Here is a 72089-nt window from a genome sequence, read left to right on the forward strand (position 1 = left end):
AGCGTTCTGCATTAGTTATATCCCATCTAGGTTCTTCTGGGTCTTCTTCCCAAGCATAATCAATTGTTTTAAACAATACTCCTGCTGCAACTTTGGAAGGAGTTTTTCCTGTGTTGTCAATAAGATTATTATAGTTTTTTGTGATAACGATAAATAGTATGTAAATCTCTCCCCACCTAGAACTCATAATTAGGCAACCTACTTTGCATCTTGTTAACAAGGTGCTCTGCGGCTTTCAAATCTTCCCACTCTGGTTCTTCATGTGAATAAATCTCCTAATCATTAGTAAATTCCATAACATTTAAGAATAAACGCTTGTTAGAGCGACTAGGAGTCTGATGCATGGATGGTTTGGTAAATGAGAGACTTGATACAATGGGAGATGAGTAAGGAACAATGAGTTCTATATGATAAGAAGATTAATAGGCTTTAAGTAGCTTTTGCATACTGTTAACCAACTTTTGTGGGTTAATAAAAAATTAAATAAACTTAGATTAGTGATAAAAAAATATACACAAAGAAGTCTATCTATGAATTCTAATCTGAGAGTTCTATTTACGACTATTGATCTAAGATTTTTGTAAGTGAATACTTTTCTGAGTCATAACTCATCTATGCTAAGAACTTTGTTTTCTAACTCTAATCTAAGAGTTCTATTGATAAGTTCTAATCGGAGAATTATTTTTTAGAATGCTAATCTAAAAACTATATTTATGATTTCTAATTTAAGAATTCTGTTAACCATATTCTCATTAGGAAGAGAATAGGGTATAGAAGGGCCTCTTTATTTGGCAGTTTAAAGAAGTCCAACCTTTAGTATTAAGAATGTAATCAAAGGTCAACTTTTAATTCCAAATAGGTAAAATAGCTAGCTTATTTGAGTTCAAATTTTGTTACCATATACATGTGGTAGTGATGTGTGTGAATACACTTAGGACCGCCGGGGAATTTTCCCGTCTCTAGGAGATTTTTTCCCCCGCGCATTGTATATATGCCCATTCATTCTAGGTCTATCTATCTTTCCATTGCACACTAAGTAATATACTCTCTGTTGTGTGCCTTAGGATTCCTTCATCTTCTCCAAGCTGTGTGTGTTTTCTTGCAACCCTAATTCCAACAATTGGTATCGGAGCAGGTTGCGTCCTCTCGGGATTAGTCGCCAGCAGCTCCAGCACATGCTTGCTCACTTTCTCCATTTTCAGTGATCTTTGGAGAGCGTTCGCAGGTCCAAAAAAAATTCAGGAGTACTCGTAGAGCTTAGTGTGCTTAGATTTCTAATTTGGGCTCATTTCGGACTTTGTTTCCACTACATGCAATACTATACATGTTATTTCGTCATTTTGTGTAGAATTTTTGACAGTGTTGTTTTTTACATAAGAGGTACCTTATAGTCTTCTACAGTTTGTGCTATATAGCATGTACTGTTTCCACTTTGTTTCTCCTCTTTTTGGGTAGTTTTCACATCAGGTGCAACATTTACCATGATTAACAACAACATAGTTGTGTCATTTTGTTGTTGAGGACAGATTGGATGGGGACAATTACCCTATGTGGGCTTACATGATGCAACATGTTCTTGTGTCAAAGGGGGTCTGGAATATTGTGCAGGGTATTGATGTACGTCCTAGTTCTGAGGATGTAGACGATGTTGCAGGTCTTGCTGCAAGGATTGTATGGCAAAACAAGCTCGTTAGGATGTAAAGGATGCGGAAGCTCATGCGTTGATTGCATTGTCTGTGAAGCGCACCATTACTCCTCACATTCGTTCAGCAAGATTTGCAAAACAAGCTTGGGATACTCTGGCTGGTCTTTATGCAAGCTGCAGTGAGGCAAAAATTGCATCGCTGCGTAAAGAGCTGGAGTTGAAGATTATGCATGAGGAAGATGATATGGGCACTTTCCTTGATGGTGTTAAGGATATCAATGAGAAATTTATTTCTGCAGGTTAACTGATCATCAGCACCACAGCTGTGACAGTTTTCCGTTCTTGGCTTAATCATGGGTCTTACCTTGGGAGGTATGACACCTTGATTAGCTACATGATACATTGGTGCGAGCTCTGGTGGAGCATAAGTCACGATTTCTTCCATTGGTGGTGGATGTGAATTATACCAATCTCCTTCTACCATTACTGTAGATGGACTAGGCTCCGCATAGGGTGTAATAGGGCACTAATGCTTTTTCATCTATGACTCCTTCAGAGTGCATGTACTTTAGAGGCACTGCATTATGTCCTAGATACGGAGGTTGTTGTCCCAACACAGGTTGAGGTCTTTCCATACCCATTGGTGGTCTTTCAGCTTGGGCCATATTAGGATGATAGCTATACATGGCTTGTCCTTGTGGCCTCATGGACACGTTTTGAACATTCCCATCATACTTTGGTCTGAAATAGCACTCGTGGGTCTCATGGTTGGTCCATTTACCCTCAATTGTACACCATTTTTGTGGCCTAATTGGTTGTCCCTGTTGAGGTATCCCTTGTCCTGGTCCCCTCATAGGTGCTTTTTGCATGTTGTTCATCGTGTCGTTCATCCTTTTGAGCATATCTTCTATGGCTGAAAGTGGTGCTGCACCAGCCGTTCCCACTTGTGCTGGTTTAGTGGATTCTGTTTTCTTGCTTTGGTTATCCTTAGGGACATCTTCTTCGTTAAAAATATCACAATTCTCTCCTAAATCAATAGCATCTGACACACACTCTTCTAGGGTTGTATGCTTTTTACTATAGATTATGAAGTTCTTTGTTTAGCAGTCCCTCTAGAAACAAAGATACAAGTCATTCTTCTGCAGGCATCTCTAGCCTTGGGCATCTGGCAATGTATTGTTTCATTCGAGTTGCACAATCCCTAACAAACTCACCATGTTTCTGTTTAAAGCTATAGATTTGAGCTACCGTATTATGTTTGATCCCCGTTTTGGAACAAGAAGCTACAAATCCTTGAGCTAATATGTTCAAGTCCATGATTGACTTTGGTGGAATGTTTTGGAACCATGTCAATGCTTTTCCTTCTAATGTCATTCCAAACCCCTCGAATTGAGTATAGAAATCGAATATAAGTTTTGCTCTTAGCACTCGCTTAAAGCTTGCTAAGTGGTCGTATGGATCCCCTAATCCACTGTATTTTTTGACCCATTTTTGAAAATCATCTAGTCTGACGTGTCTCTTTGGTTCAACTCCCGGTCTCCTAGCTGGTCCTGTTCCGAGTCCTTCAAACCAGTCTGTTGGAAATAGTGACTCATGTAGCCCTGGATTGGCCTTAGTGTCACCCGGTTTTCTACGTGATGAGGTTGTTTCTGGTTTCTTTACATTACTCTCAGTTGATCTCTCACAGTGTTCATCTCTTAGAATTGTTTCTGGTCCCTGTCCCAATATCCAATCCCTTATGGAATACCCTTGGTATTTGGTTTGTTCTACCTCCTTAGGAGTCATCATAACAAAGCTGTTGTTATAACAATCCCTAAACAAGTAGGTTGGTAGGTCTGCTGATCCCTTATCTTTGATCTTGAAGATATAGATGATCTTCATGGCCGTTAGTTGTCCTCGTTTGGCATGGGAAGTCCACAGAAGATCTTTTATGTTTCTATCCTCTCAACAATAGACTCCGATCCTAGGATTATCCGTACTAATCCGTTTCAAAGGCTTCAAATCTACTTGATCGTATCCCTTGAATTCTAAAGTTGGTGGTCCTTCTTTTGCTGACATATATTGATGGTGTTTACTTCTAAGCCCCATTTGTCTACCACATTAGGGTTTTTGACTTGTACATACTGAGTTCCGTTCCTGTCCATGTACATTTTTCCTTGTTTGTTTACCCTAATCTCTTCTTCGAACTCAATACCATGGTCATCAATGCAAATAGCATACTCCTCGTTAGGGTCCAAGTAAACCTGGGCTCCATGGCGGTTAGTCTTGTAAAAAGAGATTATATGCTTATAGCGCATTGTCGTTCCAGTTTCCGAGTGAGACGAGTAAAAAGACATTTCAGATGTTGAATCTAAAAAAGTATCTGAGACTTCTTCAAGAAGTGTGCAAGGAATTGCCTTGATTCATGCTTTCTTCGGTGGATACTCTACTGGAGGTTTCTCCAAGTATGCCTTGATTTCCTAGTACACAACCAGATCTAAGGTTCATATAGACTTATGAAGCCCTGGACAGAGTACTCATCTTTGGATTGACTAATTGTCATCAATTTCCACTTGATTTGATTGCAACTTTCTGTCAAGCCACTGATTCCTCGTCTGCAACCTGATTTATGTACAAATTTGATGAAGTTAGAGATTCTTCTATAAAGACATTAGAGTTTTTGCTAACTCTCGTGATCAGTCTATGTGTATCACTTCAAATCGGGCTATGGGAGTCAAGAATTGACTTTCAAATTCGACTTTAAAAAAAAATCAAAGGTTTAATCTGCAACCTGAAAATTGAGTGAACATGTACCAATTTTGATCTGACTGAACCCAAAATTGCCCGATGGCTTTGTATTATGTTGGTCTAACACTGTATAAGTTCAAAAGTCAAAATTGATGTCCCTGGGTAGCAGTCGTGATTATTTACTTTTGCTAGTTTTTTGCACTTTTTGGATTGGTTTGGCAAGTATACAACTTGTTAAAGTCCCTGAACAAGTTTCAACAAGTTTGGACAAAATCTGATCAAGTTTATCAATTGTTTTGTGTCCGCACATTTTGAATTCAAAAATCTGGCTTAAGTCTCACTTTTATGATTCAAATTTCACCAAAATTGATTTATGAGGTCTACTTGATATGCTTGACCTTGTGGTATACTCAAATGTGCAAAATTTTCAAGTTTTGAACCAGATGTAAATAATCGCGATTATTTACTCCAACTATATTTTTGTAACTTTTTGTCCCAACTTTGACACAGATCTGTTAAGAACCTCAAGTTAAGGTTACTAGCCAAGTTTCATCAAGTTTGGACAATTTTTGATCAAATGGTCATCAATTTTCAGTCCATAGACTATCTTTGCAAATTTGGTCATAATTTTCAATCCAATGATCCAAATCTTACCAAATTTGGTTTGTGGGCTTATTGGGTGAAAGCATAGAATGGTGTCTAAATACTTGGTGTCCATGGACACCAAGCATTATGCTATGGATGGCACCATAGCTGGGATTTTAAGTCAATAATTTTTAAAAGAATATTGGTAAGATACCTAACTTCACGACTCCACTACTCGGATTGAAATACATGGAGCGGTTAGCACGCGTGGACCTCTCCCTCTCTCTCTCTCTCTCTCTCTCTCTCTCTCTCCTACTCTCTTGTTCAGAATATGGATGCTAGAGACTCCCTTCCTCTCGCTTTGGTTCCAGCTCATACCTCCTCACAAGCAGCAATGGAGCTTCTTGAATTCAACAATGCAGCACAAATGTATTTGAGTTCACTATTACAATCAGGAAGTTTTGTACGACTTCATTCATTTCAAACTACTGCAGACTGTTCCAGGATGGTGGACGAAGGATTTTATGATGAGGCACATGGAATAGATATAGGTCATATGCAGTTGCACTCCAAGAAAAAGGCTTGTCTAAATGAGGATAAAATTATTGCAGTGAGGAAGTATGAAGCACAGTCTAAACGTGAGTACAGAAAGCAATGTCATGCAAGAAAGCAAGTACAGCCAAGCATCAACATTGGAGCGGAAGATTGTCATAAGGAGGACGTTGATGTACACAAAAAGGAAGCAAGAAGCAACATACTATTCAAAATATTGTTCAGCACATTGCGAGACAGTTGCATAGCTACGGGAAATAAGATAAGAATGTAATTCTTCAAGATGTTTTCAATGATGATAGAATCTTGCCATTCTGTGAAGATTTGTATCTTCCTACAAATGGCCTTATTTCTTCACTCAAGGTCTCCTTACAGGAATTAAAGATTCCAAAATCAGCTGACGAGATGTTTTTAAAACGAAGCACATTCAGCATGTTGGTGAATGGATTACTGCATGATAATGGGAGCCAAGGTGGAGGTGTTACTCTACATAAAGTGGCAAAGCTATTAAATGTTCATCCAAGGAATTTATATTCAGCTTTGGGTAGACTTGACAGCGATCCTATGTCAAGTACGTTGAGGTTCAACTTATGCAAAAGGAAGTCTGGAAATGGTGGGTCCTGTTGAGAGAGAAGGAGAGAGCACAGAAGTAGAACCCCAAAGTGTGTAGAATACACACATGAGATGATGTATATATAGAGGGGACCTGGGTGCCATATATAGAGAAGCCATATATTGAGTAGCTTCACATATAAGCTCAACACCCCCGCTCAAATAAGGGTCCCTAACTGTGGATGAAAAAACCCTTGGGGGATCAAGGGAAAAACCCACAGCTCTATATACACCCACCGTTATATTATAAAAATCATTGAATATACAAATGTTTACGAGGAGCTACATCACTCCTTTTACAATGAATGTTTTATGAGGAGTTACATTACTCCTATCCTATCAAATACAATAATGAATACAAAGGTTCAATAAAGAGGTGTAAAAGCTATCGATTAGCTTGTAATCAAAAGTGTCTCCGTGAATCTGCTGTGTAGCTTGTCATCAATATCGCATCACCAAACATGTCTTCATGTTGTCATCAATATGGCATCACCAAACATATCTTCATAAATCTTTTATTGTCACCAAGTTTGTCTTCATAAAATCAATTCTTTGATCAATCCTACATAGATCATAGACTCAAAAAAAAAAAACATGTCATGAAAATTATTAGCATCGTTAATGAAATAATTACGTTCACAATGCCATAAGAGATGGTTCGCGACGCCACTCTTTTGACGACATATATACGCACGACAACATATGGGTACATAAAGTATAAACGTAAAAGTACAAAATGTGTGATTACGTGATACAAATGATATGTGTATATACTACATAAAACAACATTTATCAATGTAGTGATCAATGAATACCATCAAAGTATTAACAAAATATCATCATTATATCAATAAAAATGAATAAATGATCATGGTATCAACGAAAAGCATCATGATATCACCGAGAATAATCATTGTATCAACGAAACAACATCATGGCATCACCGAGAATAACCATGGTATCAACGAAACATCATCATGGCATCACCGAGAATAACCATGGTATCAACGAAACAACATCATGGTATCACCGAGAATAACCATGGTATCAACAAAACATCATCATGGTATCAACAAAAATCACCATGGAATCAACGAAATATCATCATGGAATCACCGAGAATAACCATGGTATCAACAAAATATCATCATGGCACCACCGAGAATAACCATGGTATCAATGACATATCATCATGGTATCAACGAAAATCACCATGACCAAAGTATTAACAAAACATCATCATGGTACCATCAAAATCACTATGGTATCAATGAGAAATTATCAATAAAACGACGTAAACTATATCTCTAAAAGAATAATTATACGAGAATCAATGAACGAGTATATCATATAACAAAAGATCATGTACCAACAGTAGCTCGATAGAATTTGGATGATCATCAACGGCTCGACTGAATCGGAACGATGTGTAACTGGCTTCTGCAGCAAAGTTACGTCAGTAACAAATATATGATTGATGAAGAAAAATATAATTGAGAAGTTTTCAATTATGAGAAAATTCAAAAGCAAAAAGTAAAATTTTGATTTTCAAACATATTCGCAGTCCGAGACAATAACCCAAAATCGGTGCAGAATTTAGAGAAACTTTCTTCTGCAAAGGTATAGACCACATCGATTCCAATCTCCATCGTGGGTAGTTTCTTCTGCAAAGTTGTAGAACACATCGATTCCGGTCTCTCGCGCGGATAGTTTCTGCAAAATCGTTTTCAATAAGCAGAAAAATAAAAAACAAAAAACGAAAATTGCTTTTCAGATATGTACGCAGTCCGCGAACGATAACTCAAAATCGGTGTAGAATTTGAGAACACTTTCTTCTGCAAAGTTGTAGACCACATCGATTCCAGTCTCTAGCGGGTAGTTTTTGCAAAATCGTTTTCAATAAGCAGAAAAATCAAAAACAAAAAGCGAAAATTGCTTTTCAGGTATGTACGCACTCCGCAAACGATAACTCAAAATCGGTGCAGAATTTCAAAACACTTTCTTCTGCAAAGTTGTAGACCACATCGATTTCAGTCTCTTTGGCGGGTTGTTTCTGCAAAATCGTTTTCAATTAGCAGAAAAATCAAAAACAAAAAGCAGAAGTTGCTTTTCAGTATGTACACAGTCCGCGAACGATAACTCAAAATCGGTGCAGAATTTGAAAACACTTCCTTCTGCAAAGTTGTAGACCACATCGATTCTGGTCTCTCAACCGGGTAGTTTCTGCAAAATCGGTTCTAATTAGGAGAAAAATCAAAAACAAAAAGCCAAAGTTGCTTTTCAGGTATGTACGCAGTGCGCGAACGATAACTCAAAATTGGTGCAGAATTTGACAAAACTTCCTTCTGCAAAGTTGTAGACCACATCGATTCCGGTCTGTCAGCGGGTAGTTTCAGTAAAACCGTTTCCAATTAGCAGAAAAATCAAAAACAAAACGCGGAAGCTGTTTTTCAGGTATGTACGTAGTCCGCGAACGATAACTCAAAATCGGTGCAGAATTTGAAGAAACTTCTTTCTGCAAAGTTGTAGACCACATCGATACCGGTCTCTCTTGCGGATAGTTTCTGCAAAATCTTTTTCAATAAGCAGAAAAATAAAAAACAAAAAGCAAAAATTGCTTTTCAGGTATGTACGCAGTCCGCAAACGATAACTCAAAATCGGTGCAAAATTTGAAAACACTTCCTCTTGTAAACATGTGGTCTACAACTTTGCTGAAGGAAGTTTTTTCAAATTCTGCACCGATTTTGATCAGGAGAAAAATCGAAAACAAAAACGTACTGCTCTGATACCATGTTGAGAGAGAAGGAGAGAGCACAGAAGTAGAACCCCAAAGTGTGTAGAATACACACATGAGATGATGTATATATAGAGGGGACCTGGGTGCCATATATAGAGAAGCCATATATTGAGTAGCTTCACATATAAGCTCAACAGGTCCTTATCGGAGAAATTGAAGCAGACAATTATTACATTTTGGATAGAGCACAGTAGAGTGTCTCCAAACAAGAAAGATATTTGTCGGAAACGATTGGGTAGAAAACATTATCAAGAGCATCCCATACACTTACTTGATGAATCTCAGGTAAACATGTCTCATCCTTACAATGAATAACTCTCAAGTGAAACATCTCACTCTTATGAATAGCTACCCATTGGGTGTTATGGAGTTGTGTACATGCTACTATATGTGATATGTAGCCAAGTAATGTGTCAAGATAGTCCATTGTCTCTACCTATGCTATTATGTGTGCTATATTGCACAAGTGTAGCCCAATGTCCCTGTCTATGCTATAAGTGTGCCATGTAAAAGGACTCTATTGTAGTAAGATAGAAACATGTGTGCTATATAGTAAAAGTGTATGTAAGAATAGCACAATGTTCTCGTCTATGATATGATGTGTGGTATGTGAAAGAGCTATATTACATATTGAGAGCACTATGTGTGCCATATAGCGTTAGTGTGTGTAATAAGAGGCCAATGTCCCTATCTATGCTATTAGGTCATAGTATTTCTTGTAGTATGAGTGCTATATAGCATAACTATGTGTAATAATAGCCCGATGGTCCTGTCTATGCTATTATGTGTGCCATGTAGCAGGACTCTATTAGAGTATGGCAACATCATGTCTGCTATATAGCAGACATGTGTGTATAATAGCACAATATACCTATCTATGGTATTATGTGTGCTATCAGATTATATAATATTATGAGAGCACTATGTGTGCCACATAGTAGATGTTAGCGTAATAGTAGCATAGTATCCATGTCTATGCTATTATGTGCGCTATGCAGAGTGTGATATGTGTAATAATAGCACAATATCCCTGTCTATGCTCTTTTGTGTGTTATGTAGAATAATTGTGTTATAATATGAGAGCACTATGTGTGCTATATAGTAGACGTGTGTGATGTGTGTGTAATAACAGCTAAAAATCCCTATCTATGCTATTATGTGTTATATAACAAAATTGAGCATGTAATGAAAGCTGAGTTATCTATCTATGCTATTATATGTGCTATGTAGCATAGCTATATGTATTTATACCAATGCATCTGTAGCTATGCTATTATGTGTGATATATAGCAAAATGTAATTTTACTGCATTTGTTTTTCAAGCAGACATAGTATTTCTTGAAGTTTAAAGATAGCCACCCACATGTGACAATTGGGCAAAGGTCCTTTCAGAAGTTGAAGCCTTGGTTCATGCAAAAGTTGAAAGATCAAAATACTTGCTGTTGTGTTTATCATATCAAACTGATGTATCTCAAAGATGCGTTTAATGTTATGCGCTCATCTGCTTTTGGTTTTCATGGGAGGTCATGTACATGTAAATGCAATGTTTGCAAATTAGATGGGGTGAATTCAGAATGTCTTGCTGTTGAGCACTCATTTTCAAGGATCACGAAGTTGTGGTAATCATGCGTATGTACAAAGGCTAAGGGGGATATGTTCCATAAACACACCTGCTTGATGGGCCAATGCAAAAACTGTGGTGTGGAAAAGCTCAGTCTTTGTCCATGAGAACGTGCAGAGATGACAAAGACAGTTCCACTGCAAGTCTTCGAGGACATTAAAGTTCAAACTAAGCATGGTCTAAGTAAGAGAGAGATGTTGTCACTCAAACATGTGTCTTTAAGTGAGCTAACAGGAGGATAAAAGATGACCTCAGAATCTTCATCGAGCACAATTTCACTTACAGATGGCAAGCACATCAATATAGAGAATGTTTGAAGGTGTTTCCTTCAGATACCATTATATCTGTAGTAGACTTTGCTGAAAATTACTCGTTCAAAGAGCAAAATGAAGTACAATCCATGCATTGGCATACAGATCAATGCACCATCCTTGTTCACATAATGTACATGCGTGACAATGAAGATGACAATATTATCAAGCATATGCATTTCTACATCTCCGATGATAGGCAACATGATACGCTATTTGTCCAGCATTGTTTTCTTCTTTGTGATCAGTGGATTAAAGACCAGGGACTGAATTTCAAGAAGCACTGGGTGTGGTCAGATGGTGCAGCCTCACATTCAAGGTTGCAAGGCCATTTTACTTTGTTGCTAGATATTACCAACTAACAGGTACAGACATGACATGGAATTTTTTTGGCTTTGGCCATGGCAAGGGGGAGCATGATGGCGTTGGCGCTGTGATAAAGAGATCCCTTACACATGAACAACTCAAGAGTAATGAAGTTTTTCTTAGGCAAGCTACAGACGTGGTTGCATTTTTTATGAGAACAATGTCCAATGATGCATGTAGCTCTTATGCACAATCCACTAAAGCAGGTCCTACTATAAACATGAAATTTTGGCTAGTAAGAGACAGAAGTGGACAGGTCTAATCTATGGGGTTGTGAGAGAGTACCAGGATCTCGATCACTCCACTGCATTTCAGGCTTTTGTCGTCATGATCCTACTCAATTAAGGACCATGCGGCTTTCTTGTTTTTGTGATGCTTGCATGAAGGGCCATTGGAGGACTTGTTCCAGCAAATCATATGCAGGCAAGTGGACACATAAGGCATTGAAACCACTCTCTGAGGTACCAGAAGAGTCTGAGGTACCAGAAGATGAAGCTGGAATGTTTGAGGGATCCCAGGATATGCTGAGTGAGTATCTCATTTAAGGTGATAACTTTGCAGTCAATGCAGACGCTGGCAATGCAAAAGGTGTAGATTTCTTTCTTTTGAGATGTACAAAGACAAAATGGATGACATATTGCATCTTAAGAGATAAGTGGAAAAACAAATGTGATAAAAACACTTATGTTGTCAGAGGGTGTTATTATCAACAGCAAGAGGGGGACCCAAATCACTACACTCTACTTGATGATAGGGGAGTTACTAACCTGTACTATCACCTTGTTCGGGCAATCAAGTTTGACATGCCTTTGGTAGATGCTACCTCAAAGACATATTATTTATCTCCGGAACTACATGAAACCATTTACAATGTCATGCCCTATGAAGCAGCATTATACCTATTTAACAGGCTTATATTATGTTCTATATAGCCTTCACCATTTAGTACCTCCTTACACATGTCCATTGTGCTATGTATCACATAGCACACAACCACACAGAGCACATAGCATACCATCACACACATTTCAGATAATGAGGTTATTATTCTGAACATGTTGCACCTTGAAAAAAGTTAGCCAAGATATTTGTCGGAAACGATTGGGAAGAAAACATTATCAAGAGAATCCCATTCACTTACTTGATGAATCTAAGGTAAACATGTCTCATTCTTACAATGAATAACTCTCAAGTTAAACATCTCACTCTTATGAATAGCTACCCATTGGGTGTTATGGAGTTGTGTACATGCTACTATATGTGATAAGTAGCCAAGTAATGTGTCAAGATAGTACATTGTCTCTACCTAGGCTATTATGTGTGCTATATTGCACAAGTGTGTGTAATAATAGCCCAATGTCCCTGTCTATGCTATAAAAGGACTCTATTGTAGTAAGATAGGAACATGTGTGCTATATAGTAAAAGTGCGTGTATCACATAGCACAATGTTCCTGTCTATGATATGATGTGTGGTATGTGAAAGAGCTGTGTGTGGTAGCGTAAGTGTGTGTGTTGCAGGTCAGCAATGGTGGATAGCGGCCACCACTACATCAAGTCAAATCCTCGCCTTTTTGTATGAATTTTCTGCTCTGAAGCCGAGCTTGTAATATTTTTGCTATTCAAATGTAAATGGTTTATCTTCTGGGGCCATGGGCTTCCAAGTTGTACTGATTCCAAACTCAAGCACACAATTGATTATTGAGCCATGTATCTATGGGAAACCCTCCTCCCACAAGACCTAAGTATAAAGGTCAAAATGAAGGGTTTTGTAGGATGGATTTGATGAGTTAAAAAAACTCTCTGTGCGAGCAGCTTATCTTTTTTTTTTTCGTGTGCATCTTTTTTGATTGCTATCTTGTGCTGCACGAGTCGCATTACAGAACCGAGACCACATGCGCGTTCAGCTCATCGAGCTCTTCGATTCAACGCCAACCATTTACCATGAGACACTACTTCACGAGCATCAACCTACGGACTTACAGGTGAGTTTTAGGGAGTTTAGGGTAGATTTCAGCGAAACCAACCATAGAGTACGGTAGCTCTCCCTTAGACGCAGCTGTAGAGACCATTTGGGACCGTTTTCGACAACTTCCATTTTACTGTCAGACAGTAAGCGTGTTTTTTGCCAGGGTGCAGAATTCAGGTTTGAGGGTCTAGGTAGCTTGGGGATATGTAGGAAATTGCCTACGGTGAGTTTTGTGTCAAACCGAGGTCATTAGCCCAAGGTTTAGCTTAGTTTCGTGACGTAGGAGGTTCTTCGCAGATTTGGGTATTCCCGCACACACAGGACTTAGAGATCTTAGATGACCATTCCATAGGTATTCGACAAGAGGTTGACACCCTCTTGGCGCGCCTCCATGCCCTAATCGGGTCAGTGACGTCCCTAGTTGACATCTTTATGTGTTGAGTAGGTTCTCGCTTGCTACGAGCGACACTCGAAAAACAACTGGCGCCGCTGGGGGAAGAGCTACCTAGATTAGAGTGGATACCTTAGTGTGTGGTTATGGTTGTACGGAAAGAATCTTTCATTAATTTGCCAAAGTTGAGGTATCATTGGCTTTGTTAGTCTAGGACAGGTGAGTTTCTTGCCGCTGTCATTGTTAGTTTAGAGTATCATTGTAGTTTAGTGTAAAAGTTGTGTTTTCAGCATTCAGTAGCTTAAGAGTGTTTGGCTTAGTGTTTGCCAAAAGTGCATGTTAGGTCAAGCACAAAAACATCCAAAAAAAAAACACCTAAAAACTGCTTTTTCTTAGGATTTAGATACCATTTAGTGTTTTCTTTGTTGTTTTAGGGTTCGAATAAGTAGGACACATGTGTGGAGTGTTCTGGATGTGAAAGGTTCAGTTTACTTTGGATTTGCCCAAGGTTTGTGTGTTTGGTGCTGTAAAGTGACTGAAGTGACCTAGAAAAGCCATCTTGGTGTACAGAGTTGGTATTAGTGTCCAAAAGCACTTAAAATCACCTGTAGTAACCACAGCAAGTGTCAGGTGCCAAAAAAGTTGCAATCTGCAAGTATAGACAGTAAGCGCTCTTACTGTCTCCAGACCCAGATTTAGCCAACTGACCAAGCGAAAGCATGTACACATGTTGTAGGTTCAGTAACAAGCAATTTTGTGTAGTTATAATCCAAATTTTATGTGTTTTGGTCTTGTCAAGTGCTTGGTATACACAACAAAATCTACAAAAGTGACCATAACTCAAGCCAGCAAGCCCACAACCCAAGTGAAGACTCCAGAAGGTGAGTATAAGCCCAGGTAAGAGGTTCCTATTGCTAGGAGTGTCAAAATACATCTTGTGAGCATAGAAAGTGCAATACTGTCCTCCAGACAGTAAGCGCCCTTACTGTCTCCAGTGCCCAAATTGTGATATTTGGCTTGCCACCTAATCTATACATTGAATGCATGTATATATATAGTTTCTATACTGAGAAATACTTCAAATAGATACTAAAAGTGTGTAAAATGCTTGCAAGGTGTACCAGGAGCCTGAGAGCACAGCCAACTGGAAGTAAGGTAACTTTCCAGGTTAGTGCATCCAAGGTTAAGCGCGTTTCATGTTTTTGAGGTCAGGAGCTGTAGTACCCTTAGGACATAGACCACTTAGGGACCAGGTGAGTCAAGTTTCTACTGAAGAGAGTGTCAATTAGACCACCCAGGTATCCTTAGGCCCAATCCCAGAGGATTACATCTCTGACACATCATCAGAAGATCTATACTATCAGACCATGGCAGGGGGACAACCATCGGTGAGCTTCAAAGAGGGAGTTAACTTTATGGGAGAATCCTCCAAAGACCATGAGATACCTCCAACAATCTTGATGTATGCCTATAACAATGGACAAGATGCCAGAATCTTCAAGGATTCTATGAACCATAGCTGTGTTCAGATTGGAGATAATCCTGTCGAATTATAGTATAGGGTCCTTGCCACTTATGATGGCAAAGGAGGTTATATGGATGAACAGGGTGCTTACTACATGATAGTCAAAATCCCTGATGTCGTGGACAAATGGGGATGAAATGCGTCCAAGACGAAAGCTGATGATGAGGTTGAGGAGAAACCGCCTCTAGAGGAAAACAACAATAGAACCATGTTCGATCTTTGACCACTAGAAGGCTTATGTCCGACAATCCTCAATGGGGAATTTACGAAGCCTTTCGTGAAGAAACCGTTGCGTACTATGTCAATGAGGATGTAAACGAGAAAGAGGCTACTCTGGATAATACTTTGTATGTCTACCTCTTGAATGAAAGCAAATTCTTAATCGTAGACAAGTTTGGTCAGGAGTACACACCGACCTCTGCTACAAAGATGAGTAGGTATACATACTTAAGTTTACCCATTGTGTACCCTGAAGTAGCAAAGCCCGCAGCAAGTGCACCGCCTAAAATCCAGTAAGAAACTTTGTCATAATAAACAATATCTAATTCTCCTAAATGATTTTCTCATATTAAACTTATCATTTAATGTGGGGAAGTGCCAGGGGAGAAAAAGCTATAATATTGGTTAAGCTAGCAGACCGGCCACAGTAGGGATACAAAGGAGGGAAAATAGGGATCCAAAGAGGGGGCCATCTGCAAAAGAGCCATGTGCAACAATGGGCTAAAAAGACCCTAAGGTTCAGCCCATTAAGACTTCCAAAATTCTAAGGTTCCAAAATTCAAAAGTTGTGTCCTAAGGGTTAAAGCTTAGGGGGAATTGGATACTTTGTGTGCTCTCCAAAGACAATGCATATCCCTACATGGGAGGGGGTGAGCCCTTCTTCTAGGGGATGAGAGAGAAAGTCGCACACACACACAGGCTCCCTTTACACAAAGGGAATTAGGGACACATGTCACCTCCCTAGCCCAGATGCCCACAAGGTGTGCCCAATTCCTATTGGATGACCCTTGAAGTGGACCAATGAGAATTAGGCTAGAGTAAATTTAGCCTAATTAATTTTAAAATACTTAATAAATAGAACCAATGATAATTAAGTCTCCTGGATGATTATTGGACAGCCTGAGAAGGGGTCCAATAGGAATTGAGCAGCCCAATGGGCTACTTAATTCCTATTGGTCAGAATTGGGAAAGATCCAATGGGGATTTAATTCATTTAAATCAATTAAGTTTAATTGATTAAGCTCCCACAAAAAGGGGAAAGGGGGACACATGTCAGAAGGCTATCACTTATGCTGCTTAATAGCCATTGGCTGAGCTTGGCATTGTCCAATACGGAGCCTGCAAGAGCAACTAGCAAGGGGGCTCGCCCAAGAGAGAGAGGGGGCTGATTTTTGCAAGGCATTATCACACACACACTCACACAATCTCATGTGTGAATAAAGGGAAGACTATCTCTTCCCAAGCTTTAATGGAGAGCTCATCACCTACTCCAAGCTTGTGAGATAGAAGCCTACATCGACACACTCTTGGCTTGTGGATGCAAATCCAACCAAGAGCCAAGCTTCAATGCATGATCATCTCCTCTACCAAGATAATTACTAAGCTAAAGCTATGCTAATATGCGTGATTATGCTAATATACTCCTTCTTCCTCTCAATCTACTCTCATACCCTGCTAGCTCTCACCATCTTCGAAGGTGTGTGAGGTCTTGGGTTTGAGAACGGGGATAATTAAAGTTGTGTTTGTTAAGTGTTTTGCTAAGTGCATGAAGCTTTCATCTTCATTGCACTAGCTAGTCTTGAAGGAACACAAAGAATTGTATTGTATAATGTTTCTCTTGATGGGAGAAACCATAATACAAAGCCTTTTGGAGGGGGGACCGGCTTCATGCAAATCCGGTCCTCAACTGTTGTCAATAGCTTAATTTCTCTCTCTTTTGAAGTATTGTTGATCCTATCTAACTAGGTGTTATGCTTTTTGTTGCTCTCTCCACCCAAGCACTCTTGTAATTCTCGTTAGGAATCTATTCTAATGAAATGCCCACTATGTTCATGCTAATTTCGGCTACACATAAGTTTTTAGGCCATTAAATGTTACATTGGTATCAAAGCTCAAGGTTTCTCTTTTCTTGCTCAAGAAGGGAGGTCCTCAAGCTAGCTATAAATGGTTGGTATTATTAATTGCCTGTGAGTAAGTAGAATAGGGATTTTTCAGCCTTGCAGTGCGCCTGCCTTCATGCAGTTAATGGGGCATCACCGTCGAGAGCTATGGTCTTAATAGTGGAGTCCTACGGGGCTTGCCTACGGCTTAACCACTATTGAGCTATTAGAAGCTTGACAGGAGCCGGTGCTATTTTGGTGTCGAAAGACCCTCTCTTCTATTTCTTGCAATTAATGGTATTCGAGCCGCGGGTACAGTAGCTTGAGTGCTTTTTCTAAAGGGGTAAAGAGGAGTAGCAACTAGGGCTTGAAGTGCCAAGGTACACCTAAAAGTTGTTAGAATGGCTGACAATAGTAAAGAGAGTGAAATTAATTTTGATAACTTTGATTTTGCTCATGAGCAAGCTACTAATGATGCTTCAATGCTTGTTAACTATCTTGTTTCTAGGCTTCATCAAGCCATGGGCAATCCATATCTCCAAAGAGAAGTGCAACGGCAGCTCCGTGCTCACGGGATTCTCCAAGCTCATCACCATGACGAGAGAACACCTAGGAAGCCTCCTTGTGAGACTCCCAAAAGAGGTCTCTCTCCGATTCGGGAAGAAGAAGAGAATCCGTACGAAGGGCTCAAGAATTTACTTCTTGGTGATGCATCTCCTTCCCAAAGAAGAACTCAAGAGACTCCACCGAAGGAACGAGAAAGAAGTGAGTCTCCCGCCACCTCGGCGGAGATGGCTCCACGAAGACGGCGGACTAAACGCTCTCCATCACCACCAAAGCGGAGAAGACCATCATACTCTTCTCCACGCCATAATTCAAAGAGGGATGACAAAAAGCAAGAGAAGAAAAAGGCGAGAAAGAGGACACCCTCTTCTCCATCTTCTTCATCCTCTTCCTCTTATGAAGGCTATGGTGAAGAAGACGAAGATCAAGACATGAAAAAGGCGAGTAAGAGGTCACCCTCTTCTCCACCTTCTTCAAATTCTTCATCTTCTGAAGCAAGTGATGGTGCAACTTTTGAACCATCAAAAAGAAGAGGCCATAGGAAATCCTATGCCGCATGGAAGAGGTCGTCCAAGCTGAAGAAATTCAAAGAGAGAGGGAAGAGCATCTCTTTCCTTACCTATGATGGTACCTTTGGTGTTATGGAAAAAGTCTTGGCCTTTATCCAGCAATTCGATGCGGCGTTTGGAGATGAGGGCTTCACGGAGTCCTCTAAGCTACGCCATGTAGCTATGCACTTTCAAAAGTCTGCCAGGCAATGGTGGTCTAGCCTACGAGCCAACGGTGAAGCTCCACGAACATGGAAAGCTTTAAGAGCTTCCATTATGAAGCAGTTTTTGGCCACCGATGCCAAAGAAAAAGTACTCACGGAATGGTGAAGCTGAAATCTCTCTCCCAATGAATCCATCCACAAATATGTAGACAAGTTTTGGGACCTACAACTCAAAGACACTATCTTCAAAAAGTTGGATTTTGGAGAGCAAAAGCAACAATTTTGTGCGGGCTTAACCGAAGAAATGGCGGAGTATGTGAACTCCCAAAGGCCACGTACCATATCGGCGGTAATACACCATACTATGGTGGCCTCTCGAATCAATTTCCAAATGGGGGCTAAAAGAAATAATAAGCCCCCGAAAAACAAGGGTTCCAATGAGCCTAAGGGGAAGGACAATGTCCAAAAGTCTCCTAAGGGCAACTCCAACAAAGCTAAAGAGAAGGGAGTTTACAAAGGTAAGAAAAAACTCTCTCCCGAAGAGCTTGAGCCTTATCGCAAGGATAACCGGTGTTTCAAGTGTGGCGAACAAGGGCATGCGTACCGTGCTTGTCCCCAAAAGAAAAACCGCCAAGATCCTCCTAGAGCTTCCTTGGTTGAAATCCAAGAGGAGGAGACTCACCAAACTCATCACAAAGGATCTCCTCTATGCCATGCTTGGGGAAAGGTAAGAGAACATGATGCTTTTATTCTCTTTGACCCTGGTTCTACTCACAATTTTATATCTATAGAGTTGGCTACCAAGCTAGGCATACAATCCTACGAGATGGGAGATGTCCTACCCGCAGACAGTTCCTTCAAGGGGCAAGAAGCTTCAGTCACTCCCTTAATTGGGAAATTGAGGCTTCATGTCCAAGGCTATGTGGACAAAGAGGACTTCTTTATCTCTCCTCTCAAGCATGAGGATGTAATCCTAGGGGCACCATGGTTTGACGGCCTGGTTGCCAATGTTAAATTTCCTAAAAGGAGAATCTCTTTTAAGTTCAGGGAAAAAGACATGTATATAGATGCTAAGGAAATGGGTAACACTATCCCCATTGTACATACACCAGCTTTCAACAAGTCAATAAAGAGCTCTATTTCTGTGTACATGATTTTTGTTAAAGATTCTCAAAATGAACCAAATGCTTTAACAAAAGAAAATAAAAGCAACCAAAATGAACCAAATGCTTTAACAAAAGAAAATAAAAGCAACCAAAATGTTTTTATTGACAACATCCCTTGTGAGCTACCTCCTAAACGAGGTAATGATGACCATGCAATTGAACTTCTTCCAAGAAGTTCACCGCCTAACAAACCTCCTTATAGAGTTTCTCAAGCTCAACAAGAGGAGATTATGCGGCAAGTGCATGAGTTAGTTGAGAAGGGCATGGTTAGGCCTGGCTCATCTCCATTTTTCTCACCTGTGCTATTAGTGCAAAAGAAAGACGTCACATATCGCATGTGTGTCGACTATAGAGCACTAAATAGGATCACTATCAAGAATAGGTTTCCTGTTCCATGGGTAGAAGACCTATTTGATAAGCTAAAAGGATCGACCTACTTCAACAGGATTGACCTAAAAAGTGGCTATCATCAAATAAGGATAGTTGATCAAGACATTGTAAAGACCGCATTTCGCACCACATTTGGTCTTTACGAATACATTGTCATGCCTTTTGGCTTGACCAATGCAACAGCCACATTCAACCGCTTGATGGAGAAGCTGTTCAGGCCTCATCGAACCTTCACTGGAGTGTTCTTTGATGATATTATCATCTACTCTAATTCGTTAGAGGAACACAAGCAACACCTCCAGGTAATATTTCAAGTTTTAAGAGAGAATAAACTTTATGTTAATCAAAAGAAAAGTGAATTTTTCTTGCAAGAGATTCAGTATTTAGGTCACATTATCTCTCAAGATGGCATCCAAATGGATCCATCAAAGTTAGAGGTAATAAAAGGACGGCCTAAACCAAGGAATCTTCATGAACTAAGAAGCTTTATAGGTATGTGTGCATACTACAGACGCTTCATAGAAAAGTTCTCACAAATTGCGGGACCATTACATGACCTAACAAAGAAAAGCGTTAGGTATACATGGTGTGCTAAGGAGAACAATGCTTTTGAAAAGCTTAAGGAAAAGCTTATCTCTCAACCTGTGCTTACACTACCGGATCTCTCAAAACCATTTGAGGTCCAATGTGATGCTTGTGGTGATTGCCTTGAAGCTGTTTTTCTCCAAGAAGGGCACGCCATAGGCTATGAGATTCGAAGGCTAGACCCTATTGAGCAAGCTCTAGGCATATATGAAAAGGAACTCCTTGCAGTGCTACATGCCTTAGACTCCTGGAAGCACTATTTATTGGGGACTCCTTTCATTCTGCGAACGGATCACCAAAGTACTTCATGACGCAGACCAAGCTCTCCGACAAAGAAATGAGGTGGAAAAATTTACTTTCGCAATTTCATTTTCATATTGATCACATTGCTCGCAAGCATAATCAAGTAGCTGATGCACTCTCAAGACGACCGAGAGTGAATGCGGTTTCCATAGCAACTCACAATGATCTATCTTCAATGATAGATGAGTATGATATTGATCCCAATTTTAGAGATGTGATTTCATCCCTTGCATTAGGGAAGAAATAAGAACCATTTACCTTACAAGATGGTTATCTTCTCTATGGCAATAGACTATGCATTACTAACGCACTACGTGAGAAATTAATGTATGAATCTCATGCTCCACCTTATGCGGGGCATAGAGGGATTCAGTCTACCTTAAAGGGAATTGAAACATATTTCTATTGGCCTACCATGAAAGTGAACATACAAGAGTATGTTTCTAAATGTTTTGTATGCCAAAAGGCAAAATTTGATAGAGGGAAGCAACTTGGATTGCTTCAACCCTTGCCAATTCCTAATTCACCATGGGAGAGAATATCCATGGATTTTATCTTTGGATTGCCTAAGTCTGTCCATGGGAATACGGGAATATGGACGATAGTAGACAGGTTCAGTAAACAAGCTCATTTTACACCTGTCAAAAAGACTATCAAAGCCCATCAAATGGCAACCCTCTTCATTTCACAAATTTTCAAGTACCATGGCTTGCCAATGTCCATAGTGTTGGATAGAGATCCTAGAATGACCAGTAATTTCTGGAAGGGTCTCTTTGAGAATTTATGGACAAGGTTAAACTTCTCTTCGGCCTATCATCCACAAATGGATGGCCAAAGTGAAATAGCTAACCTAACCATTCTCGATCTACTAAAATCATATGTAACGGAAGTAGATCAAAGATCCCAATGGAAGTACTTACCCATAGTGGAGTTGAGTATGCTTACAATAACACTGTACATACTTCCACGGGAAAAGCACCTTTCGAGGTAATTGAGGGAAGATCAAAAAGTCCCTTGCTACTTAAGGTACATGGGAAGATCTTCGCTGCAGATGAGTATAGCCGAGACCTACAAGAATCTTTTCAAAAGATTAAGAATGCTATCTCTATCTCACAGCAAAGGCAAAAGGTTGCTACTGACAAGCACAGAAGAGCCCAAGCCTTTAAAGAAAATGATTGGGTCTTATTAAAGTTTCCCAAGGCTCGATTAAGGCACACGACGGGCAAGAATCTTACGGGCCACCAAAAGTACTATGCTAAACTAGCAAAAAGGTACTATGGTCCCTTCCAGATTCTTAGGCCAATCAATGAGATGGCCTATCAACTCAAGTTGCCCAATCATTGGCTCATACGCAATGCTTTCCATGTGAGCCTATTAAAACCTTACAAAGGAGAGCCACCTCAAGAACCAACTATTGAAGACCCACCGGAGATCGAGGACCAAGAGGAGGTGCTGCAGCTCGAGTCCATTCTCCAACATGAAGACAAGGTATTAAGAGGCGGTAAGACTATCTGACGATATCTTATTAAGTTTTAGAATTATCCTTTTGAAGATGCTAGATGGATGCAAGGCATACAATTGAAGGATAACCTAAACCTTTTCAATGCTTACAATGCTTCCCAAGAGTAAGCAAATGTACAAAATGTTAACAATGAACAAAGTTTTTTTTGTCTTATAAGACTCTCGTTTTCTTTATTGTGCACAAAAATGAAGTAGTATGCATGCTTAGATCAAGTTTGCGGAGACGATGTCTCCCAAACACAAAGTAGAGCTTGTCACTCTACTATGGAAGACTGATTGGACTAATGTGCAGACACGCTTGCGGCAGCCTCACGCTCTCAAGCGCCAAATGGACTAGTCATCCATTGTGGAATGATGTCGTAGGGGTCGTATGATTTCAAGAGAGAGGTAATGTCATAATAAACAATATCTAATTCTCCTAAATGATTTCTCATATTAAACTGGTCATTTAATGTGGGGAACTGCCAGGGGAGAAAAAGCTAGAATATTGGTTAAGCTAGAAGACCGGCCACAGTAGGGATCCAAAGGAGGGAAAATAGGGATCCAAAGGGGGGGCCATCTGCAAAAGAGCCATGTGCAACAATGCGCTAAAAAGACCCTAAGTTTCAGCCCATTAAGACTTCCAAAATGCTAAGGTTCCAAAATTCAAAAGTTGTGTCCAAAGGGTTAAATCTTAGGGGGAATTGGATACTTTGTGTGCTCTCCAAAGACAATGCATATCCCTACATGGGAGGGGGCGAGCCCTTCTTCTAGGGGATGAGAGACAAAGTCGCACACACACACACACAGGCTCCCTTTACACAAAGGTAATTAGGGACACATGTCAGCTCCCTAGCCCAGATGCCCACAAGGTGTGCCCAATTCCTATTGGATGACCCTTGAAGTGGACCAATGAGAATTATGCTAGAGTAAACTTAGCCTAATTAATTTTAAAATACTTAATAAATAGAACCAATGATAATTAAGTCTCCTGGATGATTATTGGACAGCCTGAGAAGGGGTCCAATAGGAATTGAGCAGCCCAATGGGCTACTTAATTCCTATTGGTCAGAATTGGGAAAGATCCAATGGGGATTTAATTCATTTAAATCAATTAAGTTTAATTGATTAAGCTCTCACAAAAGGGGAAGGGGGACACATGTCAGAAGGCTATCACTTATGCTGCTTAATAGCCATTGGCTGAGCTTGGCATTGTCCAATAGGAAGCCTGCAAAAGCAAATAGCAAGGGGGATCGCCCAAGAGAGAGAGGGGGCTGATTTTTGCAAGGCATTATCACACACACACTCACACAATCTCATGTGTGAAGAAAGAGAAGACTATCTCTTCCCAAGCTTTAATGGAGAGCTCATCACCTACTCCAAGCTTGTGAGATAGAAGCCTACATCGACACACTCTTGGCTTGTGGATGCAAATCGAACCAAGAGCCAAGCTTCAATGCATGCTCATCTCCTCTACCAAGCTAATTACTAAGCTAAAGCTATTCTAATATGAGTGAATATGTGAGGAGATGTACATCTTTCTCGTAGGATACTCCTTCCTCTCAATCTACTCTCATACCCTGCTAGCTCTCACCATCTTCAAAGGTGTGTGAGGTCTTGGGTCTGAGAACGGGGATAATTAAAGTTGTGTTTGTTAAGTGTTTTTCTAAGTGCATGAAGCTTTCATCTTCATTGCACTAGCTAGTCTTGAAGGAACACAAAGAATTGTATTGTACAATGTCTCTCTTGATGGGAGAAACCATAATACAAAGCCTTTTGGAGGGGGGACCGGCTCCATGCAAATCCGGTCCTCAACTGTTGTCAATAGCTTAATTTCTCTCTCTTTTGAAGTATTGTTGATGCTATCTAACTAGGTGTTATGCTTTCTGTTGCTCTGTCCACCCAAGCACTCTTGTAATTCTCATTAGGAATATATTCTAATGAAATTCCCACTATGGTCATGCTAATTTCCGCTACACATAAGTTTTTAGGCCATTAAATGTTACAGACTTAATGGACGATGACATCCTAAGACCAATCCAAGTAAAGAGGAAACCTATGCAGAATCCTGGTCAAACTAGTTTCTTTGAACCTATTCAAAAACCATAATTCCACACGCAACAAGTTCCAAACATGAGTGGATATTCGTTCCAAGCGGGAACAAGGAATCCACCACGCAATGAAGAACTCTCCGGAGGAATTCATCGGCAAAATGAGACAAACATAAACTCAGGTAGAGCTACTCAAACAACGCAAAATGTAGCTAGGCCACATCAGATAACTACTACTGTACATACAGGGGACACTATACAAGTACTTGGGACACCAACTGGAGGATTCAGACCCTTAAGGCCATATCAAGTCGCCAAATGCGTGCCGTCTAAATATACAATATCTGCGGATCCATATGCCCATGCTTCTACCTTTAGACAAGTGCTGAGAGCAGAGCTAGTACATGACTTCCATACGCAATATGACGGCTTTGGATTGACCTTCGATGGTACTGCTATGACTTGGTTCCAGCCATTAAGTAAGAGCTCATTCTTTGACATAGAGGATCTCTTATTTGACTTTTTCCAAGAATTCACCAAACGTGGGATAAAGCATGACACAGTCTCACAAATGTACTCTTTCAAACAACAAGAGAAAGAGAAAGTAAAGGAAGCCGCCTTGAGATTGAAGCAATATGTGGAGATATGTCCTCCTCGGGAGATCCCTCAACAAGAAAGGCTAGCGTTGCTCTTCATAGAAGGGTTACTAGACGAGAATCTCAAGAAGGATTTGCATATTCAAAGATGCCAAACATTAGACGAGGTTATCAAAGAAGCGGTATACCTGGTCGACAATTGCAATATATATGGAGAATCCCGAAAGGATTCTGATACCAGGTCAAGCGACTCGAGGGTGACTACCAGTGTTGTGAACACGGGACCAACAACCCCTGTGCGAACCGCTGGAGAAACTGATGCCCTTATAGACAAACTCCTTGAGCGTTTCAACAATGCTGCGTTGGCACCTCAACATGTGAGACAGCCACAATTACGCTTATGTAGCATCTGTGGAGGGAGTCATCCCACAACCCAGTGTCATGTGATGCAACCTCAGCCACATGACCAACCTAGACTGCGGCAGCAAAAGTGGTGTGAAATAGAACAAAAGTGGACAAATCATTCGACGGAAGAATGCTACCACCAAAGGGGATATGTGAGAGAAAGGCAGTACCAGCCAAACCCTGTGTACCAGCCACAACAAGGGCAAGCCATTCCTCCATATCAGATGAATAGGGCACCACCACCACCACCTAGATATGCCACAGGACATCCAGATGTTCAGCCAGGGCTGGAAAGAGCGAAACCTGTCCTAGGACATCAACCACCACTGCCAGGGGAAGCCCAGGCAACAGTCAGGTACGTGTATACAGATCAGCCAATAGAGGAAAGAGCCTTAGTGCCTACACCGCCCTACCACACGGACGAGAACTATGGATGTGGTCAAACTGTAGAACTCAGTACAGGAGGGGGGGAGATGTATGATCCATGGATGTTGAATCCTACCACCAGTTACATTCCACAACCAGACACTTCTATGATGTCTAACGAGGGAGTGACTGTGGGTCAAGGAACTTTGATGTTCATAGCTAATCAATAGGGAGGAATGAAGTCAAGATCTTATCCTCCAAGGCAAAATTTCACCCTGCAACCTCCTCAACAACCACCAAGACCATTGGGACCATGTTACCGGTGTGGTGGAGATCATTTGATGAACAGTTTTCCAGTGGGGGAACAGAGTATCAAACCTCAATGTAATCAATGCGGAATCACCCACTTGTATATCGACTGTCCAAACGAAACCAACAATAAAGGAAAAGAGACCATAAGTAAGATTGGAGTGATACCTTCTTCGAGTGGATCGGAGACTGAAGCGACTGTACTTGTCAAGGCAGTTACACGAGCTCAAGCTAAGGGGAAAGAAGGTGAGAAAAAGGATGAATGCCAAGAGAGAGCTAGTCAAAGGGTAGAAAGACATAAAATCCGCTCTTAGAAGAGAGCTAGAAATCATCATAAATACAAGACTATATATGCTTAGCTTGCAAAAGCTCAAGAGCAATTGCAACAACATCTTTCTAGAGTAGCATCTGATTCTAGGGAAGCAGAACCAAACAAGATAGACAACACGAACAGCTAGGAAAAGAAAGATAAGGAGAGCAATAGCCTAAGTTTAGGTGGATCAGTCCTGGTTGAGAAGGTGTGTGAACCCTTAGATGCTATAATAAAGCCTATGAAGCCAGGATAGAAACATATCAAACTCAATAAAATCAATGGCTGACTTATCCAAATGTGGAGCTGGAGAAACAGAGGTTCAAAATGTGCAAACAATTGATCCAAACATCTCAGGCATTATTAAAAAGCCTCCTGCGATGCCAGTTGAGGAAAGGATAAGTCAACAACCTCCATTTGACCTAAAATGTGATATACCTGAGGAGGTGAATGTTCCAGAAGCTAGCTTCAAGGAACCAAAAGAGAAATCTAATCCACAAGTAAAGATTGAAGAATCACGGGCTGAAGAAGAGAGCAAAAGACAAGAGTTGGACCATAGAGTGGCGGAAAATAGCACAGACAAATCCATCTATAACGAACCACCCATGGCACCTGAAGTCAGAGATGATTGGCCTCATAAATTGTGGGAGCTAATCAGAAACGCCAAAGATGGAAGCATGACACTCGATTCAGCTCCTCTAGAGGAAGTTGATGTAGAACGCCAGATGCCCGATCTAGATGCTGGGTCGATGTATGGAGACATACGGTCAGAAAAATCGACAGAGAGCATAGATGAAAATCTTAAGGAACTCCCTGCTTATCAAGGCGAATATGAAGCCAAGTCTGACATTATGATCCTTCCGTCTCAAAGAAATTCGTTCAAGCCAACCTTAGACTCTAACGCGCTTCATGAGTTGCTGTCCACGCAAGTGAGATGCACTTTAACGTTGGCAAAGCTGCTCAAGAAGTGAGCACATGCTTAGAGAAATTGGGTCTAAAGGATTCGCAAGGGACTCTTGAAGCAGAGTTGGGTGATGATCAAAAGTCAAAAGCTAGTGTCAAACCTGTACCAGTAAACAAAGTTGGAGATTACTGTGAAGGTGAGGAAGGAAACACGATGCTACCACTGAAGTTCAATGACGTCAAAACCATGGCAATTTTGGATAGTGGAGCAGGTGTAGCCATAGTCACAAAAGATCTTTGGGAGAAATGGGGAAAACCAGCACTCCGAAAGACCAGAATGAAGCTACAATTAGCCGATGGTTATGTCGAAAGACCCTTGGGAATATTGGAAAAAATCATCCTAACATCATGTGGTATAGAATATGAGCATACGTTCGGAGTAGTTGATTTCGGTGACAAGAATAACTATGAAGTTATTCTTGGAAGACCCTTCATGCGCCAGCTCATGATGATACAAGACTGGGGCTACAACTACCTATATCTTCGCCACATGGACAACATCACAAGGATAAACCTCGAAGATTACTCTTATCGTGATGTGCATCGAACACGTGTGGAGGATTTTGACTCAGCCACAGCAGCTAATTCCGAAATTCAAGCATTTTTGGTCGAAAAACCTCAACTATGGACGTGCGGAGCTTCAGACAATGGAAGCTTGGATAGAAATGAGTGCAAACTGGAAAGAAGTGTAGTGGATGATGCATATATTGCAGAGCCATTTCTAGAAGAATCCTTCGAGCCTTTGGAATGGATGCATATCTTAGCTACACTTGATGTACGCACTAACGAGACCACTCCCACAAAGTTTTGTGACAGTGAAGGTTTGGACTTAGTCCCCCTACGCATGCTAAAAGCACGTCACACAATAGACAAAGGCAATGAGGAGACTACAATGGTCAATGAAGTCGATGAGATAGAGAAGCAAGTCCAATGCCTGACAATTCAAGACGAAATCTCTATCAGGGACTTAACTCCTTGCTCTTCAACTCCAGAGACGATAGACAACACTGAGTCAAAAAAACGAAGGGATCCAACGAGAGTGCCTCTTCATAGAAGATGCAGATGACGAACACTCGAGTGGGAAGCATAGTGAGTCTGAGGATGAAATGAGGATTCCTTTGACGATACCTAGACCACCCCACTATAAATTGCAGCGCTACAAGAGGAAGATCCAGAGAAGATACAAGAAAACCAACCCGATGCCGGAGCTAGAAAGCGAATTACAGTTCTTAATGCTAGTCAAGGCTGAAGACTGCATTAAAGATGGGGTAACGGGGATGTATTTCAAAGAAAAAAAACGAAGAATGAAGAATAAGCCACCTAAAAAAGAACCTGAGGCTAAAAGCAATATTTCCGCTAAAAAAGCGCGACGTGAACGACGACGAGAGAATTTAGCCAAGAAAATCTTGCACACCAATGAAGAATGGACCACAGAGCTATCAAATAGCACAGAAGGAAGCAGTTCATTGCAGGATGGAATCAGTGTTCCTTCCCACTACAAGCGATATACTATTCAGGATAGGCGTATATGTTTGGAACAGCCTGTTCGAGAGAAGAAACAAGTCGGGACATCGTATGATGGTCCTGAAGAAGCGAAGAGAATTGATTTGGCAAACCCTGGAGAAGAGCCTAAACCTGCCTACATTGCCACGGATCTTACTCCAGAGGAAGAGTTAACATTAATCGATGCCCTTAAGGAGTATAGGGATGTTTTTGCTTGGTCTTACAAGGACTTGAAGGGTGTGGATCCTGTTATCTGTCAGCACACCATTCCCCTAAAAGCCGATGCAAAACCTAGCAGACAACGTCCATATACGTACAACGAAACCTTTTCTAGAAAGAAAAAGGAAGAGATAGACAAACTTATGGAAGCAAAATTCATCTATGAGATTGAACATACGGAATGGGTGTCACCTATTGTGGTTGTCCCCAAAAAGAATGGCAAGTTACGAGTATGTGTCAATCTTAAGAAAGTGAACGCTGCTACAATCAGGGATAACTATCCTGTTCCCATAACCAAACACATGCTAGAGAGAGTAGCAGGCAAAAGAGCGTATAGTTTTTTGGATGGATTCTCTGGTTACAATCAACTGGGGATCAAGCCAGAAGATCAACACAAAACCGCTTTTGCTACAAAATGGGGCATATATGCGTATAGAGTGATGCCATTTGGGCTCACCAATGCACCAACAACCTTCCAGAGACTGATGAGTCACGCATTCAAGGAGTATCTTCAAAATTTCTTTGAAATCTATATGGATGACCTGTGTGTTCATTCCGTTGCGAGAGATGAACATGTAGTTCACCTTAAGAAAGTCTTTGAAAAGTGTAGAACATATAGAATCTGCCTGAATCCTGAAAAATGCCTATTCATGGTTAGACAAGGGAAGATATTAGGGCACATAGTGTCAGAAAATGGGATATCCAAAGATCTTGAAAACATTAAAGTCATAATGGAATTACCCAGACCTACAAATGCCAAAGGCGTGCAAGATTTTATGGGCCATTGTGGATACTATCGCAGATTTATCTACATGTATGCTGTGATTGCACGACCTTTGTATGCCCTTATCACTGAATTCAAATGGACTGAAGAATGTGAGGAATCCTTTAGAAAGCTGAAGGAAGCACTGATCATGGCTCCTATCCTCAAGGCTCCAGATTGGACGAAATAATTCCATGTTCACATAGATGTTTTACCTATAGCGATTGGGTGTATCTTAGCTCAACCTGGTGACGGTAATATGTATTTTCCAATATCTTACGCTAGTAGACAGCTGAATAGTGCTGAGAAGAATTATACCACCACTGAAAGAGAAGGTTTGGGAATGATATACGCTATAAAGAAGTTCAGACACTATTTTCTAGCCAATCATTTCACCTTCTTTGTAGATCATCAAGCACTACTCTACTTGGTGAACAAACCATGCAATACGGGAAGAATCGTCAGATGGTTCATCATATTGCTAGAGTTTGACTTCACTGTAGTAGTTAAAAAAGGTACAACCCACCAACGAGCTGATCATCTGTCTCGAATCTTAAGCAGAGAGCCACCAATGGGGATTGATGATGATCTGCCTGACGCTTACCTTTTCAATATAGAAATGATTCCTCGATGGAGTCACAAAATCGTCCAAATCCTGTCTATCGGACAAGTTTCAGTAGGGCCTGAACGTTTGATGTCACAAGATGTGGTCTTTGAAAGCAAGAACTTCAAGCTGATTAGTGGGAAGATTGTATTGTCAAAATGCTGACGATATAATCCAATTATCCATTGAGCCAAATGAGATTCCACTATATCTGGCTGAAGCTCACACAGAGGTCATTGGAATACATCACGGATTCCACCAAACTTCCAGGAAGTTGAATCAACTTGGAGTGTATTGGCCGCATATGAAGAAGGATGTGCACAAGTACATTCAAGAATGTGCACGATGCAGAGCCAAACCACTGGTGGATCATGCCACCTTATACAAAGTGACCATAGCACCTAAATGGAGTCAGTATATAGTCGATTATCTTAAGGGGACTCCATTTCCCGAGAAAATGAGCAAGACAAGGGAACCAGCGATAATAAAGGAAGCAGAAATGTATCAACTGATTGGCAATAAATTGTATAAACAAAACAAAGACAATCACTTGAGGCTATGTGCAGCGGAAAGAGAATACATGCCAATCCTACAGGAAGCACATGCAGGGTAGGTTGGTGGCCATTTCTCAGCAGAACGCACTGCGCAATTGATTATGTTTGCATGGATATGGTGGCCGACACTCCTTCAAGACACAGAGATGTATCTCAAGCGATGTGACGACTGCCAACGTGCAAAAGTTCCTATGCGAAAGGTGGCATATGCCTCTTAGACCTATGCTAGGAACTAGAGCATTTGCAAATGGGGAATTGATTTCGTGGGTCCGATCACACCGGCCTATAGGAGTCACGCTGACTACATCATTGTGGCTACAGATTACTTAACAAAATGGGTTGAAGCAAAATCCACAACTAAAAATGATGCACGCACCACCGCTCAGTTTCTATATGAAGAAATTTTCACCAGATATGGGCTACCCATAGAAATAGTCAGTGATCGAGGAACCCACTTTGTCAATGAAGTGATTGAATACTTGCTTGACGAGTTCCTTGTCATACATAAGAAGTCAGCTCCATATCACCTGCAAGCCAATGGCTTAGCGGAGAGCACAAACAAAGTCTTATGCACAGTGCTCACAAAAGTAGTGAATAACAATAGGACTGATTGGGACCAGAAATTGCACGCTGCAATTTGGGCATATAGAGTGGCCTATAAGAGTGTCCTAAATACAACACCATACAATATGGTGTATGGTCTTAATGCAATATTGCCAATGGAATTCCTAATTCCTACTTTAAGAGTGGCACAAGCTATTGATGAGCTCTAAGAAGGGTTGAAATTCTTCAAAGCTAAGGCGATAAACAGAAATCTCTAGAACTTCATTTTCTGGATCCAAAAGAGCAACCACGTCCCAAGTGATAAATTGCACTTGTTCTACAATTCCCAACGCACAAGCGGTTTGTATAAAAACTAGATCTTCATGCTCGTCGAAGGCCGTGAGAAAGTAGCAATTGACTAGGAGCTCCTTTCCTTCGAGTTCCACACAGTCGGAGTGAGGCAACCTTCTCAAAATTTCATAAAGAACATCCTCATCAAGTCCAATCAAGTTTGCAAGATTTAAAGACTCCACTTGTGCTACAAAATTCCTGGACAAAAACTCCTTAGGATTATGGTTAAATCATTCAAAAGCATAAAGAGATTTACAATGTCTCTATGAACAAAGTGTCATAGAAAGTAGAGAAGGATGAGAATTTATACAAATTTGCAATCTTCTCTATGCTCTCTTTATTAAGACAAGCTCTGAATAGCTCCCTATCTCCTTTGTTGAAAGCGAAAGGAAGACTATTAATAAGACGCAAATGAGGGAAAAATTCACCAAATGTGAGTCTATGAAGCATGAACTCTGGCCATAAGTTTCCTGAAGAGTCTTCCTCAACGGTGAAATGCACTCGCCAAACGCCAAATTTCACTCTATTTACCAATCTTAGGGCACACACTAGTTGGATGAATGTGCGGGCTTCCTTAGTGCCCAACAACAAGAGGAAAATGGAATCCACGCGTAGGACCTTCCGTCTTAACTTCACCACCCTCTTGTTATGAGGGAGACGCCTTACTACTTGCTCCTGCAACTCAATTGGTAATAGAGCTAGATCTCTAAGGATTGAACTTTCACTGTACACACATTCCCAGTTAGAACAAATGATCGTTTTTTGTTTCTTGTAACAACTTGGACAAAGAAAAAACAAACATACACACTATTTTGCCAGGCTGCACCTCATTTTGCCAGGCTGCACATCAAAAGAAGTGTGGTAGTTGATGAGAGGTAAAATGGCAGGGTTTGGTGATGCAAGAATTTCTCCTACTCTTTGGGCACCAAACATGAACACCATACGTTGTTGAAAATGGATTTTCCTACTAATTACAATGTTTATTCTAATGTGTGGAGTGAAATGGAAGGGGAAAACCTCTATTCCTGGGCCATTATCCATGGTCTATGCATGACCTAATTCTTAAAACAAAACAAAAATATAGACATCCAAACTAAGGTCGTACCTAATGAGAGGCAAAATAAAAGGATTTACTGAAGCGTTTATCTCGGCCAACCTAAGAGGACCTAAAATTCTACGAATGACACGTTGAAATTGCAACTTAGTACTAACAATTATGTGTACCTTTTGCCTTGCAATGGGAATGAAGGGATCATACAAATTTTCGTGATTCATGCAAACTACTTGACTATGCTAAAGGTTGATTCTACACAAAAATACACAAGCCGTTCCTCAGTGGGGGCACCAATTTGAGGCGGTCCGGGGCGGGCAACAAGAAGAGCAACCTCTAGACACCCTTCAAGGCTCCCGTGCTGCTCAATGGGGCTGGGGCACAACACAACACAAAACAAAACAACAAACCCACAGCCAAATCCCAACTACACAAGGGGCACCACCTAGTTTAAGAGCGAACTAGGACGCAAAAGAGGAGAATCGTTAGAGCAACCCACAAACAAGCAAGGAATTTACACTAACCCTAACACCAATGGAACACTCTCACACACTAAAACACGAGAGAGAGAGAGAGAGAGAGAGAGAGAGAGAGAGAGAGAGAGAGAGAGAGAGAGAGAGAGAGAGAGAGAGATGGTGCTCGGGCTGCTTTGAAGTGTATCGTTAATGATCAAGCAAACATAAATATATATGTGTAAGAAAGAGAGAAAAAGGGGGAGAGGGTGCTTGTTGCATTAATACCTTCTTACAAATCTGTCATGACAAATCAAAGTGAGATTAGTATTTGTTCAACATAGCTTGCGTAAATTTCACCACAACGCATCACAAGAAAAAACCACCCCAATCACTGTCTTAAGGCCAGGGGAGTCCTCTCCACCCTGTCGCCCTCTTACAGTATGTGGGATTTATGGCTAGATTGATGACAACACCAGAGACAAGCTATCAAGAACTTAACAAAAAACACCAAGACACTTACGCATCATTGTTGTCCATTACTTCACATTGGAAGGGAGACAAAGTATCCAAGCTTAGTCCAAATCCACCCTCCTTGATTCAGCAAATGTTGGGCTTACACTAGTAGGAGAAATGATAGATTTCCCACTCTCAATTGAGTGATCACTCTCTCTCTTACAATGGCATAGAGTTCCCTTGCTAATCTCCTATTACAACACATGCACATGCACAAGATAATGAGCTTCCACTCAAGAGCTCCTTCTAGAGAGGTTGAGCTTGGCTTCTCAAGCTATAGCATAGTGCTCTTTCTTCTCCCCTTTTTGTGCTAGCTACACCCTCCTTTTATAGCAATTTTGAAGGCTAGGGTTACTCCTCTAACCATGATTGGGTTAGATTTTCAGCAATTTATCTAATTTCTTTTGCTTGGAATTATCAAGAAGTTGGTGGGGAAAGAGAGAGGAGAGAAATGGAGGTGATAGGACTTTTCATAGTGGGTTAGTGTTAGTAGAGTTAGTATTAATTTACAAATGGAATTGGATATTTACAATGGGAGTATCCATGTAGGATACAAATAAGGAAGAAAAACTCTTAAGAGGTAAGAAAATGTGGATTTCTTACAAGGTTGATGCTCCAATTGTCTTGAGTAGGGCCAATTTTGACGCTTGTTGACGGTCCACTAGCTTTGACGGTACATTTTTTCTCCACTCTTGACCTTCCTTGAGAGACAAGGTAATTGAAGCTGAGTAATCAACCACCATGATGCTGTCTTTTAAGAGAAGAGGCTGAATTTTGTGGTTTTTTTGATAGATATGGGTAAATTGGAGGAGGAAAAATGAGACTAGGTGGTCAATTTTGGAATGGAATTGTGTGTGGGAGGTATGAGTTCACCATGGTTTCTCTTATTCTTCAAGGTTGAGGAGAAGGTGAGTAGGGTGCAGAGAGGAGTGGTGAGAGAGGTGGGGATGATGAGTGGAGAAGTGTGTGTGAAAGAGGAAAATGATAAAGTGGAAGAGAGAGTGTGGCTGCAGAGCATGGGAAAACTGGGGTCCACTAATAAAATCATAGCTCACAACTCGTAGCTCAAAAAAATATGAAAAAATTTGAGGCAAAAGTTCAGCCCACGAGCTACAACTTTTGTTTGTATCACCTTTTCAAATTCGGAGAGCAAAAGATATTTAAAAATTCAGCAAAACCGACCTTTTTTTTCCACTGCACAAGGTCCTTGTGGGGTCCTTCTTTGGATGATTCTTTTGAATACCTCCAAGAGTGAGCCCTCCATAGTGCATGTATGCATGCCACCTACCCTTGACCTTATTTGGTAGGTCTATAATTGAAGATATTGTTGAGATTATGATATAAGTGAATAGTACAACTAAGAAAATCAAATATTGAGGGGTCTAAAAAATATGTACATGTCAAATATAAATAATATAAGTGGAAAAAATATAAAGGGGTCAAAAGAAATCTCTCTCATTATGAGGCTACCATAAAAAGATAAATATTTTTGGTGTTCTAAAAAAAACAAAATAGATGTAGGAAGGGAAAAATCACAATAGTGAAAAAATATACACATAAATAAAACTAGTTTTTTTGGATTTTTGTTGGGATGGAGTTACACCAAAAATAAGAGAAGCTTACATGAAAATATTTCTATATGGAATAAAGAGTATGAAAAATGGTAAGAAAAATTGTGGTAATGGTGAGGCAATGTACAGAGCATAAATAACACACACCTAGGTAGAAATATTTAAATAAATACCAAAATAATTATGAAAAAAATCCTTTTATTCAGGCCCTATATAAAATGAAATATTTACACACAAATGGGCCATAATATACTTATAATTTTTATTTTTTTTATTTTTTTGGCTCAACTAGCCCAGTGACTAGCTAGCTGAGGGTTTTAAAGGAAATATGGGGAAAGTTCCCTAACTCACATACGCCTATATATAGTGAAATGGTAGGGATAGCCACAGTGTTTGGGTGATTTTGGTAGGGTGAGGTAACTCACTGTGACAATTACAAAGAGCCGAAAAACGGCTATCAATGGTAGATAAGTTGAAAGTAGATTTTTAAGGAAGGAGAGAGAGAGAGAGAGAGAGAGAGAGAGAGAGAGAGAGAGAGAGAGAGAGAGAGAGAGAGAGAGTTACTATGCACATGTCTTGAGGTGAGGTGTCTTTTATGGTTAGGTCAATGGATATTTTGTATTAGTATGTTAGTGGTTAGTGTTAGTAATCACTAGAAAGTTAATGATATATTTACAATGGGTAGAATGGGATGGATGGTTGAATGAAGTGAGGAAATCCTTGTGATGGTGAAGCTTGAAGAAGTTTTTGATTTACTTGTGTAGGTTCTCAAAATGACTATCGATCTTATTCTTCGTCTTCTCTTCTTTACACCACCGCCGCGAAGGTTGATTATCGCGATTAAAATGGCAATTCAGTTGATGACATCTCTTAATTTGCAGAGGTTAAGCATGGTTTACATGCTGAATTTTATGTATATAGAGAAGGGGTAAGATGGAATTGTACTTTGGAAGTAATAGAGAGAGGCATAGAAGTGGTGTATGTACATGGAGAGCTCATATGAGAGCTATGGGAGTAAGAGGGGAGGTTAATGGTGAAGGAAGTGAGAGAAACTATGGAAGGTGTAAGTTTGAGTGAGAAATTGAGAGGAATGAGTGTGTGTGTGTGTGTGTGTGTGTGTGTGTGTGTAGAAATGTGGGAAGGGATGAGAGAAGAATATGGGCTACTTGTGAGAAAAGTGGGCAGACTGGGTCCACTCAAAAAATCATAGCTCACTAGTGGTTGCTCCAAAAATCACCAAAATGTTTTAGATAATTATGCAACTCTTGGTCCACATTTTCTTCTTTGAGTACCGCTTCAAATTTGGAGTGGAGATGGATATATAAAATCCCACCAAGATACCTATTTTTCTTCACAAAAAAGTCTTCAGTGGCCCCCCTTTTGTTGAATTTGCATATGGCTCCAAAGGTGAGCCCCTCCTTGCATGAGAGCATGACCTAATTGATTCTTAGGGGTTTGAAAATATGCATGGTTATGGATTATGCATAAATATAATACATGGATATGATGGAAAAAAACAGGCTAGTATATATAAACTATTCATGGAATCTAGAATAGTGTCAGCTATATATAAATATAAAATGGAAAAAAGAGATATATGAAAATATAAGGAACCAAATGAGGGGACCCTCATTTATTTTTGGTATACTTCATGAGGAAAGGGCTGAAAATGAGCAAGCTAGAGGTATGGCAAAATGGTTGGTGCATACATTGCATGACAGCAAATTGGATGTACCTTTGTCTAGTCATACTCGTTCAGTCTCTCGCCATGCATCTTATGCATCGGATTGTTATGCTTTGGCCTTGTCTAGCTTACATGATGTTGAGGAACCTCTGTCTTTTGATGAAGCACATAATTCAAAAAATTGGATGGTTGCCATGCAATCAAAATATGATGCACTTATAGAAAATGACACATGGACTTTATGTGATTCGCCTCCTCGCAAAAAGGCCAATGGACAGGTCATGAGCTATACAATGCCTAGATGACCTAGAGAAACTTGATGAAACAAGAATGAAAGCTGTCATAGGCATCTACGCGCAAAAGCGCAGAATGAAGGAGTTCCATGACAAGCACCTGATAATGAAAGAATTTCAGAAAGGTGATTATGTGCTTGTCTACAAACTCAAACAAAAAACCAAGAAATTGAAGAAGCGAGGCATGGGACCCTATTTGATTACAGATATATCATCTAGCGGGGCCATCAAACTTGCCACATTAGAGGGAGAGGAGATGCCTAACTGGATTAGTGGATGCAGGTTAAAGAAATATAATCTCCCGCTAACTCCAGAAATGCTTGAAAGGGTGCATGCAGCTGGTTGTCGAAAAGCTACAGCCAAATTTATCAAAGAAGAAGCTCAAGAAGAAGCACGGCTTCGACAACTCAAACGAAATCAGCAGCAATAGGGATTCAACAAGAAAAAGTGGACTTGTATATATCAGATTACTCCTTTTGATCTGGATGATGAAGATGTTGATCCTTGCATTCCGATTGAAGTGACCCTGGATAAATTTCCAACCTATACCTTAGTGGATTCAGGAGCTCATTACAACTACATCACATACAGTTTCTTTAATCAGCTGATAGGTGTTCAGTTAGCGTCGTAATTTCGCTGCTGTGAAGCCTTCAATAATGAAATTATCATAACCAAAGGCTGGGCAGAGATACCCTTGTATATCAATGGCCTGCTGTGCACTCATCAATTTCATGTGTGCGATGTTCAAGATGATTATTCCCCCATCATATTTTGTACAACCTGGCAAAGGAGATACAACGCTTATTTGCACTAGTCAGGTAACCAAATGTACTTTCAAGCAGAGGGAAAGGTCAGCAAAGTGTTGTTTGCAAGCGAGGAGGAGGTCCCTCATCAGAAACTACGAGAAAACAATCAAAAATTCCTTCCTCCACCACCTGCACCTATTTCAGCAACTATACAACCATCACAGCCAAAGGAAACTGCTGATGCTGCATGTCAGGTCAGCATTGAAGAACCGGTGTCACAACCTGCACTTCCTCACACCAAAAAAAGGCATCAACATAAATCCGGAATTCCACAGTTACCTCGCCCAACATACAAGCAAGTTTGGCGGCCAAAACAATCAAATCCACAATCTCCACCACCAAAGCCTAGCCAACAACTTGTCTGTAGAGCGAAGCCACCACTAGTGCCCAACACATCGACAACATCCAACAAATATAGGTGGACTCCAATCAAACCTGCTAATGTCATTACTCCTATACAAAAAACCAAGCAGGTTTGGCGGCCCAAGCAACCCAAGCCAACAGTTGCTCAACCCCCGCTGCCAAAAGGCAACCACACGGCAATCACAGCTACTCGAAAATCCAAACAGTACACCCGAGCCCACCCACCGCCCAGGCAAATCAAACCCAAAAGTCCTATTCACTACAAACAAGTTTGGGTTCCTAAACAGCCCACCAAAATTGCCGTCTCATATAAATGGCAACCCAAACGAAATATTCCAAACCCGAAACCGGCTACATCAAGGTTGCAATGGCAACTTAAAAAACATCAACAGGTAATCAACACGTCAACATTGGTCAAACCACCACCAGTTATGACCATGTCCGAGAAACTTAGTCTCTTGAAAGCATTCTACCACTTGGAAACCTCACCAGCAGATGCCCTTAAGAAATCTGCTTAAGACCCTCATCTTGCACAGCATTAATTTTTCCATGCACTGACCGAGTATGCATGCATAGGGCTAATTACATGGCCTTGCATAGGCACCAATGTTTTACCCATGCACAACACCACTAGTATGACACAATGTCGTCCAGGAGGACTCCAGATAGGCGGGGGGGAGGCATTCCAAATGCGGACCCAAAATGATGATAGGGCAGTGTATTCAAATGTTTTTTGACTTATTTTGTGTTTTATTGCGAATTTTCTTGACCAACTGTGCATTTTCTGCCCTGAATAGTGGTAAAAAAGAGGAAACTGCCAGATATATACCCCTAGGTGTGTGTAAATATGTACAAAATTTAGTTTTTAGCTATCTTAAATAAATACGAGATATCGGGACATCCTATGATTTTTCGGATAGTTTTTGGAGTGATTTGCTATTTCTTTGCTATTTTTCTCTTTTTATTTTCTAATAAATAGTAATAAGCCGCCAAAAATAAAACAGAGATACAAGAAATGTTTCCTAATATTAGGAAACCAGCAAGAATTTTCAGAATGGATTTCCAATGTCAACATGTCAGGTTGCGGAAAATGACAGAAACCATATTTTTAATGCGGAAAGGCTCAAAGTGCAAAAGTGATGGAATTTGGCCATACGGTGTCCAAATCGCAAAATTTTTTATCCGTAGGTCATCTAACATGTGATTTGGGACTAACCATGGGTGTGGTTGCACTTGCACATCCTAAGCCCCAGGTATGTATACCCCAAGCCCTCATTTCTAAGCTCATTTGCTACTTGTCCTTGTGAAAGAGAGCTTGAGAGAGCATATTGCTACTTGCTTCCACCTGCCACCTGCTTCCACATTGCAGTCATGGCTACCATGAGGGGTAAGTACGAATACTATCAAGTCATTTAATGCTTGTTTGACTCATTTACAAGCACGTTACAAGCACACACAGGGCTGGGAAGGCACAATCCCGTAGAAAACACAACAGACTCTAGAGACCACCAAAGGTTACAGGACTTCACAGAGACCTCAGAGATAGGTCTAATAACAATGCCACATAGGCATATGCTAACCCGGAAGGCCGAGACGAACACGGAGTCAACAGATGGCTTTGGGAGTCTGGGAAGACACCACACCCAATGTGGGTGTCAAAAATGACAAGTGACCACACCAAAAGGGTGTATAGGGCCTAGCTACAATGTCCCAACACAAAAATCCAATTGCATGTCACTCCTGTGATCCCCCAGACAGTAAGCGCTCTTACTGTCTCTAAGGGATTTTTGGCCAATTTCTCAACTTTGAGCACATATGCACCTCAAAATACATCAATATACATGCATTTGACTCACAAAATCACAAAAGCCCCATCCTTAGACCAAAATCCAAGCTCATCAGTCTGCCAACATCAATCCTGGTGAAGAAACCATGATACTCAATTCCAAGTTGAGAGCCAAGCTCCACAATTGCTTCTTAGAGCCTCTATGAGCCATCCATAAAGCTACATTCTCAAAAAGTTCAAAAAATGCTCAAGAGACAGTAAGCGCTCTTACCAAAGTTTCTAGATAGCTGCTATACATCACCATGATTACATTGGCTAAGCCTCCTACCAAGTAAAAATGCAAAAACCATCACTTAGCCATTTCAGTCACCAGGTAGCCAACTCTGGACCTACTGTTGCCAAGGAGCATCACACTATCAAAGTCATCACATAAAAAATCATCAAATGATGCCTTCCAGCTAACCCTGGCATTACAGATCAAAAAACCAGCTCCATATCACTCTGGAGATAGTAAGCGCTCTTACTGTCTCAATGCCTAGAAGTTCACTTGCACCCCATCAAAAGCTGTATCTAGCCTCATTGCACAACGTTTGTGAAACCACAAGCACTATGCATCAAAATTTCACTAAGTTACTTATTTATACAGCTCACCTACCATCTGGGGTTTGCCATATCTCATGGTATATTGCTCCATATTACACCAAAATTGGGGAGTACACTCCACATGCATTGTATTACATTCCTATGCACTCATTGTCACCTCAAAGTGCCAAAAACACCTACTGGAGACAGTAAACACGCTCACTGTCTGGTGTTGCTAAATTGTCAGTTTTAGTGTTTTGGGCTTGCAAGCATGCTTTATACATATATTTTGAGTGTTACTTGCATTTGATGATCATCAAAGATTCAGTTGAAGCTCCTATCCAGCACTCTGACTAGACACTGACAACTTTCAAGTTGGTGGTATGCTTACAGGGAAAATGCAAGAAGGAAAGAGTCCAACCAAGAGACCCAGAAGAAAGTCCATCAAGCAAGAATTAGAAGAGATGCCCCCTTATACTATCCTGAAGAGGAAAATGAAGGAATCAACCACCTACCTAAAGAGAGAGATTTTGGAAGCACACAGTGCAACCATATATGAGGGAATATTCAGAACCCCAGACAACCAACTGGTGGATGTCCCCCTAACCCCAAGATAAGTCTACGGGCTCACCAGCCAGCACCAAGATGACTTGGAAAAAGTGGATCTGCATAGATATTTTGAAATGGAGCCGTGCAGAGTAGATTTACAGAGAGCTTATGAGCTTCTGCACACATTTCAAGCAGATGGCATTGCCCATATCACCAATATGGCCAATGAAAAAGTCCAAGTACACATAAGCCAAGAAGTTATTGTAGCTACACTGAACCTGTCAAACACGGGGATGCCAATGAGGGCTCGACATGAAAGAGAGACAAATACATTTGTAAAGTGGGATTCAGCCACTACATTTGATAGCATTATCTGCCAGAGGGCTCGGCTCCCCACCCGGATTTATCAGCACTTCTTCCATATTACAGATAAAAGACCGCCCCGCTTCACCACCCCCAACCATGCAGTGGCTACTACATTCTCATGGGCTTGCCAACAACATGGCCCTATGTATATATATGATCCATAGTACATTCATTATAATCTCCTTCACCTCCGAAGAAAGGGGTCTGTGAAATATTTAGCTGCACCCGAAGTTCTGACAAGAATTGCATATGAGGCCATTGGGGCCACAACTCAGCTACCACCTGCTCCCTCCCAACAAGATTGGTTACAAGATATTGATTCCTCTGGCGACAAGCCACCCAAGCCGAAGGCTAAGCCAGTGAGGGCACGATTAAGAAGGAGGTTAGTAATAGTGCAAGAAGAGGAGGAGGAAGAAGAGGAAACACATCATGAAGCCTCACAACCAAAAAGTGATTTCGAAGAGGAAGAACAAGCGGGAACCTCTTCTAAACCACAACCAACACAAGCATCAGAGCCGGAGACTGAGGGAGAGGAAGAAGAACACACCCCATTGATGACAAGGAAAAGGAAAATACCTCCCACAGCTCCAGTACAAGAGGATCCACTACAAAAGAAGGCTCACCTTGAACGCCTAAAAGAAGCATACAAGAAGCAACGGGTAGTAGCCGGTGACCTTGAGGAGCAGTGGAATCCACGAGAACCGCGCGTCAAAAAGCCCTCAGTCACCATGGCCGAAGAGGACCTCCTTCTCAAATCATATCTAAAGGAAGAGGAGGAAAGACTTACCAAAGAGAAGATGGAAAGAATGGAGGGCTCAGCAGCATATGAACCACTTGTAATAGAACAACAGCCTCCATATCCTCCTCCACAACCTGAAGAGCCACACATCTCAGAAGCACAACCTGCACAAGAAACACAAACAGAGCCTGAGATAGCTAAAGACGAAGCTCAGAAGCAAAAGCAAGATTCAACTCAATTGAGTGGAGAAATTGCGGCAAGAAAGGTATCTATCTCTGTAACAAGAACTCACATACTAAGTCAACAATATGCAGGACTTGAAGGAGAGGGAGAGCCCGAGGTCCAAAGTGCTGCAATTATTGTCAACCTCAAAGATGATGAAGCGGCTCCGCCTCCAAAGGAAGAAACTGTCAAGCTTGCTATGCCAGAGAAGCAAAAAAAAGCTGAAAGTCTAGATCACACACCAATAGCTGAATCATCAAAGGCACGAGAAGACACTGCTGCAGTACCACTTATATTCCACACTCCTCCAGCAGTAGTCCCACCGCTGATGCAGACCTTTGGTCAAGGCTTGGGCTTCTTTGCTTCTTAGATTACAATGATGACCGAAGGAATGAAGCATCAGGCTAGGCAGCTCAAGCAAGAAACAGCTACAAAGAGCTTGCAGCTTGAAAAGGCACTCCAAGAAGTAGCTCAACTGAAAGAACAGCTAACCATCACTAATGAGGAGCTAAGAAAACTACATACTCAGTTTACAGCAGAAAAAGAGCGGCATCAGAAAGCAAGACACGAGTATAGTGGACTCAAATTTATGTATGATCTCGGAACGGATCACATCACTTCCTTAAAGGCCCAAGTCCAGCTTCAAAGTGAACTCATCGACAAGCTCAAAGGCTATGCAACAGCCGAGGCCACCTCCTCCTCAGCTCAAATAGCTATGCAAGAAAAAGACCAGAAGATAGAAGAGCTCGAGAAGAAGCTGAGGATGGAAGCCTTCCAGAGAGAAGAGCTAGTAACTCAATCTATGGTACAAAAAGACCAAATCCTTCTAGAAAATGCAAATTTAAAGCAAAAGTTGGCACTCTTAAAAGCTTCAAGTTCACGGCCAAATATAGCGCCTACATCTACCAGGCCTGAAGCTAGGCCACTAGAGACAGAAGGGACTGTACAGCAAGAGATGCCTCCAGAGGAACCAATATCTGCACCTGTTACAGAGCCAAAGCCTACTACAGCTGAAGCAGCAGACAAAGAGCTTACATTGAATGAATTGGCACAACTGCAGTTAAGAGAGCGCATGGAGACCCTCCATGAGAGGTATCATTGGAAGAGCCTAAGCTGGGAGAAGCGTATACTACACTCTACAAATGTCGCTCACCTGACTCCCCATCAGATAAATGAAGCTTGGTATGTGCGCATGCTTCCCTTTCCACTAATGAAGTTTGAATCTCTTGATTTCAAGCAGAGTATATTAGCTGAGCTGAAAAGGACGGCAGAGGAGCAGCAGGTGCCGGAGAAAAGTCGTGAACCTACATGGCGACAGAGATGGATTAATAAGCATCCAAAATTTCTTATCCATCAAGTCCACGCACCTAGATACATTAAAGAAGATCCTACAGTCTGCCCCTATCCGCGAGTATACACATGGCAAGAGTTTGAGCACCTTCAGAAGGAGCATCCCACTTGGATGAACTATCCACTACTGTCAGCTCCTAAGCCAGGTGACTACCTTACAGAAGAATATATGATAAGATCATTGACTGAAGTTGAGGAAATGTACAGAGGTCTCCCAGACCTATCTACAGGCATGCTAAGGAAAATATGTCGGATGCTACTAACCTGTATACAGGTATACCACCAGACGGAGTTAACCGACACTCCTTGGTTGGGTTTTTTGGAGGGTACAAGAGGCCTATACTATGATCTATCCGGCCAACCAGATGAAGTCATTTTGCATGGACTTTTTGCTCGTCTAATGTTTCTGCCCAACTACTACCTCCAAACATTCGAAGAGGCTTTCTACACCGGCTTCTTCTCCTATAATTCAAAGATCTCCAACATCGAAGTCGCGGACCTTAGAGCAAGATATTTAAGTTATACAGCAATTGAGTTGAAGCATGGGATCCAGAATATCCCACTATCAGCAATTGAAAAGGAGAAGAAGGCCCAGTTCAAAGCGGCCCTTAAGCTTATGGCAGGGTGCAGATTAGAAAGATGTCCACTCAATTGGGCAGATGAAACGCCAAGCGCTTAACAGACTCCACAACAAACCCATGTGGAGGAAGACTTGGTTTAGGAGGGGGGAGTGTTGCAGGTCAGCAACGGTGGATAGCGGCCACCACTACATCAAGTCAAATCCCCGCCTTTTTGTATTATTTTCTGCTCTGAAGACGAACTTGTAATATTTTTGCTATTCAAATGTAAAGGGTTTATCTTCTGGGGCCATGGGCTTCCAAGTTGTATTGATTCCCAACTCAAGCACACAATTGATTATTGAGCCATGTATCTATGGGAAACCCTCCTCCCACAAGACCTAAGTATAAAGGTCAAAATGAAGGGTTTTGTAGGATGATTTGATGAGTTAAAAAAACTCTCTCTGCGAGCAGCTTATCTTTTTTTTTTTTTGTGAATCTTCTTTGATTGCTATCTTGTGCTGCACGAGTCGCATTGCAGAACCGAGACCACAGGCGCGTTCAGCTCATCCATCTCTTCGATTCAACGCCAACCATTGGCCACGAGACGCTACTTCACGAGAAGCGACCTACGGACTTACAGGTGAGTTTTAGGGAGTTTAGGATAGATTTCAGCGAAACCAACCATAGAGTAGGGTAGCTCTCCCTTAGACGCAACTGTAGAGACCATCTGGGACCGTTTTCGACAACTTCCATTTTGTTGTCAGACAGTAAGCGTGTTTTTTGCCAGGGTGCAAAATTCAGGTTTGAGGGTCTAGGTAGCTTGGGGATATGTAGGAAATTGCCTACGGTGAGTTTCATGTCAAACCGAGGTCATTAGCCCAAGGTTTAGCTTAGTTTCATGACATAGGAGGTTCTTGGCAGATTTGGGTATTCCCGCACACACAGGACTTAGAGATCTTAGATGACCATTCCATAGGTATTCGACAAGAGGTTGACACCCTCTTGGCGCGCCTCCATGCCCTAATCGGGTCAGTGACGTCCCTAGTTGACATATTTATGTGTTGAGTAGGTTCTCGCTTGCTACAAGCGACACTCGAAAAACAGTGTGTAATAAGAGGCCAATCTCCCTATCTATGCTATTATGTCATATTATTTCTTGCAGTATGAGTGCTATATAGCACAACTATGTGTAATAATAGCCCGATGGTCCTGTCTATGCTATTATGTGTGCCATGTAGCAGGACTCTATCAGAGTATGACACCTTCATATCACCAAAATAAAATTACATCATTCAATCATTAAGTTTAGAGAACTTTGAACATGTCAGTTTTTTGTATACTTATTGCAAGTACATTCAGTGCGCAAAATGCTGTATACATGATTCCATAATCACAATCAAACTTCCCTACATACTTCTCGTTGACTTCTATAGTGGCTGATGACACGAGCAGATAATATGTTCGAAGGATTTTCAAACTGGTTCATCTTTGCATAAGCATTAGGGTTGGGTGAGACTGTCCACTTGACTAACCAAGGGAACAATGTGCTAACCAGGTAAATTGGGTTATGACAAATCTCTGTTGGTTCAAATGAAGCAGGACAGATCCAAGTCCTGGGAGGGTTGAGTAGACACTTGTAGAGTGTGTCATCCACCACCAATGTATTATCAGAGTTGAACTTAGGATAGTGCTTCCAAAAGTCTTCCAAACACTTGAAAAATATGGGCTTTGTGTTATCTCTACATGGAGGGATCCCAGGAACTTCATTTAGCTTGAAGCTCGCCTCTCTACATCCCTCTTGACCGATATTATAGAGGAAAAAAAAAAAATTCAGCCTAGGAAAGCATGCACTCAAAGCCAGTTCTAGATTGTCCTGGGTCATGCAGCTCCATAGTGCCACTTGTGCTCTTTGCAGCAGTGCATGCAAAAATATTGATGCATTGGGCCTGACCACATATTCAAATTGCATCTTTCCTGTAGCATTTGGCCCAGTGACTACCTAATACCTTGATCTTGCCCAATTAGGAGTACTGCTTCTCATTATTCCTTTGTAGAAGGAGACCTTATACCTCCTTATGAGAAGCCCATTCACATCCAGTATCATGCATAAATTGTCCCTTCTCTTCTTGTCCTCAAAAGACGCAGGAGGCAGTGCAACAATCTATACTGGCATTACCACAAGACACTCTGGCCTCTCTTGCCTCTCATATTCATGTCCATTTTTGGCCTCTTTATCAACATTCTTTGTTCCTGTCTCATTTGTATATGTAGCAGCCGCTCGACCCATAGGGACCTCTAGACTTTTACCTTTGGTATTCCCAACAGTGGGATCTGTACAAGACTCAGTTGTATCATGTGTAGCTGCCTCTTTTGTTTCCACACCAGCCATCAAATGTTCTCCCATTGCCTCTCCCTATTGAGTTGATCTGTCAGTGGGCACATCCGTGCCTTTCCCTGCCTCATTGTTTTGCTCTATACATGCCTCAGTTTTATTATGTGTATTTGCCTCTTTCATGTCCGTAGCAACCACGACAACTTCTCTCATTGCCTCTCTCGATTGAACTGCTCTGTCACCTGCCTCAGCTGTGTCGGCAGAAGCCGCGACATCACCGTTACCCACTGCTGAGCCTATTCCAGGTACTCTCTTAGTGAGGTCCTCTTCACCCAAGCCTCCCATATCTTCAACAGTGGCATATGTACCATTTGCCTCCTATGCATCAACAATGTCATCAACTACATCACTTAGACAGACCACCTCGGCTTGGGTTGTGACATCACTTGCACCCACTGCCTCACTTGTTTCAGCTTCTCTCTCAATGAGTACCTCCTCACCCATGCCTCTGGTATCCTCAACAGTGGCATCTGTACCCATAGCCACAACTGCATCAAGAAGGGCATCTATGATAGCATGAGCATCTGTGCTAGCATAAACTTCCATAGCATCCACAATGTCATTTGTGCAGGCATAAACTACCGTAGCATCAGCAATGGCATCTGTGCAGGCATCAACTGTGGTAGCATCATCAATGGCATCTGTGCCAGATTCAACAGTGGCATCTGTACCCATAGCCACTACTGCATCAAGAAGGGCATTTATGACAGCATGAACAATACTTTATGTTCCACCATCATTAACATTTCCATCAGCAGTAGCATCTATGCTAGCATAAACTTCCATAGCATCCACAATAATGTCATTTGTGCAGGCATCAACTTCCATAGCATCAGAAATGGCATCTATGCAGGCATCAAATGTGGTAGCATCATCAATGGCATCTATACCCATAGCCACAACTGCATCAACAAGGGCATCTATGATAGCATGAACAATACTTTCTGTTCCACCATCATTAACATTTCCATCAGCAGCAAAATCGGTGCGAGCATCAACTTCCATAGCATCCACAATATCATTTGTGCAGTCATCAACTAGCGTAGCATCAGCAATGGCATCTGTGCAGGCATCAACTACCATAGCATCATCAATGGCATATGTGTCACATTCAATTGTGGTGGGCGTGGGTAATGGACCCTTTTCAAGTTTAGCACGGTCAACATCTGTATGCACATCATCATGCACAACCTGCATATCAACTGCATTAGGCACATTTGGAACAAATTCAGCAGTACTAGTAGGTGTGTAGGGATTAACTATATCAAAAGACTCTTTTTCTTTGCCTGTAAACACCCTGGAAGTTGTAGCACCCCCTCTTGGATTCTTCACAGGATAAGGCTGAGCCAGTGAACCTACAGTCCCCTCAACTGTATCAAAAGACACTTTTTTTTTCTTATAACCCCCCTGGAAGCTGTAGCACCCCTTCTTGGATTCTTCACAGTCTAAGACTGAGCCAGTGAACCTACAGACCCCTCATCTAGAAACCCTGAAGAGTGAGTGCATCTCATGCAAATTCCTCTTTTTTCAGCTTCTTGATTATCTACGACAAGAGAAAGTAGAGACGTATTACTAAACATGTATAGAAAATAAATCAAGTAGTTTGCAACTACTCGATGCAAAGAATTAAGAGACATGTCACTAACAAATTCCAACACTTGATTCTTCAATGAGCATGGATACAATAGGGGTGCAATGGATTTCACATGCCTTTTAGATACATCTTCTAATTGCATGAAGTTACAACAAAAACACACTCATTGATTTGCATTTGGTTTCTTCCTCTTCCTAAATGAATCAAGAGGTATATCCATGTTGGGACTTTCACCTAAGTTCTTGGGAGTCGATTTCTTGCGCTTTGGTGTTGGCTTCTTCCCCGTTGGAGGGGGTGTTTCTTTCACCACATCTGTAACTGCCTCATCTGATGCTTCATCTTTAGTGTCCTGTGACGTGACAGGGGAGAGGCAAATACATTGATAATAAAAAATACAGAGTACGCAGAGTAAATAGATGAAATAAAGAGTCTGTATGGATACAAGGTAATCATTACAAGAAGAGCATAGCTCGTTTCATAACCTCCCGACCACCCCCGAGCTATCTCAATCACACTCTCACTCTCAATCTCAATCACACTCTCAATCACAATCGCACTCTCAAAATCTCCGGATAGCAACAACGATCATAATCCGAGTTGTAACACAATCACAATCCCAATATCATGACACCTCGAATAGATCCTGTTTCACACATCGATTTCTGCAACTTCTACAAAATAGCCAAAAGAACTCCGACCGAGCATGGTATGCCTTCACTTTCTTCTGGCTACCCGGAACAGCTTCCCAGTCCTCCTCAGAGATGTCATTGTTTCTTGTCAAGCTACGCGGATCAACTCCCTCCAATGGCAATCCACGCTCCATATGAAATTCCTCGGCAAGACGACAAAACTTCGTATGCAGAGGTGGTTCGATGTTCCTAACTAGACTGCTGCTTGCTTGAATCGGATGCTTTGAGGAAGGTGCCATGATGCAGTCTCAAGTGATATACCTGCACATCATCCAATGAACTCATCAGACGTGGTGTGCCCTCGCTTATCATCCCTGCTAAAAAGAAACAAGAACTTCATGGGCCTGCTCTTGTAAGTAGGGCATTCAAGGTGATGTGCTATGGGATTTTCCCCAAGGTTGCATGCAGCTTGTGGACTAGAAAATTACCTCCGGAATCTATTTCTTCTCATGCAGCCAGTAGCAACATTAGATTTTTCTCGCCTCTTGTTGCAAATGAGCAAGGTGTGGCACTCATGCAGCTCCAAATGCAGCTTAATGTAGCTAAATGATCCTAGGTGGGGTGCGCGTGCTCAAGCAATAGAGAGTGTACATGTTCAATGGGAGAGACATACCTCGGAGAGAAGAGGGCGGTTACTGCAATCGTCCTTGAAGTAGCCAAGCTTGCACAATGGAAGCTCTCAGCACAGTAGACCTTGAGCACGAGAGAGAGAGAGAGGCGGGGGTTCGGGGGGGGGGGGAGGGGGGGCACGGTGTTTGAAACTGTCAACTACTCATGAAACAAAGTGGGTGTGTGAAGGCTGAATTTTTCAGTATAACATTTTTTAGAATATAAATTTGGACGTTGGAAATTTGGCACCAGTGACCACACCCCCAATGCCATGCTATGCTATTTAATTATATCACATATATAGCTTTCCACTATAGCTATTCATGCGTTCACCCCATTACAACATGGTTAAACTAGTGGTATACTGACTTGGTAAAAAAAGTTGAAAAATGGGACATGTAAATAATCGCGATTATTTACATCTGACAAGTTTTTGCATCTTTTTGGTCAACTGAGCATGTACACATGTTTATCACATCAATATAAGCCTATTAATCAAATTTCAACAATTTTGGACAAAGTTTTTTCCAATTTACACTCAAGGTTCAAAAAGTCAGTACAAACTTTAGTTTTTACCCAGTTTTTTGCCAGTTTGGTGATCCAAATCTTTTGGGCCTTTACAAAAGTTGTTTGTACACATGAAATGAGTCAATGGTATGAACCTTGGTCAATTTGGAGCAAAAAGTTAATAATCGTGATTATTAACTTCAGGCTTGAAATGAACACTTTTTTGCAATTTTTTTCAACGACAGTCTTTACATGAGCTATTTTAAGCCTATAAATCAAGTCAAAACTTAATTTGGCCTAAAATGTCAAGAAAAAGTAAATAATCTGAGTTTGGGTCAACTCTTGAAATTTTTACCTCGAAGTGTCCTTCAGCTTACCAACTGGTTCAGACAGCTTTTAAGCTTACTCTCTAGTCGGATTGAGTGGTTTTCAGTCTTTTCAAGCTATTTCTAGCCGTAGACCTGAAATTCTGCAACTTCCAACAACAACTCACACTTGATTCTTTCAGAGAGAGCAATGTTCTAAAATCCACCTTGGATCCTACTTACCCTACTCCTAGATTCTCATGCAATGGATCTAGAAGGATGTAGAAGATTCTAGAAGGTTCTAAAAGTATAAAGGAATTCTAAAAGTTTCTAGAAGAATCTAGAAGGATGTATAGGATTCTAGAAGGTTCTAAAAGTATAAAGAAGATTCTAAAAGTTTCTAGAAGCTTGGAGAAGATTCCGGAAGAGTCTAGAAGTTTTTGGAAAGCTTTAGAAAGTTGAAGAAGGATCTAAAAGGTTCTAGAAGAATTAGAAGGATCAAGAAGTTTCTAGAAGCTTGGAGAAGATTCCAGAAGAATCTAGAAGTTTTTGGAAAGCTCTAGAAAGTTGAAGAAGAATCAAGAAGGTTCTAAAAGATTCTAACCTCCTCCAGAAGAACCTAGAAAGTTCTAATCTCCTCAAGTAACCTCCTCAAGCACTAGTATAAATAGGGGTCTTGGGCCACACGCCCCTCAGTCTGGCCAACACCAGTTGTGAGGCTCCTATGAGGAAAACCCTCTTCTAGTTCTTGTCTGATGTTCAAGTATTGTCCTTGCAATCAAGCGTTATCTTGTACTCAAGTCATGTAATCCAAGTCTTGTATCTAGCTATCTTAATAAAGTATTAAGTCTTGTGATCAAGATTAAGTTTATCATCGAGTCCCAAGTTCTTGTATATTGTGAGCACCTCCTGTCGCTCTCTTCTAGCTCTATACGCGCTCATAACAACAAGAGGTTGTCAATCACTCAAAAAACAACTAACAACTCGCATCTAACTCAAGCAACACCCAAGTGACTGAAATCACTAAAAGCCAATTGCTCATCGGCAAACAAATCACATGCGTTACAGCGTCAAATCACATCCAAACGTAATGAAACTTCTAGGACATGTTTATAAGACCTAAACACACATGCCTATGGTCTCAAAGCCCACTTTAGGTCAAGTTCCAAAATCACGATTATTAACAGCTGTGGATTTTTGACCTAGTCGTTTTCGACCCAGAATGCATCTAAATGCTTAGCAATGATGCCCCAATACCCCGCATATGCTTAGTTTTTTATTTGAAAGTGTAAATTCCTAGTTATGATAAAATTAGGCCGCAGGTCAGCGATGCCAAAAGCTACGAATTACTGTGAACTGCTTACATCAATGTGTAGAGCTCTTACCTACGGTTCCAATGCAACAAATGCGACTGCAATTTGACAACGGGGGAAGGAGTAGGAAGCGCGAGAAGAAGAGGAGTGAGTGCCGTTAGCTCATGCTATGTATTTCACTATCCAAAACTTATAAAAAACTTACAAAAATTGGCTTTTATACCTTAGCCAAGGTGTTTGGGTGGTCGAAACTAATAATCTGGGAGTGCTACCAAATTTGCGTAATGATAGGTTGATACAATCTAGAAGCTTGTAGCCCCGCCTTATTAATTAAGAGCGATTTATCAAAATAATAAGTGTTTTACAAAGAGAACTCCGAAAAATGGTATCCGTGTTAGCTTGCTACTAACAATTGTTTAGCCACATTGATCAACGTTTCAGTTATTGTACACATTTGTTTTGGGTTCAAAAGTCAATTTTGCAGGGGAGACTCTGCCGAAATGTTTCACGTTTTCTATCATCTTCTTTAGTGCAACGGATCTATCAATTTTGTTCCTTGTCGAGTGATGGCTTCATCATCAGAGAACCCTTTGTGCAACATTGAGAAGTTAGATGGCACTAACTTCCCATTTTGGAAGGAACAAATTTACAATGTCTTAGTACAAAAGAAACAGATCCGGCCGATAATGATGAAAGGGATAAATCTTGAGGATATGGATGAGTATAATTGGTAGGAGTTGGATGAGCTTGCCAGGTCCACCATCATGCTGACTTTATCAAAGAATATGTACTTCAATGTGAACATGGAAAAGACTAGCTCTATGAGCTATGGAAGAAGTTATGTGACCTATATGAGAAGCAAAGTGCAACATCACAGGTTTATTGGCTGAAAAATCTAGTTGATTTGAAGATGGATGAGGGCACACCCATGTGCAACCATCTCAATGAGTTCAAAAAAAAAAATAGACATCTTTTTGCGGGGGAGTCAATTTCAACAATTCGGTCAAAGCAATGTTCTTGCTAGTTACGTGCCAGAAAGTTGGGATACTTTTGGCACAACCATAAGTAACTCAGGAGGTCATTTTATTCATTCATACATGTTAAAAGAGGGGATTTTTAATACCCCATGAATGCACGTTTTATAGGGGGGTACTGAACGGACGTGAACCTCCCGAGCACTAACTATAAATTACCTTTCACCTAGATGAAACACTTGATCATTCGCTATCAATAGCTATTACTATCAATAGCTATTAAAGAGATACCAATAGCTATCAAATGGCAGTTATCAAAATCAATACCTATAACTAGCTATGAAATATCAAAAAAACACTATCAATAGTTAAGAGGTAGCTATCACTAGCTATAAATAGCTATGGAAGAGCTGTCAATAGCTATCAAAGAGCTACCAATAGAAATCACATAGCAATCACTACCTATAAAATATCTATCAAATAGTTGTCAAAGAGCAAACACTAGCTATGAAAGAGCAATCACTAGCTATAAAAATCTATTATAGTTATTGAAGAGCTATTAGTAGCTATCGAGTAGCAATCACTAGCGATACAATAGCTTTGGCTATGAGATAGCAAACACTAGCTATGAGATATCTATCAAATAGCTGTCAATAGCTATGAAACGGCAAACACTAACTATGAATAGCAGCCAATAGCTACCTATCAATAGCTATCCAAAATCAATCAACAGTTATGACACAACAACCACTACCTATGAATAGCTATCAATAGCTATCAAATAGCAGTTAGTACCAATATCAATAGCTATTACTAGCTATGAAATATCCAAAAACCGCTATGCAAGAGCTATCAATAGCAATTACCAACATCAATAGCTATCAAAGAGATACCAATAGCTATCAGATAGCAGTTACCAACATCAATAGCTATCAAAGAGCTATTAATAGCTATCACATAGCAATCACTATCTATGAAATAGATATCAAATAGTAAACACTAGCTATGAAATAGCTATTATAGTTATCAAAGAGTTGTTCTAGTAGCTATCGTGTAGCAATCACTAGCTATGGAATAGCTTTGGCTATGAAATAGAAACAAACACTAGCTATGGAATAGCTTTGGCTATGAAATAGCAACAAACACTAGCTATGGAATAAGTTTGGCTATGAAATATCAACAAACACTAGCTATGAGATATCTATCAAATAGCTATCAATAGCTATGAAACAAGAAATGTTAACTATGAATAGCTATTGATAGCTATCAAACAACAATCACTAGCTATGAAATAGCTTTAACTAAAGAAAAAAAGTGATTATTAGCTATTAATAGTGATCACTATAAATAGTGATCACTAGCTATGAAATAGCTTTAACTAAAGAAAATAAGTGATTATTAGCTATTAATAGTGATCACTAGCTATAAAATGGCAATCACTGGCTATGAAATATCTATTAATTAGCTGTCAAATAGCAAACATTGGCTATAAAATAGCAATTGCTAGCTATGAATAGCTATCAATAGCTATCAAAGAGCTAACAATAGCTATCAAATAGCAATTACTATATATAAAATATCTTTCAAACAGAAAACACTAGCTATGAATAGCTATCATAGTTATCAAAGAGCTATTAGTAGCTATCTATTTGCAATCACTAGCTATGAAATAGCCTTACCTAAATCAAATAGCTATCAATAGCTATCACTAGCTATAAAATAGCAATCACTAGCCATGAATAGCTATCAAATAGCTCTCACTAGCTATGAAATACCTCTTCATAAAGAAAATACTTGATTATATTAGCTATCAATAGCCATCACTAGCTATAAAATGGAAATGACTAGCTATAAAATATCTATTAATTACCTATTAAAAAGCAAATTTTGTCTACAAAATAGCAATCATAGGCCATGAACAACTATCAAAGAGATATTTTTTAGGAATCACTAGCTATAGAATAGTCTCACCTAAGGCAGATACCTGATCAATAGCTATTACACAATTGTTAATAACAAACAATTATTAGTAGTGGGGTGGTCCGGGGTGGGAAACAAGAGAGGTGACCTCTAAACATCCCTCAAGGCTCCCGTGCTGCTCAATTGGGGTTGGGGCAACCACAAGCACAACAAAACAACAAACCCACAGCCAAACCCAAACAAGATAGGGGCACCACCTAGTTATGGTATGCGAACTAGGACGCAAGAGAGATTTTTTCACAACCAAGAAGATACACCACAAAACACACACAAGAAACCTCACACCAAGACACACACAAAAAGGAGCAGAGAGAGCTAAAGAAAAGGGAAGAGAGAGAGTAATGGATCTTGCGTAATACCTTATTTGTGACTTGTAAATGGAGATGGTTTGTTATGATGCTATCATAGATCTTGTACAAAACTAACTCAATGCTTAGTGAATGCTAAACATTGCCAACACACTCACACTGTCTTAGGGTGTGGGAGACCTCTCACCACAATACCCTCTTACAACGGACACAAAATTGGCAATGAAAAACACACTAAAACACTTTCTAAAACAACATCAAATCATAGAAACTGAAAATACACAAGTCACCTTGAATTCATTAAATCGTACCGCACAAGTGGAAGGATGAAGATTTGAACGGCGAATCACGCCTTTGATGCACCAAAACTCAAATTATTGATGATGGAGAAACATAGACAATAGTGGTTTTGAGATTTTGAACTCACGCTCTCTCACTTGCAATGTGTAGCTTGAAAGCTTCTCTCACACCAAGAGTGAAGCTCACAAAGTAGTTGCTACGCATAAGTCTCTCCTCACGCAGAGAGTGTTGGGGTGCTATGTGAGATATTGGAGGTTGTTTTACAAAAAGGAGATGGGCCGATTTATAGGTTGGAGACCCCTCATTAAGATTATTGGAAATCCTAATTTACAAGCTAACAAATCAGGATTATGATTTTTTTTTAATATCTAAACATTGCAGACCTTCTTTGTCTGCTTTAGTCATGGATGTGGGCTCAAAAGAGAGCATTATTGATGGTGAGGTGGTCCGGGGCGGGCAACAAGAAGAGCAACCTCTAGACACCCTTCAAGGCTCCCGTGCTGCTCAATGGGGCTGGGGCACAACACAACACAAACCAAAACAACAAACCCACAGCCAAATCCCAACTACACAAGGGGCACCACCTAGTTTAAGAGCGAACTAGGACGCAAAAGAGGAGAATCGTTAGAGCAACCCACAAACAAGCAAGGAATTTACACTAACCCTAACACCAATGGAACACTCTCACACACTAAAACACGAGAGAGAGAGAGAGAGAGAGAGAGAGAGAGAGAGAGAGAGAGAGATGGTGCTCGGGCTGCTTTGAAGTGTATCGTTAATGATCAAGAAAACATAAATATATATATGTAAGAAAGAGAGAAAAAGGGGGAGAGGATGCTTGTTGCATTAATACCTTCTTACAAATCTGTCATGACCAATCAAAGTGAGATTAGTATTTGTTCAACATAGCTTGCGTAAATTTCACCACAACGCATCACAAGAAAAAACCACCCCAATCACTGTCTTAAGGCCAGGGGAGTCCTCTCCACCCTGTCGCCCTCTTACAGTATGTGGGATTTATGGCTAGATTGATGACAACACCAGAGACAAGCTATCAAAAACTTAACAAAAAACACCAAGACACTTACGCATCATTGTTGTCCATTACTTCACGTTGGAAGGGAGACAAAGTATCCAAGCTTAGTCCAAATCCACCCTCCTTGATTCAGCAAATGTTGGGCTTACACTAGTAGGAGAAATAATAGATTTCCTACTCTCAATTGAGTGATCACTCTCTCTCTTACAATGGCATAGAGTTCCCTTGCTAATCTCCTATTACAACACATGCACATGCATAAGACAATGAGCTTCCACTCAAGAGCTCCTTCTAGAGAGGTTGAGCTTGGCTTCTCAAGCTATAGCATAGTGCTCTTTCTTCTCCCCTTTTTGTGCTAGCTACACCCTCCTTTTATAGCAATTTTGAAGGCTAGGGTTACTCCTCTAACCATGGTTGGGTTAGATTTTCAGCAATTTATCTAATTTCTTTTGCTTGGAATTATCAAGAAGTTGGTGGGGAAAGAGAGAGGAGAGAAATGGAGGTGATAGGACTTTTCATAGTGGGTTAGTGTTAGTAGAGTTAGTATTAATTTACAAATGGGATTGGATATTTACAATGGGAGTATCCATGTAGGATACAAATAAGGAAGAAAAACTCTTAAGAGGTAAGAAAAGGTGGATTTCTTACAAGGTTGATGCTCCAAGTGTCTTGAGTAGGGCCAATTTTGATGCTTGTTGACGGTCCACTAGCTTTGACGATACATTTTTTCTCCACTCTTGACCTTCCTTGAGAGACAAGGTAATTGAAGCTGAGTAATCAACCACCATGATGCTGTCTTTTAAGAGAAGAGGCTGAATTTTGTGGTTTTTTTGATAGATATGGGTAAATTGGAGGAGGAAAAATGAGAGTAGGTGGTCAATTTTGGAATGGAATTGTGTGTGGGAGGTATGAGTTCACCATGGTTTCTCTTATTCTTCAAGGTTGAGGAGAAGGTGAGTAGGGTACAGAGAGGAGTGGTTAGAGAGGTGGGGATGATGAGTGGAGAAGTGTGTGTGAAAGAGGAAAATGATAAAGTGGAAGAGAGAGTGTGGCTGCAGAGCATGGGAAAACTGGGGTCCACTAATAAAATCATAGCTCACAACTCGTAGCTCAAAAAAATATGAAAAAATTTGAGGCAAAAGTTCAGCCCACGAGCTACAACTTTTGTTTGTATCACCTTTTCAAATTCGGAGAGCAAACGATATTTAAAAATTCAGCAAAACCGACCTTTTTTTTCCACTGCACAAGGTCCTTGTGGGGTCCTTCTTTGGATGATTCTTTTGAATACCTCCAAGAGTGAGCCCTCCATAGTGCATGTATGCATGCCACCTATCCTTGACCTTATTTGATAGGTCTATAATTGAAGATATTGTTGAGATTATGATATAAGTGAATAGTACAACTAAGAAAATCAAATATTGAGGGGTCTAAAAAATATGTACATGTCAAATATAAATAATATAAGTGGAAAAAATATAAAGGGGTCAAAAGAAATCTCTCTCATTATGAGGCTACCATAAAAAGATAAATATTTTTGGTGTTCTAAAAAAAACAAAACAGATGTAGGAAGGGAAAAATCACAATAGTGAAAAAATATACACATAAATAAAACTAGTTTTTTTGGATTTTTGTTGGGATGGAGTTACACCAAAAATAAGAGAAGCTTACATGAAAATATTTCTATATGGAATAAAGAGTATGAAAAATGGTAAGAAAAATTGTGGTAATGGTGAAGGAATGTACAGAGCATAAATAACACACACCTAGGTAGAAATATTTAAATAAATACCAAAATAATTATGAAAAAAATCCTTTTATTTAGGCCCTATATACAATGAAATATTTACACACAAATGGGCCATAATATACTTATAATTTTTATTTTTTTTATTTTTTTGGCTCAACTAGCCCAGTGACTAGCTAGCTGAGGGTTTTAAAGAAAATATGGGAAAAGTTCCCTAGCTCACATACGCCTATATATAGTGAAATGGTAGGGATAGCCACAGTGTTTGGGTGATTTTGGTAGGGTGAGGTAACTCACTGTGACAATTACAAAGAGCCAAAAAACGGCTATCATTAGCCCTCCCCGTGGATGATGGTATATTCATGTACCATCATAGAGCATCTTTTCCAAAGAGAGTGCTTCAGAGTCCTTGACGAGATCTTTATTGTTTGGCCCCTCAGAATTTTGGCTAGAGTTACACTCATGCTTCATGTAACAATACTTACATGAGACGGTGGCCTTTTGACAGATCTTTGGTAGATCCTTTGGTAGAATGCGACTCAAATAGTGCTTCAAGCGATACCCGTTTACTTTCCTGGAGTGCTCTTTACCATTCAAGTCCATAAGCTGATAGTAACTTGAATTGAAAGCCTTCTTGACTATGTATGGCCCTTGCCATCTTGTTTCAAATTTGGCATCAAAACGATTATCGAGTCGATTGTCATACCTTAGCACAAGATCTCCTTCATTGATGCCTTTGTCCTTCAGTTTCTTGTCAAGCTTCTCCTTTTTCTGTGTGGCTTTCCTCTTATAGCACTCGTATGCTGCTTCTCTTTTCCACTCAAGCTCAGCTAAGGTAAGCAGTCGATCCATCCATACCTCTTGATCATCTTGTGCTCCTTTGCCATGAAGTCGCATTGTTGGAATGTTGAGCTCGATAGGCTGCAAAGCCTCTTGACCATAGACCAAGTGAAATGGTGTGAACTCCGTGGCTTCCCTATATGTGGTTCGATATGCCCACAAGGCACCATCCAAGAAGTCATCCCACAACGTTTTCTTGTTTTTCACCATCTTTCTAATGATGCCTGCAATGACACCATTAGCTTTTTCTAGCAAACCATTTGATTGGGGATAGTAGGGTGTACTGTGACGATGTAGAATGTGAAGTTCTTCACAGACTTCTGTGAGCAATCCCTTTCTAAACCCTGGACCATTATCAGAAACAATCTCCAAAGGTGTGCCAAATCTACAACAAATGTGAGTGTAGACGAATTTGCTCACTGTCTTCTCATTTACCTTTGCCACACTTTGTGCTTCCACCCACCTAGTCATATAGTCTACGGCCACTAGAATGTAGAGTTTACCATTTTTTGTCCTAGGCAGAGGACCCATAGCATCAATGCCCCACTTTTCAAACGGTCCATTTGCAAGCACGATTTGCCTTGGACCATAAACCAATCTTCTATTCCCATTTACCTGACAATTGTGACAACTTTTACACCAATGTTGGACATCCACATGCAGACTTGGCCAAACATACCCCGCAAGCAAAATCTTCTTCACAGTTAATTCTTGGGCAAAATGACCATCACATGCTTCTTCATGCAAACCTTTTAGAATGGCTGGAATTTCCTCAATAGTTGGTACTCTTCTGCATACTTGATCCCTCCCTCTTTGATAGAGGGAGCCTTCTAGGAAGAGATATGCGCTTGCCTTCTTCATGAGTCTCCTCTTCTGAGCCTTCGTGAAGTCTTGTGGAAACTCGCCCTCCAAAATGTAGCTAATAATGGGAGTCAATGACTCCAATCCCTGGTATCTCGGTTGCTTGACAGTTGCTGCCACCATGATGACCTGCACTTCTTTCTCAACACATGTAACTACTTGCTGTGCAAGTAAATCGGCATCTTCATTCTGTTTCCTAGGAATATGATATAGTTGCACTTATTCAAATTGATTAAACAATCTACGAATGGCATGAACTTTTGTCCGTAAGCTCTCATTCTTGCATGCCCAAATACCTAAAATCTGTTTAACAATGAGAAGTGCATCTCCCTTTACCATGAGGCGTTGTATCCCTTGGCCAATGCACATCTTCAAACCATGAATTAGTGTGTCGTATTCTGCTTCATTGTTGCTAGCTGAACTTGGTAGATTGAACTTCTCTTTCATGACCACCTCTCCACTTGGGTTGAGCAACACTAGCCCTCCCCCTGCTTTCCCTGTGGCTCGTCGAAAAGCTCCATCAAAGAACAAGGTAAAAGCATTGGGAATACTTTTTGGTGGTGGCAATGGTAGGGTCTTTACTTGAGGCACCTTAATTTCCTTCTCATGTACCCTATAAGTGAGAATCCCTGCCAATTGTGCACGCACACTATCTTCTACCTTGAAAGAGTATTGAAACTCTTGCAACTCCATAATCCACTTTGAGATCCTAGTACTAAGATTCATTTGAGATGACACCCAAGGGAACAAATTCTCTGCAGTGAGAATTACAAAAGGTTTTGGTAGCAGGTAGGATCTAAACTTTCTCACCGCAAACATGAGAGAAAGCATCATGAGTTCTGCTTCTGTGTAGTCTCTCTCCAAAGCATTCATGACCCTACTAGCAAAGTAGATGGGTCGCATCCTTGTACTGTGGGGATCTTGTTGTAGCAACACAGCACCAATTGTTTCCCTTCCAACACTAGAGCTAACAAAGAATGTGTACTCCCAACAAGGAGGCATGAGTGTTGGTAGCTCTGACAAAATGACTTTAATGTTACAAAAATACTCTTCAAGCTCATCAGACCATGCAAATTCTACTTGTTGTGTCAACTTTTGCAAAGGGTGAAGTAACTCCGAGGCTAAGTGAATGAAGCATGACATATACTTCACCTTTTGAATGAATGAGATGACCTCCTTAAGACTCTTGGGTGATGGTAGCTCAATAAGAGCCTTTGCCTTTGAAGGATCTACTTCAATGCCTTTGTAAGAAACTTTATGACCAAGCAAGATTGCTTCATCCTCACCTATATGGCACTTGTCGGGGTTGAGTTGACCTCCCATGTCGTAGAGCTTCTTTAAACCTTCTTCTATCCTTTGTAGATGCAATGATTCTGAGCTATAGTTACAGAAATCATCAATGAACACCCTAATTGACTTTCCAAAGAATGCTTGAAACACCATATTCATGAAACGTTGGAATGTTGCAGGAGCATTTGTGTAAGGTCTCTACTTTCAAATTTCACACAAGTTCTATTACGCAATTGAATTTTTTTTACCATCACTCATTATTTAAGATATTCAAGTTCAAATTATGAATCGTAGGTTGAGAAAACCTAGAATTTAAAATTTACTCTACAAAATTCTGACATGTTTAGCTATATGAATCACTAACTAACTTATTGCAAGACTTATTTACTGATTGTAGAATTTTCTTTTACTACTGTAAAGTTAATATAAGACTGTAAAGTTTAACTTAAAAATGTAAAGTAAATTATCATCAAGGAAATAAATAAAATAATATATAGGGATGACAAATGAAGGCACATGGATCACATAGGAGGGGACAAAGTGGGACACACTATCACATGGAAAGGAGTGGCCTTATCTTTTGATGATAATGACAAAGTGGTCAAACTCATGGGTACCACAAGGGTACCAAAAACGCGGATATGATTTTTGAAAAAAATAAAAAAATAATTTTTTTTAATTTTAAAAAAAATTATTTTTTTTTTTGAAAAAAAAGAAAGTTGGGCGTTTTTCTTTCTGCTATAAATAGAGCATCCATGCTCACACTTTGGGCATAGAGATTGCCTCTATAGCGCTCACGAAGTGCTGCCACTTCTCTTAGAGAGAAGGCGTCCACAAACCACTAAGAGAGCAAAAACTCTAGTGGACTAATAAGGTGTGTATTAATTGAGCATTCAATTAGTTTTAAGAAGGATATGTGTGTATGTGTGCTATCTCTTACTCTAATCTCTCTAATAGATTAGTAAGATTCAATTAGTTATGTGTGTGTGTGTACTATCTATTACTCTAATCTCTAATAGATTAGTAAGATTCAACTAGTTATGTGTGTGTGTGTACTATCTATTACTCTAATCTCTAATAGATTAGTAAGATTCAATTAGTTATGTGTGTGTGTGTGCTATCTATTACTCTAATTTCTAATAGATTAGTAAGATTCAATTAGTTATGTGTATGTGTGCTATCTCTTACTCTAATCTCTCTAATAGATTAGTAAGATTCAATTAGTTATGTGTGTGTGTGTGCTATCTATTATTACTCTAATCTTCTAATAGATTAGTAAGATTCAATTAGCTTTAAGAAGGATATGTGTGTGTGTGTGTGTGTGTGTGTTATCTTTTATTCTAATCTCTCTAATAGATTGGGGAGATTCAATTAACTTTAGAAAAGATGTGTGTGTATGTTTTCTCTTACTCTAATCTCTCTAAGTATACCTATTCTCTCTAGTTAGTACATCTTCACTATTAACTTATATATTGTTAATTGAAAGTTAATACATAAGAGAACTCATCGTATTCTTATCATACATGATGAAATTCTCATTCACCAGTGTTATTGTCAATTAGGTTAAATAGAATTTTGAATAATACTAAAAATTGATTTAGTTGAAGTATAGAATTGAAGTTAGAATTGGATTAGAAATGTCAAGCATAAAAGTAATGCATTCCTAAACTTTCACTCATAATTTACACACTTAATTTATTAATTAAGATTAGCAAATATTTGGTGTATAGAAATTAGATGTAGAACAACAACACTAAGTGTGAATCCAAGTTGGCGAGGATTCAAATTACAAACTCTCTTTGAAAACAAGTAGATTACTAGGAAAATTGATTAATTTAAAGTTCTAAGTGTATAACATAAGTGTAGTACAAAAAAAATGGCTCCAAAGCGTACTCGAACACAAGACACTAATGATCATGAAGCTGGTACAAGTAACGGTGGAATCCCTGCGGAAAATGCTATGTCTCCACCAATCGGACCAATCGGAGCTATGGTACAGGTTAGTATTGCAGTTTCAAGTTATGCATCATTGCATATGCGAGACCATAGGAATATATTATTTACCTTATGAAAAGAAAATACGGACCGAAATCACGGGGCTTAACCCCAAGAAACGCGTCATATGTTTGACAAGTAGGAAAGATTGTCTGGTTAAACTGGTTGCTATAGGAAAGAATGTTTGTCCAAAACCTTCGGTATGGTTTTTCTCAAGTATCTCTACTTATTAGCGCTGGTGTTATGTGGCAGTTGCTGAGGCGTGAGATGACGCCCAGGATGGCACCGCTGATGCTGTGGTGGGAGTACACCCAGATTAGCCCAGCTGGATACTGCGGTTTTGTTTTGCCGTGGCGTGAGGATGACGCCCAGATTGGCACCGTTGTTGCTCTGACGGTAGTACGTCCAGATTAGCACAACGAGTACTTGTCGAGCGGTATGGGACGCTCATGAGGACAAGGGTTTTTATAAATAATGTATATACCGATCGGACATAATAGCGCCAATAGAGATTCTTGAGTGAACCTAATCCAAGGGTTGTTGGTTTAAAATTGGACGACTTCTTGTTTGACAATTGTTTGTAATGCTGTTTGAAGGGCTGTTTTAACGAACCAGTATCATAAATAAAGTAAAGGAACATGTATGTTTAAACAGTGTGGTAGTAATTAGATAACAAAAGAAGGGTGAGTGTGGTGTGGAAAGTGGGAGAATGATACCCCGACGGTATCATTCTATGGACGGGTGGACCCGATGAGTCGGGTAACTTTCCAACGCTAGAATTTTTTTTTAGTCATAAATCTTAAAAGAGACAAACCTTGGCGGATGTGCTTCTGAAACATGGAGAAAAAAGCGCACAGGTTGGCCACTCTAAGATTTATACTTTTAGGTATAATTGATTATAGATAGTTTTTAGATAGGGTTATGGTGGTCACACTCCGCCATAGCGAGGTAGGACCAATCCTTCACTAACGGTTCATGCCCGTGGCTACGTAGTAGCTAAGGCAATGTCCGTTGGTTTTTCCTTCTCAGGATTGGAAACCTATCAAAGGTACTCCGCTCCTCTCGACTAGGGGCAGGGACCTCACACTGGTATCAGAGCCTATGTTAAAGCTTGGGGATATATTCAGATTGATGTTTGGATATTGAAGGATGCGAATGTTTGAAATAATAGAAGAACCTAGAAAAATTGTTTTGAGTTTTTATATGGTATTGAAGACTGGACTTTCCTGGTACAGGAAGATGTTCATTCAGCCTACCAGAAATTCCAGGTGTTCACCATCATGTTTGAAAATGCATGCCAATCACCAAATTATCAGTTTCGAAAAAGGGTGATGATGATTTTGGATAGGGTGTTTGCACCACCTATTCCAAGGGTGCATAGAGGATGGGGTATCAACTGGAGTCCATCTGGAGGAATCTATACCATCGATGCTGACAAGATATGGTGCATGGATACCAATCTTAAGAAACTTCATTGGGCAGAGGAGTTACAAGTCATCGAAATGTATCTTTTCATTGGTACTAAGAATCCAAATGCTACCATTACCTTGGGAGGAGAAAAGATATCTCAGACTCAATGGGTCTATAACCAAGTTACAAAAGTTATCCATGGTGGTAGGGTTCGACCCATATGTGTATCTCGTAGATTTCAAGGGTCAAAGGAAACTTATTATTTTGATCCTTTAGCCTATCCTTTTGTAGTCACTAAACTCAAAATATAGAGACATTACAATCCTTGTACCTAAAGACTACCAACCTTGGTAGTGAGGCGGTCCGGGGCGGGCAACAAGAAGAGTAGCCTCTAGACACCCTTCAAGGCTCCCGTGCTGCTCAATGGGGCTGGGGCACAACACAACACAAACCAAAACAACAAACCCACCGCCAAATCCCAACTACACAAGGGGCACCACCTAGTTTAAGAGCGAACTAGGACGCAAAAGAGGAGAATCGTTAGAGAAACCCACAAACAAGCAAGGAATTACACTAACCCTAACACCAATGGAATACTCTCACACACTAAAACACGAGAGAGAGAGAGAGAGAGATAGTGCTCGGGCTGCTTTGAAACGTATCGGCGATGGTCAAGCAAACACAACTATATATTTAAGAAAGAGAGAGAAAGGGGGAGGGGGTGCTTGTTGCATTAATACCTTCTTACAAATCTGTCATGACAAATCAAAGTGAGATTAGTACTTGTTCAACATAGCTTGCGTAAATTTCACCACAACACATCACTAGAAAAGCCACCCCAATCACTGTCTTAAGGCCAGGGGAGTCCTCTCCACCCTGTCGCCCTCTTACAGTATGTGGGATTTATGGCTAGATTGATGACAACACCAGAGACAAGCTATCAAGAACTTAAAAAAAAAACCAAGACACTTACACATCATTGTTGTCCATTACTTCGCGTTGGAAGGGAGACAAAATATCCAACATTAGTCCAAATCCACCCTCCTTGATTCAGCGAATGTTGGGCTTACACTAGTAGGAGAAATGATAGATTTCCTACTCTCAATTGAATGATCACTCTCTCTCTTACAATGGCATAGATTTCCCTTGCTAATCCCCTATTACAACACATGCACATGCATAAGACAATGAGCTTCCACTCAAGAGCTCCTTCTAGAGAGGTTGAGCTTGGCTTCTCAAGCTATAGCATAGTGCTCTTGCTTATGGCTTCCCCCCTTTTATGCTAGCTACACCCTCCTTTTATAGCAATTTTGAAGGCTAGGGTTACTCCTCTAACCATGGTTGGGTTAGATTTTCAGCAATTTATCTAATTTCTTTTGCTTGGAATTATCAAGAAGTTGGTGGGGAAAGAGAGAGGAGAGAAATGGAGGTGATAGGACTTTCCATAGTGGGTTAGTGTTAGTAGAGTTAGTATTAATTTACAAATGGAATTGAATATTTACAATGGGAGTATCCATGTAGGATACAAATAAGGAAGAAAAACTCTTAAGAGGTAAGAAAAGGTGGATTTCTTACAAGGTTGATGCTCCAAGTGTCTTGAGTAGGGCCAATTTTGACGCTTGTTGACGGTCCACTAGCTTTGACGGTACATTTTTTCTCCACTCTTGACCTTCCTTGAGAGACAAGGTAATTGAAGCTGAGTAATCAACCACCATGATGCTGTCTTTTAAGAGAAGAGGCTGAATTTTGTGGTTTTTTGATAGATATGGGTAATTTGGAGGAGGAAAAATGAGACTAGGTGATCAATTTTGGAATGGAATTGTGTGTGGGAGGTATGAGTTCACCATGGTTTCTCTTATTCTTCAAGGTTGAGGAGAAGGTGAGTAGTGTGCAGAGAGGAGTGGTGAGAGAGATGGGGATGATGAGTGGAGAAGTGTGTGTGAAAGAGGAAAATGATAAAGTGGAAGAGAGAGTGTGGCTGCATAGCATGGGAAAACTGGGGTCCACTAAAAAAATCATAGCTCACAGTTGGTAGCTCCAAAAATCATGAAAAACTTTGGGGTGATTATTCAGAGCGTGGGCTACATTTTCTCTTTTGACCACCGCTCCAAATTCGGAGTGGAGATAGGTGCCAAAATTCTCACCAAAAAGCCTGTTTTTTAGGCCTGCAAAAGTCTTTTAGTGGTCCCCTCCTTTGTTGAATTTGTACAATGCATCCAAGAGTGAGCCCCTCCTTTGTCATATCATAATACAAAGCATTCAAGTTGCCCTTGACCCATGCATGGAGGAGGATTATTGGTGAAATAAGAAATATATACATGGTGGGACTAGTGTATGGACTATTCATGGACTTTAGCTCAATGAGCACATGGTGTTAGAATAATGAGTAAAAATAATAATAAAAATATGGAGGAGTTATGGATATGGAAAGATATTGGAATCATATGATATGGTCCCTCCTTGAATTATTTTGGGTGAAAGAGGAAAAGGTATGCAAGTAAATAATATAATAAAAGTAACCAATGAGTAGAAATCAATTTTTTGTTTTCACGAGGGTGAGGGTGAAAATGTAGGAGTGATTTGTATAAAGGAAAAATATGAGGTTAGAGTATGTACATATTGGCAAGAAAAAAAAAAAAAAAAAATTATGGTGTAAGAGGATGAAAGAAGGTGTACATAGGTTTAATAAAACACACGCCTAAGTAGAAATATTTAAATAAAATACCAAAATAATTATAAATAATCCCTATATTTAGGCCATATATACAATGAAATATTTACACACAAAGAGGCCATAATATACTTTTATTTTTTTATTTTTTTTATATTTTTGGCTCACCTAGCCCAGTGACTAGCTAGCTGAGGGTTTTTAAGAAGATAAGGGAAAAGTCCCGTGACTCACGCACGCCTATGTACAGTGAAATGGTAGGGATAGCCACAGTGTTTGGGTGATTTTGGTAGGGTGAGGTAACTCACTGTGGCAATTACAGATAGCCGAAAAAACGGCTATCATTAGCCCTCCCCCTGGATGATGGTATATTCATGTACCATCGTAGAGCATCTTTTCCAAAGAGAGTGCTTCAGAGTCCTTGACGAGATCTTCATTGTTTAGCCCCTCAGAATTTTGGCTGGAGTTACACTCATGCTTCATGTAACAATACTTACATGAGACAGAGGCCTTTGGACAGATCTTTGGTAGATCCTTTGGTAGAAGGCGACTCAAATAGGGCTTCAAGCGATACCCGTTTACCTTCCTGGAGTGCTCTTTACCATTCAAGTCCATAAGCTGATAGTAACTAGAATTGAAAGCCTTCTTGACTATGTATGGCCCTTGCCATCTAGTTTCAAACTTGGCATCAAAACGATTGTCAAGTCGATTGTCATACCTTAGCACAAGCTCTCCTTCCTTGATGCCTTTGTCCTTCAGATTCTTGTCGTGCGATTCTTTCGCTTGTGTGGCTTTCCTCTGGTAGCACTCGTATGCTGCTTCTCTTTTCCACTCAAGCTCCACTAACGTAAGAAGTCGATCCATCCATACCTCTTGATCATCTTGTGCTCCTTTGCCATGAAGTCGCATTGTTGGAATGTTGAGCTCGATAGGCTGCAAAGCCTCTTGACCATAGACCAAGTGAAATGGTGTGAACTCCGTGGCTTCCCTATATGTGGTTCGATATGCCCACAAGGCACCATCCAAGAAGTCATCCCATAATTTTGTCTTGTTTTGCACCATCTTTCTAATGATTCCTGCAATGACACCATTAGCCTTCTCCACCAAACCATTTGACTGTGGGTAGTATGGTGTGCTATGACGATGTAGAATGTGAAGCTCTTCACAAACTTCTGTGAGCAAGCCTTTCCTAAACCCTGGACCATTATTAGAAACAATCTCCAAAGGTGTGCCAAATCTGCAACAAATGTGAGTGTACACAAACTTGCTAACTGTCCTCTCATTCACTCTTGCCACACTTTGAGCTTCCACCCACCTAGTCATATAGTCTACAGCCACTAGAATGTAGAGTTTACCATTTTTTGTCCTACGCAGAGGACCCATAGCATCAATGCCCCACTTTTCAAAGGGTCCATTTGCAAGCACTATTTGCCTCGGGCCATGCACCAACCTTCTATTTCCATTTATCTGACAATTGTGACAGCTTTTACACCAATGTTGAACATCCACATGCAAGCTTGGCCAAACATACCCCGCAAGCAAAATCTTCTTCACAGTTGATTCTTGGGAAAAATGACCACCACATGCCTCTTCATGCAAACCTTTTAGAATGGCTGGAATTTCCTCGATAGTTGGTACTCTTCTGCACACTTGATCCTTCCCTCTTTGATAGAGGGAGCCTTCTAGGAAGAGATATACGCTTGCCTTCTTCATGAGTCTCCTCTTCTGAGCTTTTGTGAAGTCTGGTGGAAACTCACCCTCCAAAATGTAGCCAATGATGGGAGCCAATGACTCCAATCCCTGGTACCTCGGTTGCTTCACAGCAGCCGCCGCCATGATGACTTGCACTTCTTTCTTTACACATGCAACGGCTTGTTGTGCAAGTAAATCAGCATCTTCATTCTCTTTCCTAGGAATATGATATAGTTGCACTTCTTCAAATTGATTAAACAATCTACGAATGGCATGAACTTTTGTCCGTAAGCTCTCATTCTTGCATGCCCAAATGCCTAAAATCTGTTTAACAATGAGAAGTGCATCTCCCTTTACCATGAGGCGTTGTATCCCTTGGCCAATGCACATCTTCAAACCATGAAGTAGAGTGTCATATTCTGCTTCATTGTTGCTAGCTGAACTTGGTAGATTGAACTTCTCTCTCATGACCACCTCTCCACTTGGGTTGAGCAACACTAGCCCTCCCCCTGCTTTTCTTGTGGCTCGACGAAAAGCTCCATCAAAGAACAAAGTAAAAGCATTAGGAATACTTTTTGGTGGTGGCAATGGTAGGGTCTATACTTCAGGCACCTTAATCTCCTTTTCGTGCACCCTATAAGTGAGAATCCCTGCCAATTGTGCACGCACACTATCTTCTACCTTGAAAGAGTATTGAAACTCTTGCAACTCCATAATCCACTTTGAGATCCTAGTACTAAGATTCATTTGAGATGACACCCAAGGGAACAAATTTTCTGCAATGAGAATTACAAAAGGTTTTGGTAGCAGGTAGGATCTAAACTTTCTCACCGCAAACATGAGAGAAAGCATCATGAGTTCTGCTTCTGTGTAGTCTCTCTCCAAAGAATTCATGACCCTACTAGCAAAGTAGATGGGTCGCATCCTTGTACTGTGGGGATCTTGTTGTAGCAACACAGCACCAATCGTTTCTTTCCCAGCACTAGAGCTAACAAAGAATGTGTACTCCCAACAAGGAGGCATGAGTGTTGGTAGCTCCGACAAAATGACTTTAATGTTACAAAAGTACTCTTCAAGCTCATCAGACCATGCAAATTCTACTTGTTGTGTCAACTTTTGCAAAGGATGAAGCAACTCCGAAGCTAAGTGAATAAAGCGTGACATATACTTCACTTTTTGAATGAAAGAGATGACCTCCTTAAGACTCTTCGGTGATGGGAGCTCAATAAGAGCCTTTGCCTTTGAAGGATCCACCTCAATGCCTTTATAGGAAACCTTGTGACCGAGCAAGATCACTCCATCCTCACCTATGTGACACTTGTCGGGGTTGAGTTGACCTCCCATGTCATAGAGCTTCTTTAAACCTTCTTCTACCCTTTGTAGATGCAATGATTTTGAGCTATAAATGCAGAAATCATCAATGAACACCCTAATTGACTTTCCAAAGAATGCTTGAAACACCATGTTCATGAAACGTTGGAATGTTGCAGGAGCATTTGTCAGACCAAATGGCATGACTCTAAAAGCATAACAACCCCAAGGAGTGATAAAGGTTGTTTTCAATTGATCTTCCAATGCGATACCTATTTGAAAGTAGCCTGAGTAGCCATCACACACAGTGTACTTCTCATGACCAGCTACCTCATTTAGTATCTCATCCTGAAATGGGAGGGGAAAGTGATCTCTTTTTGTTGCCTCATTGAGTGGACGGTAATCCACACACACCCTCCACTTTCCGTTTTTCTTAGGAGTGACAACAACAGGAGAGACCCACTCCGAATTCTCCACTGGATAAATGAAACCTGCTGCTAGAAGCTTTCTTACCTCCTTGAGTAGAGCCTGCTCCTTTATAACTCCTAGCCTTCGTAGCTTCTGAGCTTTAGGTGTTGCCTCAGGCTTTAACTCAATCTTGTGTTGAACAACATCTACCCCACGCACGTCGGTGTAGTCTTTAGCGAAAAGCCTAGGAAACTTCCTTAGCACACATTTGAACTCCTCTCTTTCATCCTTTGTAAGTGTTGTTGATAGCATACCTTCCAGCATCCCTTCATCTTGAACACCTTCGTTCTCTTGAGGACCTACCTCCTCCAAGCCTTGACAAGAGTTCTCTTGGTTGCTTGGCTTAAACCTTACCCCCATGACTTCGATGGAAGACTCCTCTTCAGTAATGCTGCTGCTACTTTCTTCTTCTGAAGTGATATCGGTCCAACCTTCTTCCGTCTCACTTTGAGATGATTCTTCATGGAGCTCCTCTTGGCGTTGCTCCTTCATGTCAAAGACAACCTTCTTATGATTGTCATTCCTGCAAATTAATTTCCCACTCTCCCAATCCTGCAAAGCTCGCATTTTCATTAGCCATGGTCTTCCTAGGATAAATGGATAACCACTTCCCTTGGTCGACATAACATAAAAATCCACTGCCTTCTTAATGCCAAAGGCCTCCACAAAAACGTTTTTACAAATTCCTACGCACCTAGCCTTGCTATTGTTTGCCATTTTCACTTTGATTTCAGGTGTCTCATGGATGTGCATGCCTAGTCTTTGCATGAGTCCCTCTGTCATGATGCAAATTTGTGCACCCCCATCCACTAGACCTTTCCTAACCAATCTTCCTTTGATGTAACAGTCTAGCACCGGTGTAATGTCCTCATTCATTTCAGCTTGTGCAATTTTTACAACAGGCACACTCTCTTTTACATTTCTCCTAGTGCTAACTGCCCTTGTTAAATCCCTCCT

The 72089-nt window shown here is 40.6% G+C and overlaps 2 pseudogenes; both read left to right on the forward strand.

The window, feature by feature from the left end:
- Positions 1–30475: 30475 nt before the first annotated feature.
- LOC147466232 (uncharacterized) lies at positions 30476–38713 on the forward strand (annotated as a pseudogene).
- A 3990-nt stretch (positions 38714–42703) lies between these two features.
- LOC147466233 (uncharacterized) lies at positions 42704–44965 on the forward strand (annotated as a pseudogene).
- The last annotated feature ends 27124 nt before the right edge of the window (positions 44966–72089 follow it).

Source organism: Adiantum capillus-veneris, chromosome 1, assembly GCF_014529385.1.
Source record: "Adiantum capillus-veneris isolate H3 chromosome 1, ASM1452938v2, whole genome shotgun sequence".
Taxonomy (NCBI): Eukaryota; Viridiplantae; Streptophyta; class Polypodiopsida; order Polypodiales; family Pteridaceae; genus Adiantum; species Adiantum capillus-veneris.